The 72,089-nt window shown below is 41.6% G+C and overlaps 3 protein-coding genes across 4 annotated transcripts; all 3 read left to right on the top strand.

Moving 5' to 3' along the window:
- The first annotated feature begins 5,909 nt into the window (after positions 1 to 5,909).
- On the top strand, positions 5,910 to 28,852 carry LOC121618530. Its single transcript, XM_041954032.1, is given in 2 exon segments — positions 5,910 to 6,104; positions 28,556 to 28,852. Coding segments are annotated over 2 exon segments (492 nt in total).
- Positions 28,853 to 46,040: 17,188 nt separating this feature from the next.
- LOC121618529 lies at positions 46,041 to 58,191 on the top strand. The gene is made up of 4 exons (XM_041954031.1): positions 46,041 to 46,207; positions 47,825 to 48,854; positions 53,821 to 54,459; positions 57,094 to 58,191. The coding sequence occupies exons 1-4, from the start codon at positions 46,167 to 46,169 to the stop codon at positions 58,189 to 58,191; spliced, it is 2,808 nt and encodes a 935-aa protein (XP_041809965.1). The 5' UTR covers positions 46,041 to 46,166.
- Positions 58,192 to 63,356: 5,165 nt separating this feature from the next.
- LOC121618958 (B2 bradykinin receptor-like) lies at positions 63,357 to 70,313 on the top strand. 2 transcript variants are annotated; one of them, XM_041954609.1, is made up of 2 exons: positions 63,357 to 63,468; positions 64,917 to 68,931. In XM_041954609.1, the coding sequence occupies exons 1-2, from the start codon at positions 63,449 to 63,451 to the stop codon at positions 65,905 to 65,907; spliced, it is 1,011 nt and encodes a 336-aa protein (XP_041810543.1). In that variant the 5' UTR covers positions 63,357 to 63,448; the 3' UTR covers positions 65,908 to 68,931. The 2 variants fall into 2 exon arrangements, with proteins under 2 accessions (XP_041810543.1, XP_041810544.1); XM_041954610.1 differs by lacking the exon at positions 64,917 to 68,931 and adding an exon at positions 68,947 to 70,313 and having other exon boundaries at positions 63,372 to 63,468.
- Positions 70,314 to 72,089: the final 1,776 nt, after the last annotated feature.

The following is a 72,089-nucleotide window of genomic DNA, read 5'->3' as shown; positions in this document are numbered from 1 at the left end:
TTCTAGAGAGGGCCTTTAGGATTGCTGTTTTTTTTTTTTTTTTTTTTTTTTTACAGGCTTGGATAAGGAGGTAAGTGAGTGGAGTGATATTCAGTTGGTTGCAGTCTCCAACCTCACCACAAGATGTCACTAAATCCTGCACACTGGTCCTTTAAAAAACAGCCTTGAAATCTAAAATGTCACACCTACCGTACGATCAATATAAATATACTTATCCATGACAATTTAATGCAGCAACTGTATATGCTGTCTCTTTAATATCAGCATCAGTGTGCAGGAGTAATGGTGTTATGAATGTGCAAAGTAGTGGTACAAAGTGTGTAACGCGAACAGAAAATAAACAGAGAAAGTGAAGTGGAGTGAAATCCTCCACACTGGAGGAGGGACTGGATGTGCCTGTTCAGCAAAAAAACAGACAGAAGGATGGAGTCTGAACTGCTGATCTAGGAGATCTGCTTCATCCACTTCATGGCAAAAGGTCACGTTAAAGCATCAAATACACAACAACATGGGTCAACATGAGCAAAGACACGTCAGTATTTTCCCCATAACTCCAAGGATGATCGTTATCCTACAAAGCCTGATTCTTTCTGAAAGGACAAAGAAGTTTATCTTTGAGAAAAAAGATTAATTTTAAATTAGAAGAGAACAAACAGTCTGAAATGTGTGTGTGATACTTGACCCAAAGACAATTTACAGTAAACGGCTGACCGCCAGCCCACTGTTGAGCTCTATGAAACTGCTTTGTATGTAGACCGGTGTTACTCAACTGAGGAATGAATTTTAGTATTCACAGAGAAGGCCGGGTCGCCGTTAAATGAATCGCTCCTCACACTGTAAGTAGAGCTTGTTAATTGGCTTTTTGAAGAGACTCTCCAATGAATAATAGCAGCATCCTTCATTCTGCTGGCCTAGTTAATTCAAGAATGTGTCATTAGTTTTAGGTCACAAGTTTTCAGTGAAGCCGTGAGAGGACGAAAGCTCAAGTGCCCACACTCACAGATTTGTTGTCTATAGATTCAACTCGCCTGCGAACCTGACAATCGCACACCTGTTGTTGAGTTCCTGGATTACTTTAGAGACAGAGTTAGGCCTACTTCTGCATGCTAAACAACATGGCCTAAACTATGTGGGCACCAAAACATGGTTTGCTTGTTAAACATGTCCTTCCAGACATAATGTGCATTAATATGCTGCAATAACAGCCTCCACTCTCCTACGGATACTGTCCATATGAGACTGGAGCCAGGCTGCAGGCGTCTGCTCCCAGCCAGCAGCATTAGCTGAGGTCAGGCACTGATGTTGGGTGATGAGGTCTGACTCACTGTGCAGGAAAGTCAGGTTCTTTCACACCAAAACTGTTTTTTTTGCACCAGGGCTCATGTTAAAACATGAAAAGTTCTACAACAAAGTGTTGCACCACAATGTCTAAAATATCTGTGTATCATTTTGCATTGAAAATCTCCTGAACCTAAAGTAGCTTTGTCTGTAATAAAAATTAACCAAACCTGATTTCAAAAGGTAAATGAAGCTCCACAGAAATTAATTCACACAGAGAAGAGAAGTCTATCACCAATACAGACTTTTTGCATTTTTCTTTTGATTTATTAATTGTTGGCAAGTAAGCAAAAATAAATAAATAAATAAGAAGGATGACATTTTATCCTTCTCAAGTTATGACTATTTTGTAATAATACAAAGAACATTGTATTATTATATAGTGGAAAATGACACGCGTAATGATATGACGTGAACTCAAATAAAAACATTTTACAACCCTGATTCTGAAAAAGTTTCGACGTTGTGTGAAACATAAATAAAACTTTTTGACATACACTCAATTTAAAACAGTACAAGAGCAATATATTCAATGTTTTATGTCATCAACTTCATCAAATTCTTGTAAATATCTGCTTATTCTGTATTTGATGCAGCAACACGTTTCAAACGAGTTGGGACAGGAGCAACTAAAGACTGGGAAAGCTGTGGATCGCTCCAAAAACACCTGTTTGGATCATTCCACAGGTAAACAGGTTGATTGGTAACAGGTGATAGTATCATGATTGGGTATGAAAGGAGCATCCTGGAAAGGCTCAGTCGTTCACAAGCGAGGATGGAGCGAGGTTCACCACTTTGTGAACACATGATTGGATAAAGGATGTTACTGCATGGACTCAGGGACATTTTGTAAACATTTTGTTTGCAAATGATTGCATTCTGTTTTTATCCACATTTTTGGAAGCATGGTTGTACAATCAGTTTTATACACTGCTTATTAGAATTCTGTATGTTCCTACAATAATATGTATTTCTAAAATACGCCATTTCCAGCTGCCTACATCGAAAACAATACTGGTTCTTCTTTTTCAGAAAATAAAACAGACGCTCTGTGACTTGAATGTAATGATAATACATGAGAGGCACAAACTGGGTCTCTCTCACAGCCCCAGATCAAAGGCGCACAGGAGCACATGGACGGAGGATGGAGGCGTAATGTGCTCCACATGCAGCTCCTCATACATGTAGGGTCCATCTCAAGAGGAAGATGGTAGCAGAGGAAAGAAGGAATAATAAGCGGAGAAAGATGCAATGACAGGAAGGAGAGCACAGAAAGACAAAGAGACAAAGAGTGAGAGAGAGAGAGAGAGAGAGACTTGCACCTCCTTCGTTATATGTGACAGTCCAGCTCCACCGCCTCCTCCTCCTCCTCCTCCTCCGCCTCTTTCTCACTCTCATGCCGTCTCTCGCATCCACATTTCTTAATCTGCCCAGCGTCTGCTCCCGCTTCATGTCGTCCTCCTCCTCCTCCTCCTTTTCATACCCATTCTTCATCCTCGACATGCTCCTCACGTGAAGCCCGCCAACTTGCGGAGCCTGCGGACGCCGGGTTCAGGAGGCAAATGCTCTGTCGGGGAGCAACTACGCACGTTTGCATCGTTGATCTGAGCGCGTCGGCTTGAGCGGAGCAGCAGGATGGATCTGTCATTCATGGCTGCGCAGGTGAGACATTTCTCCTCAGACGTGGCCGGAGACGTTCGGCTCGCGCGAACTTTTTCCTTTCATTTGGTCATTGATTTCATGGGCGTGGCCGGTCAACAAGTTCATGAAGCGCTCTGACACTCATCCAGCGTCTATACGTCTGGTTCTGGACACCGTTAATCAATAGGTATAGATTGATACATCATGATCACTTTCCATGACTGGAAAATCTGTGTTCAGGTCCATAATGTTGCTCATGGGACACAAACTGTTTGTTGTTGGACTTTATGGGACTTATTTCTTCTTTCTTACTGCGTGGTAATATTGTTTTGATGTAGTTATCCTGTCAAAGTTTATTAGGCTTTAGGTTTGCTGCAGTTAAGACAAGGTCTGACTTGGACATATTGTACTTTTGCGTGATTTTGTATCAGATTCTGGAGAAATGGCTGTGATTGGCAAAAAAAAGCATAATAATATGAACTTTGACTGCTTTTCATACTGCTATTACTATATTTTATTTTTTATTTATTTCATTTTTTTGCCAGTTAAATGACACCAGACCTTATTTGCATATGTGCTTTTGCACAATAATACATATGAATCCTTCCATTGATTTTGCCTTTGTGGAGAATATGTTATTGTGCATCTGTTTGGGACATGTGGTTGCTTTTCATTAGCTGATTTACTTAAGCTACACCTCCTCCTCTCCTCTCCTCTCTCACTGTCTGGCTGCTTATGGTTTGTCTGGTGCCATCTACTTTGCCATTTTCCCTGCAACTGCCACTAAATTGTTCGGAGCATTATCTCTGCTGCCAGTAGCTGTTCTGCGAGCCAGGCTATGCCAAATGCTCCCCGATCTTTTCAAATCAAGGACCCCTAAATAGAAATGCATCAGAGCGTGGAGCCATCCGAGAATACATTTTTGTTCAATATGACCTGATTGAGAGAGAGGTGGAGCAACAGTAACATCAAAGTCAGCATTGTTCGCTCTATCGTCGTGCAAACTTTTAGTGGGCAAAATGATCAAAGCCAGTGTAATAATTAACATCACCCTGCCGGCACAATGTCCTCCAAGGACTTAATGTGCTCTTATGCTTCCAGAAACTTTGGTCGCAGTGGACCAGGCTCGCAGCAGCACAGTGAAGGAGGCAGACTACCCTCAACCTTAAGGATTCTTTGCGGGCAGCCAGTTACTCATATTCACAACTGGGAATGGTTGAATACGAGAGTGTTTGGAACCACTCAGCTGCAGCTGGGGAGTTTGGCAGCATCATGACTTAGTATGTTTCTTTTGCCCTGACTGTGTGTGTGCAGTGAGCAAAACAGGCTCAGTAAAAGGTGAGAGGATGAGGTCTCTGAAGTTTTTAGCTGCAAGCAACTGTGAAAACAGCATTGGACATCAACATTTAGCAATGATGAGCATTACAAATCAGAAAAAACTAGATTTCACCAACAAGAGTTAGACCAAATGTCTAATGTGCAGTAACAGGGAAACTGAAGTCACAAAAGTATAGACTATCATGGGAGATTAAGGACCTGTTCAGACTGACCTCAGCGATCATCAACCAAAAATAAAATAGCTGCTGTTGTGATAACTTCTCAGAGTTAGAGAGCTCAATCCTGTCTTGTCACAAATTGGTGTGCAATGATTTGCCGTTTGCCACATTACTCAAACTGGACTTTCTGGATGATATTTCGCTGCATCCCTGATACCAAACAACATGCTCCCACCAGGGACCTGCAATGCTTTCGTTCTGAATCCTCACTAAGATAGAAAATATTAACTTACGGTAAGAGGGACCCAGAAAAAATGACTTAACAATGATCCGATTAATTGAGTAAAGGCAGACAAAATGAAAAAGTAAAATACATAACAGTTATAGAGACTGTGTTCTGACTTGGCCATTGATCGCTGCTAGTGCCCTGAGTCCAGCCTGACAGATGTTCCAGCCTTTTCGTGGGGATTGATATTGCTGATCACCACCAGTGGCACTGCTTCAGCCATTACTGCATAATTTGGAGTTGTTGAAGCATGTTATCTTATTGTGAAGGATGTAAATACAGTCCCGATGTGTTGACAGCATTGATTGTCCTTCTGACTCTGGAAAGACAAAGCTAAAGTAAATGGTTAAAACGATACTCATATTTATACCATAAACTAACTGAAAACATCAGATGGTCATTTATATTTGTAGTTTTTATAAAATATGAGCAAATAAGTGGCCGACTCAGGACACAATTGTGTTCGCCCAACAGGAAATTAACAGTTACTTGCAGGATGAATGTTGTCCTCAGACAGGTAGCTTAATGGTTGATATAGCAGCCAGGTGTTTACATGAAAAAACAAATACTATCATCTAAACTAAAAAGGAGTACACACAGATCTAAAGCAAGAACAAGGGCATTTGGAGAATAGATAAAAAATATCTGCTTGGTCACAGATCTGACAAAAGGGAGGCTGTAACATCCATCCATCCATCCGCCATTTTCTTCCACCTAAACATGAAACAAAATTCATGCCCTCGCGTGTCTTCACATCTATTCGCTTCATTTGCGAATTTGTGCAAAAATGCGTATGTATCGCAAGGCTTTGCAGAGTGTTGATTTGGGTGGACCAGGGCGAGCAGAGGGTCAGCGCTACCCAATAGCCTCTGGAGGAATAAACATCTGGAGTCACAGCGGTTCTGCTCTGCTCCGGAGACATTTGCCAGCAGGTGGAGACCTCGGAGTTTAGTTATTTTTAAAAACACAGGTCGATCATTTGTGTTAATTCATGTTTCTCGCAAGAGTGAATAAACACAAATGATCCATTAAGTGACAGTTCACTTTATACTTGGTGTGAACACACCATAAGCAGGTTTTTCCAGACATTCATCTCCCCAGGAACGTTTTCCAGCTCCCTCTGGGGGCTTTCCCAGTCCAGATGAGATATGTCATCCCTCCAGAGAGTTCTGGGTCTACCCTGGGGTCTCCTCCCAGTTGCATATGCCAAGAAAACCTCCAAAGGAATGTGCTCAGGAGGCATCCTAATCAAACCACCTCAGCTGGATCCCTTCAACGCCGAGGAGCAGCGGATCCACTCCAGACTCCCGCTGGATGTCCAAGCTCCCTCTGGAGATTTCCGAGTTTCCGAGTGAACCCATCCTATCCACCCCCACTTCAAACTACTCCCCTCTGGCAGGTGATACAGGACGATACATGCACACACCACAAGACTGAAAAACAGCTTATTCCCCAATGCACACATGCACACATTGAATTCTGAATGATCTTGAATTATTTCAGCAGCTTGTGTATCACGAGCTTGTTCTTTCCGTCCCTACCCACACCCCATGACCATAGGTGAGCGTTGGAACAGAGAACAGAGTCAGCCAGTGGTGGTTGCTAGCAGCAACAGGATGTTCAACTGAAGCCAACTGCTGGTGGCGGAATTAAGTCAACAGTTTTTGGGGAAGATGGCAACTATTTAGTGCAAGGAGTCATAGCCCGGCTTAAATAAGGCTCTGGCTTGGTTCCAGCTCTCCATGACCCCGTGACCTCGTACTTATTTCTTGCTGCTCTTCCAGCTCACCTTTTTTTCCCCCAGCATCCATGCGCCTTCTCCTCAAGAACGCAGCTCTCTCAGACAGCTAATGGCTAATTTTACTGATGTGCAATTTATTCCAGCGCCCTGAGTCACTCTGTAATGGTGACCATGAATGAAGTCAGGCAAATGTCCCTGGAGTTTTGAAGATTGACTTCACAATGGATGATTTTTTGCCCATTCATCTCCATGTAGCTCTGCCGCCTGCAAATCATTGGACCTTCGCCATCACTTTGTCTCTGGAAGATGACGGATGCCGCCATAACCGTTCTCTCCGAAAGACAGAGAAAGTTTTTAAAGAACTCCAACTCAGAGGAGCCGGTTCCTGATTTTCTACCTGTAGCGGCGGATGAAGAATGAGGAGTTCAGGAGGATTTGCTGGTCGTTATTGCTGCAGTGTGCATTAGAACACATTATTACATCTATAAGAAGCTAAGCTTGGCATGTAGGAAAAACACATCCTCCAAGATGAGGACATGCATCATGTGTGCAGCATTGTACAGAGTATGGCTCATATCGCGGAAACATGCTAAATAGCTCTCTGCAGAACAATATGTGCACTTTTGTGTTTGGTGAATGATTTGCATTTGGCAGCCACGCCTCAATGGTTTGAAATGAAAAAGGCCATACTTCATTAGGTTGAAAGTGGTGGCATCCTCAAGCATTGCAAAACACGGATTAATAGGTGACAATCACGGTGAAGCTTTTGAATACTAATCTGCGGGCAATGAGGCAATTTGTTGTATCTTTTCAAATAGACTGAATTGAGAAATGTTTCAGTTAACTTCCATTAGCTGCTTAGATATTAAGACGCATTTGCAACTTTCACTCACTTCTACATCTCATTTTACAGACCAGCTGCTGGCATTGTTAATCACATCGTGTACATCTTTGCACCTTGTGCGGGCTGTCACTCTTGAAAAGCTAAAAATGGCAAATGTTAAGGCATAAGAAATGAGCCAGTGTGGTCCCCGCTTCCCAACTGATGCCGAGGTCAAGTTTGATGTGTTGCAGACAGGCTCCAGAGCCACCCCGGGCGTTTTGCCAGTCTCGCACTTGCTTCAGCTGACAGATCTGCAACACAGGGCAGCAGAACCCTGAAGGCTCTGTCCGTCCAGAACACAGTGACCCACTGGCCTTGGCCTTTTGCTAATTTTTGCATGTACACATGTGTGTGCGTGCAAGGACCTTTTTAAAAATGTGGATTTGCCCTCCTGTCCGTTAATTATACGTCTAGACGATGAGACGTGATAGGTCCGTATATATAGGCTCCTCATTCTCACTTCAGTTTTGTCTTCTCATGACAGGCCATCAGCATTTCTCATTACTCAATTACTTATTCAGTGAGGCTGTGGCTCTGAGTCATTCTACCTGACAGGGCTGTACGTCTCTGCTCGTGTTAGCAAGGACAGATGAGAGCGAAAGGATGAGGATGGAGGGAGTGGTTGACAGCCTCAACACAAACAGAGGCATCTGTATTTACCCGGAGCACCAGGAGCCGGATAAGACAGGACTGGCAAATACACTTTGGTTTAACTTTAGTGCCAAATGAAAGGACAATACAAGAAGTGCCAGAAAGTCAATACAATCAGAGCAGATGATTTTAAATTTAGCAGATGCATTTCATTGAATTGCCCATGGAGGCTACAGCAGGTTTATTCGTAATGTGCAAAAGCTTCTTTGATTTTAAGACCAAAATAAATCGATGGGAGCAAATTACCTGCAATGTGAGTGACACAGAATGGGAGAAAGACCGAGAGCGACGTAGCCAGAAGACTTGTTTGCGCGCCACCTCCCCTGATATGAAGCCAGATATGGAAATGCAAGTTGAATAGTTCACAGATGAGATTATTTTCCTATTAAACACACTTTTCGAAACAGCAAAATGCCACAAGGCCTGTATCAAGACCATCTTTATTCTCAATTGCATAAAAAATTCAATTACATAATCATGTTATCTCAGTGTGCATTCTTCACACCCAGACGGTCCCCTTTAAAAAAATAAATCTCCTGGTCTCTGTAGTGAAGGATTATTATTTGAGTGTAATAATGGCACACCAAGCCTTTTCATCTCTAGGACTTCATTTCCCCTTTGGTCTTTTGTCTGCTTTTTCGGCAATTGGCTTTATATGAAAGCTGTAGTCTTGAGATAGAGAAAGCTTGCAACGGCCCCAATTTTCAGCCTCCTTCCACTCTCGTGACCCTGCAGTGTTGTAAACAGGTTGAGAAAATAACAATCACCTTAAACTAATTAGAAGGGGCTGCATGCACTCGAAAAATCAATGCCTTAAAAGCAGGTGAATCTGTCTTTGTTTGGTCTATTTTCAGCTGCTGTCCAGGAAGAGCTGTTTCAGGACTTGAAGCCTTTTCATTTCAGCGTCGTTCATACTTTGTACTTTTGGAGGCACAAATTCTTCTTCCGCGTCGACATTCTGTCATAGATCAGCCGAATCAAGCTAAAATTGGCAGAATAATGTCGAAGGTCAGCGGTCAGGCTCTTCACAGCAGGGCCACTTCATAGCTCACCCTTTGATGAACATTCCTCCTGTTGACAGAACGTATAATAAACTGGAGGCAGGAACATTAAAAAACCTCTATGTCATCTCCACCTCCTTAAGAATGACAGATTATGTTTTGTAGATGTTGCTGATGGTGGAGAGAGAGCTGTTCAGACTCCCGGTTTAAGTGAGAAATCTTTATGCTCTTGATGGAAACAATTGGCTAACCACTGGGGAGTTGCAGGTCTCTTTTTGGCTGTGATAACTGTTTAAGGAGGCACCAAACAGCCTAGTAACCCCCCTCCTCTGAACAGCGATGGTCCAACCTTCGCATAGGAAGTGCCAGCAAGCTTAAAAGCTGAAGCGGTGTCCACACACAAATTATTTTAGCTCACTAAAGTGAAAAAATTTTAACTGCTTTCTGAAGGGCAGATTTTTTGTAAAGTTTGGGATCCTCTTAATTAGTACATGCCCACTGCTTTGTGCAATGAGCGTCTGTCTGACACAACCATGGCAGACTGTTGGTTAGTTTTGGTTTTGTTAGTACTGCTAGACCGCAATCTGCCACAAAGGTGTTACTAACTACAAATAAACAACTAGCTACTGTTGTTTGTGGTTTTAAGTTACTGCTGCCAAAGGAAGATAAGCTCACTACCCATGCTCAGAATGTTCTTTTCTATTATTTGACGTATTGTTGATTTAGGCTTTATCGCCACCTGCTGGCCCGGCATGCTTGTTGCTAATGTGTTTGTGTTTGCATGTGTACCAAAAATATATTGTGACATTAAGTTGTGTGGACTGATTTGTTTTTAACAGAGGTGGAAAATATCTGTTTTTTAAAAGATCCACACACGCATGATCAAGGCCTCAGTAGCCAATATAAAAGCTTTGGATGGAGGTTTATTAATGTGATTTTTTGCTTTCTCTAGAACCAAAAATACAATAGCAAAAATGTAAAGCAGGATTAAGGATTAAACAGTGTTTGCCAGTCCAGATAACTAGCGTAGTACCTACAGTACCGACTTCAAGCACTTTTTCAAACTGTATTATTTTGTAAGGTTGCAAATTATGTCACAAAATGCCCCATTCAGGACTACAACATCCACTGCGTTGTATTTCCTCGTTGTCTGGATGCTACTATCTCAGAGTGTAGGCTAATGATAGCAGCTCTGCCCTGATTTTTATGGGATTTGGGGAAATTCGCACTCTCTGTCTGAAATCAAGGACCCATATTTTCAAAAATAACAAGAATCTTGAGTGGTAAATACATGTAAATATGCTATGCAAGAACAGAAAGCTTGACAGCAGCAGCAACAAGGGCAGGGCTTACCGATCAATTACTAAACTGGGGGACAGTTGACAGGAAACAGTGATTGATGACAATAATGTGTACTGTACATAATTTCCCAGTGTCTCCATGCTATCTTATCTGAACGTGTTTGCACTGCAGACGCAAACACCTCCCAGCTGTTTTGCACCTGAAATGAGTGATTGCATATTGAAGGAAGTCCTGCGGAGAATAAAAGGAGACTTAATGGACTGTGACAGCCAAGTATGAAGTAATAACATCTTTCCCTGATAGACCTAACCCCCTAACTGCATGATGCTTCCTATATAACTGCCTCTCTGGTATTCAGCAGGTATGAATTATGTATTCCTACATAAATAATCTATTCTCCACCCATCCTGAGATAATTTCAAAGCAAATTTATGTGTTGTATTGATATGTTTCTGAATAAAACTGAGCTACGATTTGAGAGAAACGAATTGAATATTGCCTCAGCCTGTTCATCTTTTAAAAAAAAGCTCCGTGATGATGCTTTTTACCATTAAAACATGAATAAAATTCTAATCTGAATTCAGCTCATGAGCAGCTCTTTTGATGAGAAGGAAACAGTTAAACAGTGGGTGGCTGCTTTGCTTCGGTGAAAGCTGGCAAAACGTTGAATGGCAGCAGCTGATTATACACTATTAAAGGAGGAAGCAGAAATGAATTATGATTGTACTTAAACGTCAAAGCTGCTGTAATTTATTGGGATCATTACGCATTTTTTTGAATCATTAGCATGCTAAACGTGAAGTGATAAAACTAGTGCGTAATGCAGTGGGTCTACGGCACAGCTCCTCCAGTTTGCCAGGAGATGTCAGTTAAAATGTTTTCATCCCTGGGTGCAGTTTCAATAAATTACTCCTGTGTGTGGAAGCAGAAAGTGAGGGAAAAAAAGATTTCTGCCACATAATTTTAAAGCAATTTTCAGATTGTTTTCCATTTTTGGGACAGAATTTCTGATGCAGCTTTTGCACAATTTCTGTCACCTCTCTTTTGAGCTCTTAAAACCTGAGCGACTTCAAACAATGCCTCTACGGTAATACAAAAACAGCAAAACCTGCTTTTGACTTGATCTGTTTTGCCGGGCCTCACTCTTTGAGCCTGACCTTGGGTTTGTTCAAAGAAACCTGCCCTGAATCTAATGACACAGCATACAGGCAGGCCTTACTCACTCTCTGTCCCTTGTTCAATCTGTAAACCAGCCGAGGTTATATTGCACATAATGTACCTCCACTTCTCAAAAAATACTGTCACCCTAACAGGATAATCTTTATCTTGGAGTCCAAGGTTTCACTCAGTCTCAGTGTGTTGCCAGAGCTCAAGAACAATCTGACTGTATCTTTGCAGCATCTCATTATCCGGGATTATGCGACACCCCTCCTATTAGAACTCAATTACTGTATTTCAGTCTCATAGCTCATTTGTATCATATGCATCTGATAATTTAGGCTACAAATGGACTAGTTTCAATTTCCCTGCTGATGAACTCCTCAAAATGTCAATTACACCCCTCCTCTGTGCTAAACTAATGCGTGCTGCTGCTATTGTCTGCAACCAGCTGCTGATATTTCACACCGTCAGATTTATAGCAGCTATTTTTGTCTTACGGTACTAGCCAAGCCTCGCTTAATGCTTCGCAGCTCTTATGGTGTTTCATATAAAGCAAATCTGACTGTGACCTTCTCGTTTCGGGTGCATGCAACTTTAATGGCCGGATGATGAATCAGGCACTTACAGTACAGTCAGTTGTATTACTTATGGAAATCATTTGGAATGCCCACTGGTATGCATGACTGGTGGACAAGTACACCAGCTTAGATTTTTCTTAAAACGCTGAATTTTTAATGATGCTTACAAGGAGTTGTGAATCAATTCACAGCTAGAGCTTCAAGCTTTTCTTTGCTGTGATGAGTTTGAGCTAAACACCACACTGTTGTATTCGCCACACTTTCAGTCGGAAACATGCTCTAATCTCAGGAGTGCATGTGCATCCACGGTCTCTCTGTTGTGTTTCACTGCTCTAACCCCGCGCTATCGACAGAGGAGCGACGAACAACGCATCACTTTGAGCTTTTTGCCATGATTTCAGGCATTTTGCTCCAGGAATGCGTATTCTGATCAGCGCCTCCATGTTGCAACCTGTAGTGTAACACAACAACGTGGTGTGCAGTGTGTGCGTCACTTATCCATTTGGGCTTACAGCTGCTCTGTAAGCAGTACACAGCCTCTGCAGGGTTGATGCTGTGCAGGATCTCTCTTTACAAACCAGCATCCAAAAAAAAACCCAAACACTTTTGGAAGCAGTGATATTGTTTATTGCTGCAATTTCTAATCCAAGACTGTGAACATGCTGTAATTGATTAATTTCACACCTGAGAGTCTTGTTTGCCTCTATGTGATGTTCTCAGCTTACAAACAAACACGCAGATGAGCAGGCAAAGCTCTGTGTCCCGCCGCCCACCTCATTGCTCCCTGTGATATATATTCTTCTCAGAGTGTGAAAGACGCGGAAATCTATTTATTTACAGCTGTGATTTATGGGCAGTAGGCCTAAAACAATAAATACAGCGCCTTAAAGTGCAAGTTTGTGCGTATAAAAGCATGAGATCAGATGAATAAGGAATTTTTCCTTGCAAAGGAATAATTCACATGTGATTTGGCTGTTGTGTACATGTGTTTTGTCACATTATCCATAGATATGAACACGCCCTGATGCCTCATACTGTACATGCACACATAGACAGACACATCCTGTAAAAATCTAATTAATTCTAGACTGAGGGCATGTATAGTGAGGGTTTCAGTGTTATAGTATCTGAAAACACTGTATCTAGGCCAACATGGCACTCGCGTGACAAATTCATAACACCCCCAACCACCACTTCCTCCCACAGGGAAAATACGTACAGTAACCATTTATAAACGCTGGTGCCAACCTGCAGCCGTACATTCACCACTGTAGTAGCTACACCAGTATAAACAGGCTAATTTGATTTTACAGCAGTTATGTTGTTATGCTGGTGGCAAACAGAGTCGATCACGGCTTCCACAAAGACATCAGGCCTCATGCAGGAGCATTTTCTTCCTCCTGATCCTGAGCTACAGCAAAGTCTTAGCTGGACAAACTTGCTGCAAATCACTGGCTTCAGCCCGACGAGTACCACCTGTTCACGAGGTGAGCGTGGGTGGGATTTCATCATTAGCATAATCAACACGCATAAAATTGCCGTGTACACAATGATGCCCGTTCCGCTGCGAACGCAAAGCTTCGAGTCCTGCTGTTGCGAATCAGGAAAACAAGTTTAGCAGTGTCAGCAAAGTGGTGTTAGAGGACGACTAGAAAATATTAATAGTCATCAGAGCAGCACTGTAGTGCATCAGAAATAAAGAGGGAACAGTTCAGCGTGAGGCTAGATGCTAAATTTAGCTGTGCTAATAAACATTTCCAAAGCAAAGCAATCCATTACTAATGTGAGTGGTGGTCATGTGAGGGTTATATATATATATATATGTAATATTAGAAGAGAGAATATTATAGTAAGAAGTAGGTGGTTACACTGTTGGTACAACAGACTTATACTAAGATCCTGAGGCAGCTGTCAGAGGGAGAATTTTGAACTGCTGATGTGTTTTTAGTTTTTGTGCTAAAATATACCAGTAAGATTTTTCAGTAGCATGTTTAAACCCGAAATTCATTCAGATTAAAGCATTATGGTTTCAGGTCAAATGAGTGTTTCCATGCCTTCACACCAGCGACAGCCGTGGCCCGAGGCGTTTCATGTTTGGGACTCAGGGATGAACCGATTAGATTTTGGTGGTCAAAGGTGACTGTGATCACACACACAACACACTTTTTGGCCATAACTCAAGAATTCATACACAAATTATGACAGATTTTCACACAAACGTCTGATCGGATAAAATGATGAAATTTTATATGCAAAAGAACAAATGTCAACATCACTGTGAGATCATAATGTTCTGCATAAACTCCATTATTCAACACCGTAACTCAGGAGCAGAAGGAGAGATTGGCACCGTATTTTGGTCATATACTGAGTTGCTGATACTAATCTTGGGTTCCCAAGTTGAAACTGTGCTGATTGATTGTATAGATCTTCTTTGTTGTCGGCTTGAGAATGCGTGTGAAGCCGCCATGTCTTACAATCTGAAGTTTAAAGCACTGTAGTCCATCACAAGCTCATTGGTCGTAATGAAGTTAATGTAGTTTTTGGTTGCGAACTGACAGGAAAAATGTCACTAGCCGTGTTTCCGTCAAGGTGTGTTTTATGCACATTTTGAAATAACGCTTTCGAAAAGCTTGATGGAAATGCAGAAGTAGAAAAAAACTTGCCGAAACAGAACAAATTCCTGCAGACCTCTCTCCATTTTTCTCTCAGGCGACTCATGTTGTTTTCAGCTTTCAACATTCTTCTTCTACTGTTTATTATATCCTTGCATAACGTAGCTTGCACCACCAGCGTCTGACAAAACATTTCAAGATTTCACTTAAAATTCGTTTGACAATACATGGAAGCTAAGCTGCAAAGACAAGTTTTTTTTCCAAAGCTCTTCTTTACTCAACTTAACTTTCCTTTACTGTTGCACCATCCCCACCTCCTCCCCTGTGCATTGCATAGTGCTGAAGTCAAGCTGTTTTCACTGTGTATAATATACTAATTTGTCCTTCTCTTTTACATTGTTATCAGAATACATACTCAAAACATGCTTAGAATGAGTATGGAAGTGCGATACAGCTCTTCCACAACTTCTTAGCTTGAACAGAGGGGATAATTAATCATGTTTCTCCACAAGATTGACAGTTTGTGACAGCAGCAAGCAGGCTATTACACAAAAGAGGGAACAGAACAAGGGAAAAATAATTGTAAGGCTGCTTTTATATGTAAAAATAGAGTAAAAATAACAAACAATATAGGAGCGGAGGCTCTGAGGAATTGAAACGTGTAATGATTAATTTATATTTGACAGGGGGAGCGGAGGTTCAGAGGGGTCTGAGGGTTGACACACACTGCGCACAACAAGAAAGCCTGCAGAGCCTGATTGGCTGATCAGAAGAGTGATTTTCATTAATAACACCTATAGTCTATTCTTGTGATACATTGCACACACACACACACACACACACAATATAAAGAGAACTTAGAGGAGAAAGTTTGCTGATGCTGCTCAGTGTGTGTGTAGGTCTGCTAGAAGCTCTCAGCCTATTAAGATTTGATCATCTTTTTGGAACTTAAAAGCTGTCAAACTTTATCTCTAATATAACTATTTCAAATACTGCGCACTGAGCAGAACAGTAAGCACATAGCTATGTCTACATACAAAAATGTGTGCCTGCAAAAATGTGTGTCTTGTGTTTACTCCAATGTGCAAGTGAGAGAAAAACCCTCCCTCTACCTTTCGTTTCCCAGTAGAGTTAGCTCACAGGAAGACACAGCGCTGCAGTGTAAGTCACTGTGGATAAGAGCATCTGCCAAATGAATAAATGAACAAACGTAAATATGTCATGGTATGTGTGGTGACTCGCATGGACGCTTGCGTGGACTTCAGTTAACGTCATTTCCTGTTTTAGTTTATAGTGGCTCACCGGTACCAGTACTTAAACTCCAGGCTGTTCCCCACCTCTTTACCTGACTGTCTTAGCTGTGCCTGTTCTTCTGTCTCCGTGCCAACGACAGTCGTTGCAGGAAGCATTATGTTTTGGGCTCTCCATCCATCTGTTTGTACTTACGTCTTTCACTTTGTCCCTCAGGAACTCCTTGAGGGATTTTTTTCAGATTTAGTGCAAATGTTCACTTCACACACACACACTTTTTGGCCATAACTGAAGAATTAATACCCTAATTATGACAAACACACCATAACTCAGGAGCAGAAGAGGAGATTGGGACCATATTTCACATTTGGTCAGATGCTGAATTGCTGACACTAATCGTGGGTACCCATCTTCTGTGCTGCCAGGTTGAAAATGTGCGTGAAGCATCTGGGTTTTACAAACTGTGGCTTCCTCTCAGCAACATTAATATTTGAAGCCTTGTAGTCCAGCACAAGCTCACTGGTTCTGCTGATATTGAGCTTCAGGTGATTGTCGCTGCACCATGTGATGAGGCTGTCTCAGTCCTCTGTGAAAATAGTCTCTAAGTGAAGACAGCATGTGTCTCACTGGAATCATACAAGTCAATATAGTGATTTCCAGTTCGCCAAGAAAGACATTTCTTGGCAAACTGGGCAGATATGGATGTAAACTGCAACTTGACCGCTTGGCGGAGGCATACCTCACAAGGCAGAAACCCTAGTTGAATTTTGATTCTTGCCCCTTCCCTTCTCATCCTTCACAGTCTGTTCTTTTGACTTTGTACCTTTTTGCCCGCTGTTTGCCTGCTTTGTTTGCCCCGTTGACTGCCGTGTCATGTATGACCTCAAGCCACAAACTTTGGAATTTTGGGACTTTTATTCAGTGTTTGTGTGATTGCATTTGAGGCCTTTTCAGTTGTGACCATCTCGGTGTGTGGGTTCAGGCGAATCGCCTTACCTCTACAATAGGGAATGAATCAGACAGGAGATGGAAGGAGACAGCTGCAGAAATGTGTGAATACAAATTGTCCAGTTTAAGAAAAAGGTAACAACGTGCAGCAATATGAGAGAAAAATTGAATTAGGAGCCAAAAAGGGATCTGAGAGCAAACGCAGAGAGTTGATATAAAGGAGAGGGTGACACGAGGTGTTTTACTTCTTGAGGAGATGACTTTTCAGCCTGCATGAAATGAGAGTGACTCTGCTGTTCTGAAGTCACTGCAGCCTCGAGGAGCCAGGAGCAAAAAGATTTGAGACCGACGATGACAAGGTCGGAGCAGCGAGAGCTAAAAGAGGCAGCAGACGGCGGAGGAGTGAGGTCTGGCATCCAGGACTGAGCTGGAGGCTCGGTCAGGGTCGGAGAGGAGCGCGGATCTCCTCTCAGCCTTGTGGGGTTCTGAAGTGAGAAAAGTGATGTGAGGTGAATTTGAAGATGTACTGTTCTCACTGCCATTTTGTTAATATAATAGTGTCCCCTCTGTACTGTAATTCACATTTCAACAGTCAGCTAGACACACTTTAATTTTACCTCCAGCTCTCTGCCAACATTGTGTTCACACAGCTAAATGTATTGAAACCTTCAAACAGTAGCTTTCTTCTTTGCCAGTACTTAAGCAAAGGAAGTGCACATCAATGATGATGAAAGTAGTCTGCAGAGCACATGACAATATCAGCATTATTCAGCCCAGTCCCAGTACTAACCAAGTGGTTTTTGTGTCTAACCCTACCCAGACCTCAACCACAGCACTGTCACAATGTAGAATTTTAAGTTTAAACATAAAGAAACGTTGAGTTTCTTATCTTAATAAGATACCACAACTAATTACTGAGATTTTACTTCTGTTTCTTAATGCTTGAAACTAAAATTTCCAGATTTATAAAGATGTTCAGTTGTTTTCGGATCAACGCGGAAAAGTTCAAAACTTTTAGTCTTTAGTCTTTGAGACTATAGATTTTTACTTGTTTTAAAAATCTTGGTGAGTGAACTTTCCCCGTTCTGTTGGCAGAAACTTTTGCTTATTTTAAGTAATATTCCTCCCATTTCGTGCTTTTTTCTGTTTGTTTTTGAGAGCTGACCTTTTGCAGTGTACAAGCAGCACATTGTGCGATTGTTTTTAAAAATGATCTTTATCCACAAATGTTGGCCAATGATCCAGAATTAGGTATATAAACATGGTAATTTGATAGCAAAAATTAGATTTAGTCGATGGCTGAGCTACAATGAGAGCTTTTCATCTGCGGAGTGACTGACCGTGTTTACAGAACCATCACAATTTGTCATGATCATTTTCTCTGCTAATGATTATTTACAAGTAGTCTAAAGACTGTGTACACATGAGCAGGACAGAGCAGCGCTGTGAATCAGAGCTGGAGTGGCCCTGAGGATAAGATACTCATCATCTGATAGATAGTGGCGAAAGACGTTTCTTCATCATTTCATTGCCGTCTGCTCTGCACTCCAGCGATCAAAGCAGATCGGGGGGGAGGGGGGTGATGTTTCTGCTGGCTCTGTATGTTAAGAGTGGGTGCAAAGCATGGACAGACCCTGCTGCACCTCAGTCTGAACCAAGTCTTACATGACTGGAGATTCAATTAAGTGCTTCCATCTCTGCGGCTGAGACTTCTCCGTGCTGCGCAGCGATCGAGCAGGCGTGGATGGAGCCGTAGGGGCAGCTGACGCCAGCAACGGATCCACAGAGAGCGTGGCGATCTTTTTCTTCTCCTGTCAGGCAGCTTCTTACACAATCTGTGAAAAGCTGCCCAGATACTGCACCTCCCTATCAGGTTTAATAATCATGATGATTTGACTGATTTGGTTACGTAACAAATCTGCTATAAAAAGGTGCAAGATCAGAGAGTGTATTTTCATTTTGGCAAAGTCGTTTTCTACTTGTTTCCATCAACTCTGCCCTCACTATTTCCAATGAAAAGCAATTAAATGAAAATGAAAAAAAAAACTGTACTCATTTGGAGTGGTTTGCTGGTTTGTTATCAAGCTTTTATTTTGATTTGACTTTTGCAAACTTCTCCAATGCAATATTTCTGTAAGAAAACTACTAAATTTGAAAGAAGATTAGATCCTTGGCTAGTAGGGCTAGAAGTTGCTTGAATTGCTAACTCATTGGTTGGATTGTGTGACTTTGAGGGTCAAATACAACCAAAACAAAAGCATGGACTTCAGAGGAGACCAGCGGAGAGAACAGCTGCCGGCCTAAAGCTTATATAGCGTAATCTGTGATCAGCACAGGTGAGCTAAATCTTCCTGATGAGGCTTCGACTCCGCCCTCAGGCTCCTGCAGGAGGAGACTCTCCAGAGAGAGGGGCTGCATGCCAATTCCCAAATGCATTCATGTGGCCCTCACTTGTGACTTTTCTTTGCGCCCTTTCCACTGAAGATGCGATCAGTGAGTTTTGAGGCGTCCTTTCTTCAGAGAGTGTTGGTGATGGCGGTGGCACAGCTGGATCAGCTGTCAGTCAGATTTTACCGCTAAGTGACTTCTGTTGGTCTGGTATTTGTATTATTTACATGCACCGTCCAATAACAGCAGGGGTTCACAGTAGCCTCTGCAGCAGTGTTTTAAGTCTCTATGTTTCCTCCTTATGATAAAGTGGTTGACCAACATCTGCACATTAATTTAAAACCTTCATTCTGTATTTAGATGGATCAGTCTACTACAGTGGACTCTGAAAGCACAATGCACAACTTATCAGCCTGCATGTTTAATGGAAAGTGGAAATTCTGCATTTTTAAGGCATATGATTATGTAAATATCCGACCAACCTGATGCACTGGGGGTTTCAGCTTCACATGTGACTGGATGGAAGTAACAATAACAATGATAACAATCCTCCTCTGCCTGACCATTATATTATTCATGACAAAGATTAAAGTGGAAAATAACAAATCATGAAAAGGCTTTGCCAATGAATGAAGTCAGCTACAGTTCTTTGGTTGATACACACCTCCACACACAACACAGATCCATTATTTTCAGATCGATGGTGAACCAGGAAGCCTGGCAGTTTAGATTTGAGCTGGTTTTGTTGTTTCTCCCGTCCACCTCGTCATAAAACTGCAGTGATGTTGTGATGGAGTATCAGATCAGTATCAGGTCAGCAAACAGACTTTATGCTCCCATGAACGAAGCCTGTTTGCTGTTTGCTCACATGACTGCTTGTGTATTTCTTGGCCCATTCAAAAATCACCGCCGGGACCCACCACGACCAGCTGAGCACGGCAGAGGTAACACGCGACTCCGCTGGGTGCGTTTTAATTGAAATGTAAAATACATGAGCAAACGCTGGGATGGGTGGAGATTTGGAAGTGGTGTGCGACACTGCGCGGCGAGGAGTCTCTGTTGCTATAGCATGGCGTGTTCTTTGGTGTAAACTGTACCATAAAACACATGCTGCACATGATCCTGTTTATGCATTTTTAAAATATCTGCTCTTGTGAATAATAAATGACATCCAGCTTAGGTGAAAAGGCATTTTTCTGTAGATTTTTTATCTCAAAAATGAAGATGCGAATAGCTCATGACTCAGGGTTAAATATGCCAGTGATGTATTTTAGTGCAGGGGTTTGGCAGTGTGAAAGCAGCATTTGCATGATTAATCGAGCTATAAGTTGAGCTCTTCACCATAGTTTCTTTTAAAAAAGAAGCCGCCAAAGGAATTTTTTTTATATATTGCAAATGTATGTGCTTGTATTAAGTCAGTAACCTTATGTTAAAAAGCCTGAATGATTGCTCCCTGCATAGTTGTCTGAGAAAGTTATATTAAATGTAAGTCACTGTCCTTCATCTTCCTCTCGTTGAACTCACAGTTTCTAAAAAAGGCCTCTCTTTGAACAAGACTTGCTTCTGTCTTAACAGAGAAGTCTAATCACCCAAATTCACATTTCAAATGATTGCAGAAGAGTTTTTAAAGGCTTGTTGGATACATGATATTTAAAACAAAACTTATGATCCAGGGCAAAATGTGCAGGAGCAAGGAGACGCTGAATAAATGCAACCGCAGGTTTAGACACTGTTGAAGTAACTGAATTTACAGGTCGATGTGAAGTGTCAATAATAAAGCAATAAAGCATGCATAGAATTTCAGCAGTCTAATCTCAAAGCCTAGAGAGCTACAAAGTAAAATAGAATAGTTGTGGAAAAGACTTTCAAGGTTGACAGTTTAATACCAGAGTTTCATCGTCTGTGATTTGTACTTCTTAATTCCTTGTTTTAGAGAGAAAATGGGGGCGCAGTCAGCGCATCTTCTGCAAGATTAAAGATGAAATCTTCACTCGGAGTCAAAATGTAAAATTTTTTCACCTTCGCAGTCCCACTTTTTCCTCATCTTGTCTGTCCTCGTTGTGTTTTAGACGCTGCTGCCAGTTGTCACGTCTACTTTTAGGATTTTTCTTTATTCCTCTGTGAACGGAGTCTCTGCAGCTGAGGGACAGGCAGAGCAGCGACTGCAGAGACTACAGACTCAGACTTACACATGTCAAGAGTCAGACACCAGGACAATAGAAATGCACACGCTCACACATACACACACACACAGCCTCTTTCTCATCACTTAAAATTCTCAGCTCTCATCTGGCAGGAATAAGAAATCGCTCTTTGTTTGTGCTGGATTTTAATATTGCATAGCTGATGAGTTTAGTTACAACTCAAATTTCAAGTCATCACGCAAATGCCAATTAGTGGCGCGTATCAGTGAGCAACAGTTCCAGATGTGAACATGCATTATTTCTCTCATGTTTTATAGAAATGCTGTTTCTCAAGCCTTTATTCTTCTATTTTTGCACTGCAACAAGGGCAGATAGCCTACTAAAATCTCATCACGGCGAGATCAGGCGCAGCGCTGAGAAAAGAAACACGACGGTGATGCTTTTGTCATTCATTATATCGAAGAAAGTTTCCACTGAGCTGACAGATCGGCCGGGGTGTCAAGCGAGGATCACTCGGGCTACACTTGTTCTACCGAGTTATAAGATTTATTAAAAAATGCTGCTGGGCTGCTGAGACGAGGAAAATCAATGAAAGCGCAGCTGTAAATCTGACCAGCAGGAACCAGGCCTGGAACTAAAGGTCTCGCCATTGCTGTGTGGGTGAACAAGCCTCCTTAAATCCTCCGTAAATCTCCCTCCAGATCTATGGCAAGACGAGCTATATCTTATGCCACAGACCAAATCTATAGTTTTCACTAAGTGGCTGCTATTGTATAGAAGGAGTGGCCACGTTTTTTCTGTTACCCTCACGTGTACGAGATGAATCCTCAATACTGTAATCCCATTTTATTTATTTCCCTCATTTGTGGTGTCCTGAATTGTACATGATTATAGATGACACCTCCAGTGTTATCTATAAGTTCTTAGTAGAGTCACTGTGTGCACATTGTAGCTGAGAGCTGAAATACTGCGTGGTCTGATATCACTCCCTATTTACTATATAGAGCCCAGTTATACAGTGTGACACACATGCCTTATAAAGTGCCTTCTAAACTTCTAATTGTCCACAGTGCACACACTACTTTTTGCTCACAATCCCACAGTACACTGCATCTCATTTTTGACACTACGACTGCCAAACATGATGCAAAATAACAGTGATTCATAAGTGTCCGAAATATTAATCTACCGCTCACTATTGAGCCATCTATCATATACGAGGGAGTGATTTTGGGCGCCGCTTTTGTCCCTGCACACCAGACTGGAAGGGAGACAGCAGACAACAAGCATCCACCGGCCTCATGCGGCATGCATCCATTTTTTAAAAAGCAGTTGTTTTCCCCAAGTCCCAAGTCCACACATGAATTAAATATAAGATATTTTGTTCAGTGATTCTCTTACAACGCCTCTGTGATACCCCGGCACTTTGGAGGCTGACAGGAGGAGTTTCCTAAAGTTACCGTACCCACCCTTGATTCCTTATTTAGATGTTATTATAGATTTGGGTGTTATTATCTTAGTGAGAGTTCCATGATTTTGCTTTAAGGTTGCAAACTGTTCGTGTTTGTCTGGCTTGTTGTGATTGTCGGGCAGTAAACATTTTACGGTCTGTATTAACCAAGCACTGCGTGTTTAATTTGATGTTTCAATCTGCATGGTGATACACACCTGTGGCAGCAGGATGCTGATTGAGTGTGGAGGCAGCGAGAGACCAGCGAGCTCGTCAGTAACATCTGTGTGCAATTACATCCGCGTGCGTTTCAGTAGCTGCTGCCGGGTGAGCCATCATTCACTGCTTTCAGCCGGCTGAAAACAAGCCGTGTTTGGACAGGATCTGCCTTTTTTTTTTTAGGAAGACACTTTGACATGTCACAGTGGGAAAAGCGCAGGTGTGAATAATGAGATTAATGGCTGAATTCCATTTAGCTGCTTCACTTTCAGGGTGCTGGCGCTGTGCTCACTGTCACTCTGTCTGGCTTACAAGGACACTTAATATCAGTAACACCTGCACGTTTCCTTCTGTGATGAGTCAAAATGTCTGCTGTGAAACAGGCCTGTTAATTTTTGGGGGTGATGTGTGTAATAAAATGATTTCATGGTTCCGTAGTGAATTCAACCATTGTGTTTTTCATTGAACTATGATGCGTTTGTCACTCAAACACATCACAGTTCTAGGAAATAGCTCGGACGGCGGTGATATGGCGTCAAAGATGTTAAGAAAACAAAGCATGATGCAAGGAAAGCGACGCCACTGTAATATATGGCACAGACTCAAACATGCATGCAAACAAAGATGCATGTGCATAAAATATGAATAGCTTCAATGATTGCAAAACAATTTAAAATCATGTTGTAGTTCGAACTCGAGGGGTATGCATCTTTTTTAAAGCACTGCAGCATGCACAAGCCACAATTAATATCCCAGTCTGTGAGACCTCTGAGAGCCCAACACAGAGGAGTCTGTGCAGCGCTGATGATGAAACAGATACAGCTAAACTGCAAGACAATAACTCTGTGTGATGCCGCGAGGACTACTGTACACAGGTAGTTTTTAAAAGGTTTTACCTCCTTTGTTCTCAAAAATAAATCCTGTACACACAAGAGCTGTTTTAAAAATCTCCATCCATAAGAAACCACAATTGAAGCGGCAAGAGCCAAAACGACAGGCAGGGATGTAACCCGGACCATAAAGCTCATGCCGGCCTATCAGAAGCCTGTAAGAAAGCTATGACCCGTAAGCTACCTGCAACTAGAGGTCCAACAGGGTCTCATTCAAAACCAGCGCTGCTGCAGGTGGGGTCTGTGTCGTGGGAGTTCCTCAATAAAAGTGGAAAAGTAGCTGTACATTTTTGTCTAAACATGCAAAAAGTCCTGTTAGCAAAGTTAGCACCAGCACTATTTTGGCCACGTTCACCATTGCACAAAACGCCTCATGTAAACAAAGGAGATAACAAGGCACACTTCGTTTACATGCCAACACTGCAAATTCAGAACAGGGCAAGTTCTGTCTTTAAAAAGCTTTTCCTTCAGATCTACAGAAAAAGGGCAGCTTTTGGTTCATATCAAAAACCAAATAAATCCAGAAGCAAAATGTCTCTGAAATCTTAAAGCGCAATCTCGGGTGTCCTCGTACCCTACCTCAATCTGCTCTAATGCCACGGCTGAAATGAGACTTCAAAACATGCAAACATATCCAGAAAACCCAGAAAAGACGACGTCATGCGGAGCCCATAATAGCTCCTGGCCAAACAGCCGTGTCCTCAGTTACAGAGCAGAGATGGTTGTGACAGCTGAGAAAATCAACAGCTGTGTGTCTTCATTGATTGCGCCGCGATGTCCAACACAAAGTCCCGTCTTTAAGCAGCAGGGTGCCGCGCCTGTCCCTGTTTTCTCCGATACGGTTCGTCCTCTGGAGCACACTTTGAAGTTTGTTCCCCACAAGGACACAAGTATCGACTTAGGTCTGAGACCGACCTCAAATTATCCCCGAGTGCAGAAAACCGACTCGTTCTCTCTGACTTCGTCTTAACAGCCGTGCTTGAGTGCTCCTGTGGTTGGGTATATGTTTTGGTCTCACCGCTATTCAAAGACATTTATTTGGGTTTTTGCTTGTTTGTTCCGAAGCCATTTCACTGAGCACTTACTGGTGGCGACGTCCCAGGGGAGGCAATTACAGTGCTTTCTATTTCACAATTACTGTGATCATCCGTGTAGGATGGCACAGCTCTAGGAACAGCTGGGACGAATAAATCAAAGCTGCGAGAGCGGAGCAGGTGGAAATCGTACAGTGGAAGGAACCTGACTGTATCGTCTACCACAGATTGTGGTTTTTGCTGTGTGGAGTATTTGCACAGGTGTAGGCATCGCTCAGAACCAAGACAGTGTGAAATAGGCGAGTGAGGTGATTTATCGGGCGTTGGTTAATGGAGGGAAGTTACCTTCCAGATGATTTCACACAATTGAATGAATCAGTTGTTCACCTGTAATCCTGTTCATTTCCCTCTACAGAACTGTATCCGAAATTCAAAGATGTGAAGAAATGTAATCAGCAGAGGATGCTGATGGGTTGAAGATGTTAATGGTAGTTTTAAAGTTCGTGTTTTCGCTCACCTTTAACGATGTCAAGCCAAGCAGGTAGTTTTGCTGAGACTTCTGCCACCAGTCCAGTACAATGCAGCTGACTGTAAGTTTGTGCTGTTCAAAGGACTGAAAGAAATCCACTTGAAAAATTCAGTGGCTACATGCCTTTCGAGAAACAATGTCCTGGTTACTTTGAATAATCCACCGGCCTCACTCTGAATAGCTTTCATTTTCTACTTCCTGCCGCAGAAAAAGTCCCTTACAAAGCTTTCAGAAATCGGCATTTGTGCTAATGTTACCCTCTGCCTTTACAAACCAGGGATGAAAGTCTCAAACATGATTACACAAACTGTTGATATCTCTCATGCAATGTTTGGCTGCGATTCTGGTGTTTATCTCACTGGAGATTAAGCCATTAACACAAAGTCACCTTGTGCATCTTGGATGGATCGGGTAGCTGTTGGATTTCTGAAAAAGTGTGAATTCATCCAAGACGCATTCAAGACGGATGGAAATCCAATTGTTCAAACCACCTCAGGAGGTGGACAATGAAGGTTCTGTCTCATTTGTGGTCCCTAAATACAATTCATTCATGCATTGCTGTTAGAGAGCAATTTAAACTGTTGCAGCTGTAAACAAGCTCTGTAATTCGACTATTTGGCCGACTAGAGTTATGAATTAATGCAACTGATCATAAGAAGCTTGTATTGTCTGTTTTCAGATAGCGCATATGGCATTCACATCAGTCCACATCAGCTGTATCTTTATTCTGTTGTGAGTGTGAACGTGTTTACATTCAGTTTTAATTCCAGATTTAAAGAACCACTCCAGACAACCTGGGAAATGAGGCCACTTTCACACTTTTTGAGTGTTTAAGCTGTGTTCAGGAAGCTGGAGATGTGAGTGTGTGTATGTGTGTGTGTGTGGTTTCCAGGAAACTTTGGTCAGTAGTAGAACTTCATTGCTGAATTCATTCACCCATGTCCTTTATGTCAACAAGCTTGGGTTTCCTGGCAGTAACGCATAGGGGATGACCTCCATTGCCCGTGTAAGTGCTCAGATGCTCCTTCTGCAGGTCTCTGTTTCCCTCTTCTCCATTAGTGCTTAACAGCTTCCTGCGCTAACCCCATGTGCATGATCCACGTGGGAGTTGTGGGCTTGGATGAATGGATAGAGAAGTAAGTCCCTTGAAGAATTATGATACACTACTGACATATAATGAAAACACTTATCTAAATGTACTATACATACATAGACACACCGCCCCTGCCAAAAATAGCGAACCTGGGCGATCAAATATTTAGATTCAGGCTTACTCCTGGAAAATTTTTGCACACACTCCCAGTACCCACTTCATTTGATTCGGTACACTTCCCCATTTATGCAAACAGCTCACTCCTGTGGACAATGAGTTACTTATAAATAAAACATAAATATAAAGAATGCAGACAGGGTTGAGAGCTTCAGTTATCATCCGGCTGAACGTTAGATTAAGCTTGATGCGGCTTTGAATGCGGGATGAGGTTTTCAGCATCGTGGCGTCTGGAGATCACAGTGTGGTGTGGCTTTAAAAAAAAAGAGAAGTCTAATGAGCAGCGTGTTGATGAGAGAGATAAAACAGATTCTGACAGCATGAGTCCCTCATGCAGATCAATGTATACCAGAAGAAATAAGAAAGCAAAGAAAAATGAAATATTACTGTCAACACTTCAGCTGTCAGTTTTTTTCCTAGAACTAGTTAGTAATGTTTGTTATATCATTTATTGTTTCAAGCACATACAGGTGTCAGACACCACAGTGTGTTTCAATGGTGTTATACTATTTTTCTTGTGTGTCCAAAGCAGATTTTGTCACAGTATGTTTTTGAACAGCTGCCTGAACCTAGAATATGAAATTGCTCTGGGTGTTGTGACGGTTTTTAAACATGATCCACTGGGAAATGTCCATTTTAGTGATTTTATAGCTTCTCATTGTTGCTAATTTACAATAGCCGAGCACCTGCATGTGAAGTGCGTGGCACTGTCGGATATGAATCTGATCATAATAGAAAAAAGCAATGTTAAAATGGATGATAGGTGGAGTAAGCAGGAGGAATCAGTGGTTACAGTTACTGCTAGGGGGGCAGGGAGACCCAGGTTGGTGAACTTCATGCATGCCTGTCTGCCTCCATCATGCTCATGTGAACAGCAGGCGCTCCATAGGATGTGTCATGTCATTATTCACCACCAGGGGCCAATGAGCAGAGAGCAGCTTTCTAAACAGTGTTTTCCCCAGTGCGAGGGAAGCCCTGAAGTATATGTGTGTGTGTGTGTGTGTGTGTGTGTGTGTGTGAGTTAATGTATTTGTGCAACAGAGGGCGAGTGAGTGGGAGTGTGAGAGAGAGAGAGAGAGTGAAGGTGAGCAAATGAGCAAGCAAGAGAGAATCTGTGTGTATGCGAGCGCTCAACATCCCTTCGAGGTATTTTTAGCATCGTTTTTCAATATCTTCAGCAGCAGGGTCTGTTCTCCAGTCTGAGCGAGGAACGAGCCTCTCGTGCATTTCCCAGTCGCAAGCCCCGCTGCGAAGACGCACACACGTAAACTGCTCACACACAAACACACACGAGAGCATCCAGTTGCTTCTGCTCTAACGGCCAACCTTCGCGGGGCTCCGATTGTCCCAAGCAATAAATCACTTCCACTTGCCACACCTGAAATATTCATCCCGTGTTAATCAGGCTCTACTTTCTAAATACACACACTCGGCGGCGTGCGAGACAGAGCGAGGCCCTGCATGTCTGTGCGGGGAAACCTTGCAACCATTCACTAATGATGCCGTGATGGAGTTGCCTCTCGTTTCTTTTAATATGGCTCTCAGACTCGCTAACGCACGACCCGTAGGAAGGAATCGTGCTATGATTGTCAGGGAAGGCAAGATTTCTCTTTGAGGTTTGACTCACTGAGCTATGGGTGTAAAGTGGCCGGTTTTCATCAGGTTTACCGTTTTAGCAAACCAACACTGTCAAAAAAAATGTCACTGAAAGCGCCATCACTCTTACTGTTCAATGAAAGGAGACAGAGCTGTGCTGGCAGCTTATATTCCTTAACCTTTCTCCTCACTTTCTCTCCTAGATCCCAGTGATGACGGGAGCCTTCATGGACTCCTCGCCCAATGACGACTACAGCGGCGAGCACTCGCTCTTCAACTCCTCCGCGAGCGTCCACGCCGCCGCCTCGGCCGCCTCGGTACACGGCCAGCAGGACGAGTCGCAGTCCATGTCCAGCGACGCCATCTGGCTCTGGATCGCCATCGTCGCCACCATCGGAAACATTGTGGTGGTGGGCGTTGTCTACGCCTGCACGTTCTGATGAACATATGCTTACAGAGACAAAAACACGCACACACACACACACATGCTTTTTCCGGATGTCTGGACCCCTGAGCGAGGCCACACTTTGTAGACAGACACACATACTCTCTCTATATGTCTCTCTCTCTGTCTCTTGTTCCCTCACACTTGGCTCTTGCATCAGTTTGGGCCCCTAAGGGTCAGGAAGTCGTGACACCAGACAATGACATATAGACCATTATATTTCTTCATCTGAGGGAAAGTCAAGTGGGACTTGGCTGCAGCTGGAAGTTTGAAAAGAAGCTTTGGTGTACAACAGCTCTTTAGTTAAAAACAGAAACATCAGACCTTCGCTCGAGAGCAAGAATCAAAGGAACTGTTTTGTTTTTTTCAGCTTAAGTTTGTTTCCGTGTTCTTCCTCAGACAACACCCTCACTTGCAATGCAGAGAAGAGAACGGAGATTAAATGGGGCTTAAGATTCGGGTTGATCCGGGCCATCTTTAACATCCCGCAGATAGTTGCTAAGCAATTTAGGGCAGTGCTGTTTAATTATGCGCCTGAACAGAGACAGTGAATGTTAAAACATTTAGAAAGTGCTGGCATTATTTCCATGTCAGGCAGCTCTGAGGCCCAGGATGTTTGCTTATTTAAGGACTAATTTATGGGTGAAACATCGAATGGGCACTGATCATCAGTGTATATAGTATGTTTCTAAATAAGAACAGGACACTGACTATCATTAAAATAATTTTGCTACACATTTAAAATTGAATAACAAATGCTTTCTGCAACGTCAACTCAGTTATACACAATGGATGATGACTTTATAATTAGATGCGTCGTGTAAAAATAAGTCAACCCCTTTGAAATGAATGGACTTATTGTCAAATACCTACAGTAATATTCACAAGGGATTACTAGAAAATCTAATTGTATTGTCATGGTCTGTTCAGTATGTCTGGATATTATCTACACATGTTAACATAATACGATTAAAAACGCACAAACTGAATCGCGAGATGATGCAGCCTATACGTTACTTACCGCACCTGGTTTTGTAGTTTTGTTTTTGTGAAATACAGCTTGTAACAGTATTGTCATCACTCAGAATTAATAGTGTCAGCAACAGAAGGAGGGGGGTTCCTGATATTGCAGATGTGTAAGGGCAGATTGGTAAACGTATTAGTTCAAAAGTAGTTTAACGCTGATCAGATCTCTGGTGAACCTCGTGATAATGTGAGTGTGGAAAGGATGCCTTATTTAGAAGTGAGCTGTTCCTCTGAATTTCTCACTGTTCAGTAAATTAGTTTTGTGTTGCCATGGAATCTGGAGGCAGCTGTCTCCATGGCAACTAATCCTCGTCCTAATTGGGAGCAACATGTGAGACTCCGGCATTAACCTGCAGCCGCAGATGCAATTTCGCTTTTTTGTTCTGTGAGCTCCCACACAAAGAAAATCACTGCACTGCATTTACACAAATGTTCCATCTGGTAACCATTGAATGTCTGAACTTTACTAATTATGTTTGCTTTGCTTGCTCTGTTTTATTGCCCCTTTTTTTAGGACAGCAAGCTTCCACAGGAGACTGATAAAAATGTTAATTTAGTTTTTCCAATTGTAAATTCAAAGTCAGCAAGTAGCTTTTATTTGTCTGTCAACTGTTTTTTCTTCACATGACAAACTGACTGATCTGTATATTTAGACAGAGAGAGAAATAGAAAGAGACAGCGCTTTTTTCCGTAAAACTTATATTTTCTTCTGGGATTTAGGGGATAATATCAATGTGCTTTAGTTTAAAAGATGCAAACCTGTCTTGTAAACACCAAATGTTCATACACTGCAGATTAGCCTACAATACTAGTTTACTGTGTCGACTATATCCATGTAAGGAGAATCCAGCTACACAATAGTCTAATCTCTGTTATTATTAGTATACCTGTACAATGTTTAAAGAAGGACTTTTCAAGCCTGTTATTTTTAATAAATGGTTGATGTAGAAATGTATTTAGACATGTTGTAAACCACATACACAATGCTCCTTTTGTAAAGACATGTACTATTAAAATTTCTGTATGAATGCATTTCGTTTTTCTCTGTTGACAAAAGAAGCACAGGCGTCCGCAGAAACAGTTCTTCCGGACCTTAAATGTCAAGTAAAGAATGATTCACTGGAAACGCTGTTGGCTAATGCAAACTTTTGGCTTCGGGCACGGTGCTCCATCATGCAAGACGGTGTTTTAGGTCAGTCTTTTCTCCGCCTGAATCACCTGGCGTTGCTCCTAGTGAAGCCAACCCACTGACAGACATCACCAGTCGCTGCTGAGCCATCAGGTGAGATTGATGCCCAGCTCAGATGGCGCCATCTGTCATTTTGACACAGGCACAAGTTGTTTAGAAACAACCTGGACTCGCTCCTTTGTGGACCCCTGCACCCCTCCATCTCTCTCTGTCTTCAATTTGCTGAAGCGACAGACAGGAAGTTAAGACAAACATGCACTATTAGTCCATCTTATCTACTCAAAGAGAGACTGCATTTATCCATACTTTCCTACTGGCCAAAACTACTTTTACTTGGGAGCTAACTTTCTTAAAGCAAGAACAAGAGTACAGCCATGCAAGTAGCTCAGGGAGGATGCACAATGCATTGTGGTGCTTTGAGCTAAATGCTAACACCAGCATCCAAACATCCTCAATATGGCAATGCTATCATGCTGATGTTAAGCTAGCATTGTCATTGTGAGGATGTTAGCTTGCTGATTTTTAGCTGTTCACCTTCGTAGTTTAGCAAGTTAGCATGCTAACATTTGGTATAAGTAACACTAAACCCAAAGTCCAGCTGAGGCTGATGGAAATGCCATTAAGGCAGGTGTGTGGTCATAAACCAAAGTACTGGACAAAATGATATTTTAAACTGATGGTGGCTCTTGATAAAACCATTAGAGATCACCTGTACTGTTACACAGTTTGACATGACAGACAGACATTTCTGAGAATGCAGTAGATGTTGAAAATGCTATATCACAGCGTAAAGGACAATTTTGACCTGTTGGTGGCACTAGAGAAAAAGTGAGGGGTTCATAAACGTCATTGGGCACCATGTATAACTGCGCCAAATTCAATGGCAAGTCAATATTCTGCCGAGACATTTCACTAAAAACTAAACATGTCAACGCACTGGGGGCCAAACAGGGAAGAGTGAGGGGATCATCAGGATTTATCCTCTGTCCTTCAGTGGTTCATGACAATCACTAGGTGGTCAACCAAACAACTAACAGTTGGTCCAACAAAAATAGCTTGAAATCCACTGCTAAGTGGTTAGTAATTTGCTAAGTAATTCAGTGGTCTAACTTTCTTGCCATGGTCAAAAGTTTGACTAGACCTTGACTGAGATCATCACTGGTTCTTATCCAGTGTGTCTCACTCCCAGAGGTTCGTGCCTGTAAATCCCCTTCATCCTGTTGAGAAGTGACGTCAAAAACACTTAGTGATCACATTCATAATTCTGTGAAGCCGTATTGCTCACCTCACAGACTTTCAGCCCTGAAAAGGCAGCTTGGTTTGATAATATGTGGATCAGCTCCCTACAAATTCGCCATTGGCTTTTCTGATCCCCCTGAGCAAAGGCGATAGAGCTGGAAGTGAAGTCGGCCGCACATGATCTTCCAACAACCTTCACATTGCCTCTGCTGCTTGTTGTGCCTTTCCTCTTTATCCGATCAAGCGACTCAATTGTGAAAAAAAAAAAAAAAAACTCCCTGGGGCCTCGCTGCAGCTACTGACTCTGAGAGGCGAGGGAGTCTCCAAAATTCCCTCAGAATGAGCAAGATGAAATGGATAACCATTGACCTTGCCTGGGCTAATCTATGCTAATGTATGGTAATTATTAGACTTTCAGGTGATGGTTTGAAAGAACTCTACAGTGGGCTAGGCTTCATTTATATGGTCTGTGCAAGATGAGGCTGGCTTTTCCTGTGAATTACAGATAATGTTGTTAATTTAAAGCCAGGATGAGATTAATCAGCCAGAAAGAAAAGGAAAGGAAAGGAAAGGAAAGGAAGGAAAATAAAGGAAAGGAAGTGGGAAACAGGATGACATAAGGAAAGGTTGTCTTGCTGCTCCTCTGTTGCCTCTTCAGCCCATCTCCTGTCCAGTTGAGAATACAGCTTGGTGATGAGGTGCTGGGTATGCTAATATATGCCAAGCCGCTTAGACACATCTTGTCAATCTGTCACTTCAGAGACACATGGGAACATACAGTATGGGTCTATACTTACCCCAAGCCAGAACAAAGCCTATACATTACCAGCTTTATAATGTGTCGTATAAATATCCCTGCCACGGAAAATTGATATTTGTGACAAAGCATTGCAACAGCAAGAGGAGAGGAGAGGATGCCTGCCAGTGTCTATGCTTACAGCATGTGGGTGTGTGAGGAGGTGAGTAACACTGGAGCTCCTCAGTATCACCAGGAGTCTGCAGAGTCGTGCAGAAATTAAAAACACAAATGCACAATACAGCCAGAGTCGTGGGGTATTCTATGCTCAAACGATCAATCAGTGGTCTATCTCATGAGAGGACTGGCATCTCATCACCTTCATTATACAACTCAGAAACAGAGCTCTACGGCCGAGGGTAATTCATCAAAATAAGTTGTTCTTTATACTACATGTGTTGCTGGAGTTTGGGCCTGTCCAGATTATTTCCTGTCTCCAAAAAACCTTGAAAGTATGCTGAATTGTTAGCAAGGGCACCTGCAGAGCTACATATTGTCCTAGAAGCTCAACAACTGCACCAAACTCTCAAAAAGTGAGCTTGGACTGTTCAGTTGATTCCGCTTAGTTGATTTTCGCTTCTTAACTTTTACACCTCGCCAGATGCATTAGACACGGGGGACACTTTCTTTGGAAACCAGACCCTATTTTTCTAACTCATTATGGTGATATTACCAGCAGTCGGGCTATCGAGACATCAGCCTGGTTATGCAGCCGGGAGATGAAGTCAAAAGTTTAATGGCTGTCCCCAGGTGAATGAGCTCATGGCAGCAGACCACAATAGAGGGAGGATAATGGAGTTTGCTGCAGATAATGTTAATTTGTTTTTCAGACTCCTAGGATTAGGCTATTATCAGAATTAATAATGGGCTTTTGATCACAATGTTTCCTATTCGAGGTCACTTTCCTCGAGGAAGAAAGCGCGCTCGCTCTCATCAGCTCAGCCTCCCTCCACTCCGCCACATATTTGTCTGATTAAAAGAGGCACTGATATGGCACTAGGCTTCAGAGCACGACATGAATTACGCTGCGTTTGCATCATCTGTAATCGTCTCTGACATTGTTTTTGATGGCAGCTGCTTGAGTGCAGGAGTTTCATTCGGTCCGATGACGACGTGAGCAACTGACAGCTGTCATCGCACTGAAAGAGATTTTTACCGAGTGGCGTTGTGTTAATGCCTCGTCAGATTCAGAGGCAACTTTATTGATCCCAAGAAGAGCAGTTCATTTGCAGTTTGCCCAGTCCAAGGTAGTTACATGTCAAAGGCAACTGATCAACATACATGAGTCAATACAAGGAAAGGAGCAGCAGTAACAGACTGTTCCCAGGGCATAGAATACCAATGCTTTACCACTCGCCTCAAACAGACACACAAGTTTCCCTTTAGCTTCTGTATGAGACTCACTGGGGATTCAGCTTAGTCCAATGTAAACCCATCTGCAGTCCTCAACATGCATAATGCTGGCTTTGCAGGACACAACCCTGAGGTGAGCCTGTATTTAAAACTGGTGCTGGACTTCAAAGGCAGCATCAAGAGCTGATCAGGTCATTTAAGATAAGAAGCAAGTCGCTCAATAAAAACATAAGGCTGCACCTTATTAAAAGTCTCACGAGATTCGGGTTTCTCAAGGTGCTTATATAGACGATCGAGAATGAAGAGCTTTGCATCCTCTACGCCTTTGCCGGCTTGGTCAGCAAACTGGGTCTAATTTGCCATCAATTGGCAACATATAACAGGGAAGATAGCTTGGTAGGAAAAGGATTCTAGATGGGCTGCTGCCATGGCAACAGCAGGCTGTAATGGATTTGGACATCCCTTTGGCTTTTGGCAGCCATTCCTGGACCTCAATTTATGTTTTTCTTGGCTTTTCTTGTTTCCACCTTTATTTCTCACATGCAAACATGCAAACTAATGAGGCTGCTCATTACCGACGCTTGTCCATCCAGCTAATATCTTCGGATGAGGCGCTCACAGAGCCGCACCTACAGCTCGGACTAATCAGAACGATTAAACAAGACGATAAGCCCTGCAAGCAGAACCATTTGTGACGGCATGAACAATCCTGCAAAAGCTGACACAGTGTGGCTAAGTGACGATGTGCGTCCCCAACATGAAAAAAAAAAAAATTGAGTCATAATTGAAAGCTTTCCACTGATTAATTCAGTCCAGTTATCTTTTGTGAGAGGCACAAGAAGCAGGCAGAAGTTACGTGTAATCCATTTCTGCATCAGGCTTTCCAATCGCATTAGTAGATAGTGTGCCAATTGTGACAGGGAACCGAGAGTCTTTAATGCAATCCCGTGGGGCTCCGCCACCCCCTGATGCTGCAGCAGCCTCAGTGAAAATGCTTCATTAGTGCTACTCCATGATGGGAGCTCAGCATCACCCGTCATCCAAAAGGCAGGATCCCTGTTCTTTTGATTTAGTATCGCTGTTGAGTGGATGGCTGGGTCTCTCTCGCTCTCACTCTTCTGTGAGGCAGGAGGACAGACAGCATCTGTCTCGGCCTGTCATCTATTATAGGAAACATCCTTAGAAAGAGAGGGGGATTTATGAGGAAGTTGGCCTTTGAAGAAGATGGATCCAGCCCTGCCCACCGGTGCCCTGAACCAAATCTCTAAAAGATGAAGCTTATTCTTCTTTTTTAATATAGCCTTCATTTTTATGACGCAAGCTGACTTAGCACAGATATTTCCACTGTTTACAAAGCAGCATTCGTCTGGTAGTAGTCAGAGTAGTAATCACACTCAGAGAGAAGATGAGTCTGCATGCCAGCAGCTCTGTGAGGCTGTGCTGCACCTCAGCGGATCACTAAAGTCTGTAGGATTCATCCTTTAGGGATCGTGAATGCATTTTCCAGAAATCTCTGAGAAAGCACTGGAGGAATAAGTCTCCAATCCCTTAGCAGACCACTGTTGTCGCTAACCTGCATATGATTGGATATACATGTGGAACATACAGCCTATCACCATGGAGACTGACATGTATCACTCCGGTTGCCTCATGCCCCCACTGGCAGACACAGATGAGTCTCAGTTACATGGTTGCCGGCCAAAATTAAAGTGGAGACCACTCCGGGGGCTGATTTGGGGATCCATTGAACGGGGAGCGTGGCCAGTCGAGAGACAGATAGACAGATGCACAGGCTGACAGAAAATGACAGGATGATTGAAAAGAGCAAAAATGCTAGAGAATGTGGAGGGAAGGGATCAGGATTAACGGTGGAAACCTCTGTCCGTTTCTCTGTGTGGTGATGAATGTCTGACAGGTGTTCTCTCAGAGCACTGCAGAGATTGATCGATGCTGATCTTTGTCATCTACAGTCCACACATTGGCGAGTGTGCCAGGGAGATGGTTTTCTGCTTTTGACAACTCTTATATCTACAATGTTATTTAATGTAACATAAAGGGCCATTTTTATGTGACTTAAAAGTGACACATTATGCTCATTTTGGAGGTCCACCAGAATGTTTTACATGATTTAAAGAGCTTCCACTCAGTGGTGTATTCAGGGAATCTCTTAAATTAAAGTAATGCTACCACAGTGTAAAAATACTATTACAAGTTAACATCCTGCATTCAAAATATAGCTTAGGTCAAAAAGTATAATGATGGAAGTGCACTTAAAGCATCAGAATTTGAGGTATTTATAATGTCATGTCAGAGTTGAGTGATGGAAAGTTACAAAAAAATGTACTCCATTTCAATTTTGAAGTATTAGTACTTTACTATTTTCATTTTCTGCTACTTCATACTTTTACTCCGCTACAATTCACAGGCAATTATTGCACTTTACATATAAAGTAGGAGAAAATGGAAATACTCCAGTAAAATACATGCACGTCAAAATTGCCAACAAGTGCAGTATTTGACTGAATGTACTTACTTACATTCCACCACTGCTTACAGGTTACAAGTTACAATGTATGTTGCTGGATTTTAGACAGAAATCAACAAATCTGCTAACCTGATCATGTCTAATGTGTATAAGTATTGATTAATTAATTCCACACATGTAATGTGTTGTAATGTGCATGTGTGTTTTCAAAAAGCTTCAAAAGTAACAGCTGTATTATTTTGTCTATTTAATCTCTGAGGCTCAGGACACTTTATATTTCATCCAGTAGAGGGCTCCATATCAAATTATTTCAATTGGTGTTCCAAGATGATGAGCTTATACAGCACACACGCATACACACAGTGCACTGTTTAATCAGAATAAACTTCACTGGCAGAGTACAAACATACCAAGAATTTGACTTCAGTTTTCAGCAATTCTAAATATAAACGTATATGTAATTAATGAATGCTGGAATTCAATATTGTATAGATGTGTAATGAGTTACATGTACAGTCAGTGGTGGAAAGTAAGTAAATACATTTACTCATTTTATGCTACTTTATACCTGAAACCTTGCACTTTTTACCCGACTACATGTATCTGACAGCAATAGTCACTAGTTACTTTTCAGGTGATGATTTTACAGGAAAACATGTGAAAAGTTTATAAAATACAGCACATTGTTAAACCAGTGGTTTCCAACTTTTTTGGCCTAAAAACAGTATCTAGTTGCAGCTCTGTATCAAATTTCTGACACAGTACTTTTACTTTTGATACTTAAAGTACATTTTACTAATAATACTTTTGTGCTTTTACTTAGCAAAGACTTTGAATGCAAGACTTTTATTTATAAGTATTTAAGGTAGTATTGGTACTAAACTTTAGTAAAAGATCTGAATACTTCTTCCACCACTTTGTACAGTATATACAGTATTCTGTGACTTATGTTATATACAAAGAACTACTGGATATACATGTGTATGTAACTACAGTAGATCTAGGCTATTGCAGAGACATTGCTCTTTAACATGCAATGTTCATGAGTGTGATGGCATGCAGTAGAGTCTGCTTTGTGTCTGTTTTAACATACAGGGCTGTGTCGGCGCTACCAGGAGGAATATTTTGGAGTAAAAGAACTGAATTTTAAGTAATATTTATATGAATAAGGAATAACTTAATTGCTTAAGTGAAGGTTGAAAGAGTGAATGTTTAAACAAAATATGTCTTTATATGTTTTTTTCATTGCGTCAGGTTATAGAGAAGATAGAGAAGATGTGTCGGGGATGGAGAGGAGACAAGCTGGTGATATGTTGTAGCAATGCACTGCTTGTTTCACTGAATGGCTTTGACAGTGGGGTGATACTTGCAGTCATCTCTTTTGTCCCTCTGAGGCCAACATTGGCCATGTAGTCTGTCAGTCGGCATCAGAGTAAAAGAGGCACAATATTCAACCACATAAGACGAGATATGCCTGTTATCTGTTTGTCTGATGTTGCATTTTAGGTTTAGTGGTGGAAAATCTCTCATAAGAAGACTGTTTCTGTTGTGTCATATTTTACACTATGGTTTTTATTTCACATGCAGCATGTTTAAAAAACAGTGTGAGGCAAAATGTGTTACAGCATTGAGACACAACGGTAACTGGTCTGATGCATTGCACAGTCGGAAACAGTCTCTTATTTGCAGTTGTTGACGACGTAAGTGCTCACGTAGAAGTCACGTAGTTCAATAACTTGGAGTCGTAACCACCTTTACCCGATCTGTGCGCCGCAGAATGATGACATATTCATTTATCGAGTGGCTTTCTCCCACATAGTTTACCTCTCACTCAGGTCCTCTCCAAACTATTAACAACATGGCCAGAAAAGTAAACTTTCAGCCTGCAGATAAACAGGTTTAGTTCACCATAAATGGCCGATTTCCTGTGGTGGCAAAAATGATCTTTTTTCATTTGTTCTGACGTTGAAATTGCAGAGTGAAAACAAAACTTTTAGACAACAGATGTTTGGATTGTGGCAACCCACTGGTAGGTGAGTCATTGTAATGCATAACGCCTTGTGATGGCTGGTTGGTTAATAAAAGAAGGGGATGTGAAATTGAATCCTATTTTTATTAGTTTCGTTGGATTTGCTCAATTTCCGTTGCCTTTATTTTACAGAAACGAGAGAACAAAATATGAGGGAGCACCCAGATCACTTTGCAAAACCTGTCTCGCTCTTTTGTAACAGAAACAAGTGCTTTTACAGTGTCTGCCTCTATTACAGCTAACACAACAATATTAGGTGGTCTGCGTGTTTTCTGGGTTGAATTTGACTTTGATTCATAAAGAAAAGGCTTCCACAGCTGCTCCACAAAGTCGCATTAGCTGTTTCAGACGAGAGCCGCGGCCCGGGGAGGCTCCCGGCGTCAGACCCCGGGGCTGTTTCGACTCCATCTCCTGCGAGCTTTCGCTCACTCTTGTTTGAAAGGCCCTGATTCTACTGGACAGCTGTGAAAACAATATATAAACTACACGATCGGAGCTGGGCCCTGCTGTCTCAAATCTATGAGGAGTTACGAAACAGGCAACGGGGGCGGGATCATTTCCGAGTAATGGAGCTCACAGCCTGGAAAAAACCTTAAGAGACAAGCAGAAGGAGACAGGAAATGAGCTGAGTATTTTGGAAGAGGAGCAGGGGCCTCGCCGCCTCCTCGTCCAGACATTTTTTATATACCTCATTACACACCACTGAGACATAACTAACAGCAGCAGACAGAGCTGCAGTGTCTTCTCATGATTACTCAAAGACCTCTTGGTTTGCTATGATAAATCACTCCAGAGTAAAGGATTCATAGTGTGTCTGTATAAACTTATGAAGGATTGGGCCAGGGGAGAGGTTTAAATCACACACATTAGGCGAAAATGAGAAAGCTGTTGAATCTAATAACTGTCTCGTTTGGACGTAGGCCTTGTCTTATAAAGTGTCAAATTACAAAAACAAGCATGTTTTATGTACTTACCACATCGAGCCTTGCAGATTTTGAACGGTTCTGAGATAACTGCTTCTTAAAGACTTCTGTAGCCACGCCGATACCATAGACTTGTGTTTGTGGTGCTCATATCATTGGAAAATTACATTTTATAAACTCAACAGCAGCTTGTTCCCGAAACAGTGTATTTGCTTGCCAGGGTAAACCACAGACCTTACTGTGAACGCTTAACTGTAGTTTTTTTGTGTTCAGTAGAAAAGTAGTTTCTAATGGAAAATGTTGCAATACAATGGCGACAACTTACACCACCACTTTAGGTAAGTTTAGTTCCCCACCAGCCCATAATATACTGCAGCAGGAAACAGGCACATGCACATGACTTCAGATGATAAACCACAGTAAAACTCCTTACATCAGTGTTTTCACTGGCTGTGTTTTAGTATTCCTTGTGAAATGTCAGTAGTATTGGATGATTTGTGGGTTTTATGTTACTTCTTGGAATCAACAGTGCAGATCACGCTGTAAAACCTGCACTATAAATAAAAGTGTTTGCTCCGGAAGAGAGATCACATATATTTACAGTTTGTGCAATATGGGACAATTACCGGTACCAGGAAAATGCCTAAATGTGTCACATTTATTTGTGGGAATATTTTCAACCTTTCCTCAAGTTTTTTTCCCCCTTTGTTCCTTATTTTTAACCGTTTTATATTTAGCCTTTTAGAATGTTTTATACAAACAAATGTAGTTTTCGTTGCACCGATTATGCCTGCCTCTGATTTTAGATTGAACCTTGATGTTTGTTGAATTCTATGTAATCAAATGGGTTTTTTTTTCCCACCAAGGACAGCTTTCCATATTCATTTCATGAATGTGAGGTATTTCATGGAATTCAGGTGTATAAGGACAGGAGAGACAGATTGGGGATGGATTGTTCTTCAAGTAGGAAGTGAGGGGCCGCAATCAAACATTTATCCATGTCCCCAAAGCAACGTGCTTCAGATAACAAGATTTATCCCTGTATATAAACACAAATCAAAATAGCTTCATTGAGTAATTAATGCTTTTCATGTCATATGTGAGTTAATGGGGGGCTTGATTCCAAAAAAGGTGGGAGTCCGTGTACAACTTAATAAAACATATGTGTTTGCAATAATTTGCTATTCCTTTTTCACTTATACTCAATTGAAAACAGTACTAGACAATTTATTTAACATTTTACCACATCAACTTCATTCATTTTTTTAAATATCTGCTTATTCTGAATGTGATGCAGCCACACATTTAAAACAAGTTGGAACAGGAGCAACTAAAGACTGGGAAAGTGGTGGAACGCTCCAAAAGCTCCTGTTTGGAAAATTCCACAGGTAAACAGAGGGATTAGTAACAGGTTGTTGTTGCTCAGTTGTTCACAAGTAAGGACGGAGCGAGGTTCACCACTTCGTGAACACGTGATTATATAAAAGGTTGTTACTACATGCGCCCAGGAACTCTTTGTAAAACTACTGGCAGTAAACACAGTTTGTTTGCAAATGACTTCTGTTTTTATTTACATTTTACACAGCGTCGCAACCTTTTTTAGAATCAGGGTTGAACATGGACAACCACCCACACAAAAACAATATACGTAGATATAGAATAAAGTTCAGAGAGATCATGATGGGAAAACCAGAGTGTATTGGCAAACTGATGACCTGAGAGGTATGCAGCTGTGGGAGGATGTTGGCAGATGATTAAACATTCTTTCAAATGGTATGCAAAAACCAGGGAGAGCCTGTGTACTGCAGCCTGAAGCAAAAGCGTCCAGAGGAATTGAATTGGTCAGAGCAATAAGCCATTGAATCGATACTCATCCAAAACAAAAAGAACTTTTTATGAATGTCAATATTTAAAAATTTTGATATCAACCCTGACTTGGCAACCCAAGAACTTCCATTCTTTATAATGAATGTGTTACATAACTACTTTTGTTTTATTGTTTGGACATGAGATTTCCTTAGTATTGCATGTGGTCCCAAGGAAATGTCTTGGGAAAATGTCAAGAGTGGGAAGTCAGTACTGTACAATGCACTCATTGGTCCATAGACCAATCAATCATACAGTGAATAAAAAACATCCATCACATAAGACGTGATTTTGATTCTTATCATTTCAAGAAACAAGGAAAGGGTGGAAGAGAGAAGGAGGAAATAGGAAGTCTCATTAGTTCGCTGATATTAGATTGCATGACGGACAACATGCAACCCGTCATGAGAAACAGATGGCGGGTGAGATAATGGCATCAACTGGAAATGTACAGCTGAATGCTATCTGCCCCAGCCAGGCTACAGGGCAGCCACCTGCAGGAGGTCACCTCGGGGTCTGCACTCCGATTATCAACTTTTCCCTTCAATAGGGTTCATGTGTTATAACACCTACACTTAGTTACACGCTAAGCTATACATTGCAGAATATCAGAGTGCCCATCAATGTCTTTGCCCATTAGCACCAACAGAAATGTCAAAAACAGGAATTAATCATTGTGACATTATTTAAAGGAAGCTCGCAATCATTCTTGTGCATTTACTGCACGTTAATCATATGAACACGACAAACCATTGACTGCTTTTAAGCCTTTGTCTGTTCCAGTCGATGCTAACTTGAAAATGGTCCTTGGTTTAAAGCACGTTCTCCCCATTTAGCATCCTAATTTAGATCCTAATGTCTCTCAAATTGCCATGTTGTTCATCCTAAATGCATTTCTCAGAAAAATGAAACTCTCTGTCCTCATAAGAGCTGATCGTCATAGGCTTGATGATTGAGCCTCTAGACCAGGCATGTCAAACTCATTCCATAAAGGGCCGTGTGGCTGCAGGTTTTTGTTCCAACCAAGGAGGAGCACACCAGGCCAACCAATCAACATCAAGGGATCACTTAGTTATCAGCTGAAGACTGAGATCAGCTGATTAATTGATTCCAGCCAGGTGTGCTCCTCCTTGGTTGGAACGAAAACCTGCAGCCACGCGGCCCTTTATGGAATCAGTTTGACATGCCTGCTCTAGACACACATGTCTGTTTGAGCCCAGCATAGAAAATCTGATCTGTAATTTGTCTGTTATAAATCATAGTATGCTATATTAGAAATAGATTGGAGAGCTGAGATTGACATCACGTAGGAGGGAAGGGTCGGAGTAGCACACACAATACACGACGGCAAGATAGCATCAATGGATAATGAGTGTGCCACATCAAGACAATGGCAAAAGGGGGAATTGTTTGATTTGCTGTTTTGGACTATGCAACAATAAAGAACCTTCAGCTTGCCTACAGCAAGGGAAGAGCAGGCGGAGGAGGTCTACCATACGAAGAGGTTGTGTTGCTTAGTTGATCATGAGGTTTTGAGTGAGTCAAACCTGTGGAACCAAAACATGAAGGACAAACAGGAACATTGTTACGTCAAACTTGCAACATGCATGGTCAGGGTTGTAGGTTGTGGGCATATTTGGTGGTAGGTAGGCCATGTTTTCAAGTAACCACGAGTCGCCTAATGTTTGGCCTTAGATAGAAGCGTGATCATAGACTGTACACACAAGCAGCAGGAATGTCAAAAGTGAAATTTGTTTTATGTTTATGTTGTTTATGTTATGTAAATGTTTTATCTCTAGTTTGATCCTGACAAGATTGATTTCCGCTCTTACCAGGTGCTCAGGCGTAAAAACAATTTTAAAAACTGCGTCTGACGCGTTTAAATATGATGCAGGAAGCAGCGCTCGCAAATTGCTTTTGCGATGCGGTGACAGTCATTCTATCCTCCATCGTGGCGATCACAAGGTAAACAGTGGAAACACACAAATCACATTACAAAGATCTGTCAGGAACGTACAGCATGTCTGCAGAAATGTAATTGTCTGACGCAGCGCACGGCCAAATGAGTTTAGATCGTGTTTTTTCATGCAGTGCTTCTGTGTGCCTGATCATGTTTGTAGGACCATTAGGTGGAAGGTTAGCCATGGTTTTCCCACAGTAACATTTCACTGCGTGACAGTTACACTATCATAATGCACTTCTGAAGCCATTAAAATGTCATACTTTAGACCCTTGGCTCTGGCAGAATTATTCACGGTAATAATAATCCTAGAATAAATATAGTGCGGCACAGTAAATGGATGCGTTTGACTCTAATTCACAGTGAGCAGTGCATGAACATCTGTCCCCTACAACATTAACAATAGCTTCATCATAGAACAAGCACTCTTCTCTAAAGCTGAGGAAATAACATTACTGCTGTATGCTCATATGTCAGATGTTTGTGTAATAGAGAATTTATTTGGAATTGTTGTGATTATCATTATTTCTCACAAAAAATCCAAGAATTATTCAAATTTGAGGCTTTTTGTGTTGTTTCCTCTGAAATTCTCTACCTTACTTTAACACGGGGGCTGTAATGGTTGGCGTTTTCACGCAGCTGCGCACAGACTACACAGTATTTAGATTAATGCACATAATTCACACACACAAGGGCAAGTTCTTGTTAGCAACATGTGCTGCATACATCCTGCCAGATCAGTACTACGCATGGGTGTAGGTCAGGTCCTAACACCTGAGCGCATTGTCACACATGCGTAGAACAAACCGGGTTTCCGCTACAGATAAGGTAGTTAAATGCACGACAAACGGACTGGAGTGACTCAAGCTAGTTGGCTAGCTTCCTGCGGGATTCCACCTGCAATAACTCCCAGAAGTCTCCTTTCTGGAGGACCTGGATGGCTATCAGACCAGTTCCCACAAGAGTGAAGCCCCTGAAGTCTCAAGGCTCTGTGTAGTCCAGCTCCCCGACATCCAGCTCTTGCATTTCTTTTCTCCTGGCCCTTGCAATAGAGTTAGACAGCCACCAGACTGGTACTCGCCAGTGAGTTAACCAGTTGGCTAGCATGAAACCAGCCAGTTCCGTGTCTGATCCTGCCCCGGGCCCACCTTTGGAAGGCCCTCCAGAAGGAAGCGTGGCTCCTGCCAACATCTGCTGCCCAGATCCTCATCCTCACTGCTGCTCAGCACCTTAGAGGTCCAGCCTCCCAGCACTAATGTTTCTATAGTTCCTGAGTATGAGTTGGCTGATATTTCCCCTGCAGCGTCTGACATATGCTTCTGGTTAGCAGGCAGTGGTCCAGCCAACATTGGCTTTGGAGCTGCAGCCGTCTCCTGTTCATGTGCTGCGGCGTTCCCGGTTCCTGGGCTGCAGCAGTCTTCAGTGCTAGTGCTGCAGCTACCTCCTGTTCCTGCTGACCTGCAGTCTGCTGTGGTGGTGTTCCATCAGCCTCCTGTTTCCTCTTATCCCCTTGCGATTGCTAATTAGTTTCACCTGTCCCTCATTAGTCTTCTCTCTCGTGTATTTAGTCAGTGTGTTTTACCTCATTCAGTCGTCCTGCACTTGTCTCCTGCCTGCGCCTTACTAATTTGTTATTTTCATCATGTTTGGCAGTTAGTATTCCTTCTTTGTTTTTTGGATTTTGCCCTTGCCTGCTCCTGCAGCTTTTGTTAGTCTGGATTCAGCATTAATTTCTGAAGCTTTATTCTTCTATCTGCCTGCCTGTGTGTCCTGCATTTGGGTTCAACCCCTTGTTTCCCTGCAACCCCGCATACACAAAAGAGTGACACAGTGTAACAGAGAAATGTCTGAAATATTTCTTAGTTTTAGAATGAAAGTAGTATACCAACATTGCCAATGGGCAAAATGCAACCTTAGTCCACAGCAATAGCATTTTGTCTGTCTTTGACAACTACTGTTTGTTCAAAATAAATAAAAAAGAAAAACATCTTTATGCAATTGTGTTTTTAACTTTAACTTCCAGCTCAAGTGGCTGCATACTGACAACAAAAAAGGAAAGATTAAAAACATTGAAATTACAATATCATTTTTCAACACTGACAGCACAGCACCATATCTTTTAACATGTCCAACATGGGCGGGATCATTGTGCGTATCTGAACACATTTACAGTCCTGGAAATCTTTATCCAGTCATAAAACATTAAGCAAGTAACCATTAACTATGCCAGGTCACAAACACATAGACTTGCTGTGTGTGATCTTACTAAGAGGTGGATAGTGGACAAACAGGAGAGAGAGACAGAAAGTATGCAGACTGAAGAATGACGTTTTCGCTGGCATCAGTTTAATTATAGTTGCCTTGAAGAGAGCGAGTCAGAGACAGACTGAGTAGTGTACGGGAAGGCACATGAGCAGTGGAGACAGGCATCTGGACGTTTCACATGTGGACATACTCAGGAGGAATGACTCTTCAACCGACAAGGTATGCACAAGATTCATTTGTTTTGTATATTGTAAAATATGTCACATTGTCATTGATACATTCTCTTCTTTAACACTAGGACTGACAACTTACAGTAGTGTTGTGCTTTATAATAATTATATGTCAATCTTAACTTGATACACAACAGTAAACAGAACAGTGACACAGCTAAAAAAATCTCAAGAAGATGAAAAACTGGAATTTTCCAGTAGAGATGGTCTTTTAGTACCTGATCTATTTCTCTTAACATGTTTAGTATTACATGTCAGCGAGCAGTGAGCATAAATCAAAAGGTGAAAGCTTAATTAAAATTACATTGACTGCACTGCATCATGTAGAGTTGAGTTTTTGCCAATACAAGAAGATATACTGAAGATCACACATTTTAGAAATGTCAAACATTTGGTTATAGTAAAGCACATGTTGCTCTTTGCACCAGTTGCATACGCCTTCATTCCGCCCACTACCATGGAGATGATATCTTCTGCTTATGGCAACAAAAACAAACGCTTGACACTTTTGATGTAGACCTACACTCTTGCAGCAATTGACTCTTAATACATTCAAAAATGCTCTTATATGTGTTGAGCATTATTTAAAGACACAGATGACTCTGAAGTAATGGTTCAGTGTAAAACCGATTCCTGGATGACTAAGATGTTATCAAACAACCACAGAGGAATTAGGGTGAATGGAGCGAAGCATGTTGCTCATTATTGCAACATGGCAAACACTGTTCTACATGACTTAGACACCGGTGCGGTGGAAAAACAATTTACAGGGGAAGGCAGGGCTGGTAAGTGGTGCATGTAAAGATTGCAGTTCAGCAAATTGCAGTAGCAGTAAGATTTACAGAATGGAGATGGGCATTTAAATGCACCGCTGTGTTTTATGATTGGGTGCATATTTGGCGCTCAAAGAGCTCAGCTGATGATCAGCTGTTTGTAGAGGCTCAATTACTACAGTAATTGTTCAGTAATGATATAATGGGAGCTTATCTTGTTGTAGTGCTCCTGTGGAAATGAAAGCCAAGTCAGGGGATGACTCTATTGAACATTTGCACATCCGAACAATCACAACAATAAATCACACAGAGGAGCAGGTACAAAGGAGATTCATTGATAATCCAACAAATGTCTACAGTTAAGTCTTTTTTAATATTACATTAAGTCTAAGTCTGATTTCACTTATACAGTGCTGTATTTTCTAAGTAGTGTAAATGTTTTCCTGGGATATGAGATTACACATTGTGCATATGGCTTGACCATGATCTTCATCATCATTTATTCTATATGAAAAATATATTATATTATATGTGGCCTTTATTCTAAAATCATTGTTTGTTTAAAGCAATAGTTCAACATTGAACATGTGAAATTAAATTATTGACTTTCTGCCAAGCATTAGATGAGAGGATCAGTGACTCTTGTGTCTTTAAGCTAAGCTAGGCTAATCAGCTGGCGGCCCAAGCTCCATTCTTGTTTGCAATCATGAGAGCAATATCAATCACCTCATCTAACTCTCAGTAAGAAAGCGGAAAAAGCGGTTTAAAAAAAATTGATGTTTTTTATAATTTAATGTCATTGTTTAATTGTCTTCACTTTCTGTTCTCCACAGCACCCCAGGCTTCAACACCACAGCTTTATATGGAGACCAGGACATCCCCAATGGCACTGACTGTCCTGACCTGGACGCCTGGGAGTGGCTCAACACCAGCCAGCCCGTATACATCCTGTTTATCACTGTTCTGGGAATTGTGTTTAACGTGTTTGTCCTGATGGTTTTCTGCCTTCATAAGAAGCCCTGCACCGTGGCTGAGATCTACTTGAGCAACCTGGCTGCCGCTGACCTTGTTCTGGTGTCTTGTTTGCCTTTCTGGGCCATCAACATAGCCAACGGTTTCAACTGGCCTTTTGGTCAGTTTCTGTGCAAAGTCGTCAACCTGGGCATTAAGATGAACGCCTACTCCAGCATCTACTTCCTCGTTTTGGTTAGCATAGATCGCTATGTGGCACTGGTGCATACGATGTCCTATGGCAGGATGCGTAGGCCAAAATATGCCAAACTGGGCTGCTTGCTGATGTGGGGTTTCGGATTGCTCCTGAGTGTCCCCACGCTCATCTTCAGGAAAGTGGAACACTTCCCTGAGTATGGTGTACATGCGTGCTTTCTGGACTACCCAAACCCCACTGTAGAGCAGGTCTGTAATGGGATGTTGGTTGTTTTTAGCTTCATCATCCCCATTTCCATCATCTCATTCTGCACTATCAAGATTATTCAGGCTTTGAAGATCCAGTCATTAGAGAGGTTCAATGCTGAGAAAACGGAGCAGAGGGCCACCACTCTGGTGCTGGTGGTCCTCCTGGCGTTCCTGATCTGCTGGGTGCCATTCCACGTGGTCACCACACTGGACGTGCTGTTACAAGCTAATATCTTGAAAGGGTGTCACCTCACGAATGTCCTAGAAATCTGCAACCAGATCTTCACCTACTTAGCCTTCTTTAACAGCGTTCTCAACCCCATCCTCTACGTCATTGTAGGAAAGAACTTCCGGAAAAAAGTTCGGGAGGTCCTCAACCAGTGGAGCAATAAGAAGAAAGAGTCCTCTGAGTCCACACGTTCAAACCTGACCTCTACACTGAAGACTTTGACATAAAACTCTGCTTTCAAAAGCCCCCGTCAAAAATAGACTTTGCATGAAGGTGACTGTGGTGGACAGTCACTTAGTTGTCTTGCAACAATGTAAATGATTGAAATGATAAGATGAACTCATGATTAGGTTCGTAGCGGATGTAACTGTGCAGTAATGGGATCAAATCACCCTTTTTCAAATCAATCTTTGACAAGACGTCTTCTCAGAAAGATAAACTTTAAATGTAATTATTTTTAGGGATTGTGTCGGGCCTTACAAGCCAGGAATGAATGTTCTTTTCTTGAGGAGGTGTTGCAGATTGATAAAAAAAAGTGTTACTGTGTCACAACCGTGTTAAATTATTATGTTACTTATCATGAGCTGGAAAACCACATACTCACTTTTATAACAGTTCTATCACATGGAATAAACTACAGCTGGCCATTTATAACAAAAACCAGAAAGCCTCAGTATCTTGAATGTCCAGGTGATGTCATCTAAAGCAATTTATGTAAATACAGTTTTCATATTCTATCTTGTATCGCTGATAACTAGTATTGTAAATAGTACCAGTAGTTGTTTTTCTATGTACATAACCATGAAATAAAACATACATATGGTTTTACGGATGACTTGTCTCATCTTTTTATGCATTAAAATGTTGAGTACAAAAACCAGAGCGCGAGAGGGCCCCAACAACTGCTTGCTAAGAGTTTTCTGGCGTTTCTGACTCATTGTCTGCAGAGTTAAAAACAGGAGTTTGTCAGAGAGTTTCCAGTGGCGACACACAAACATGTTCCTTTTTGTTGGCTGCATGGACATCAGTTGTCTCATTACACATTTCTCCCAGCACCACCTTTTAATGGCTGAATGTTGACTCATTGTGGTTTGTGGTCAAGGGTACACCCCTAGTTGTAACCAAAATGAAGACATGTCATGCCAAACAGGAAACCTTTGTTAGGAGTCAGGCTTCACCACCATTGCTAGGGCTGGAAAATTATTGTGGAACAAAAAACATGCAGGCAGACAAATTTGCTTCAAAGGGTAAAATGTATGCCAGAAATATACAGTTTGACCTCGTTCAATGTATTTTTGTCTGCCTTTCAGGATCCTTTTCTCTAAATTCTTTTAAATCTGGGATATATATTCTTTTTCATTTGAATATATTAATTGGTTCTATGGTCAAATTGAAATTAGGAAGCAATCAGTATACTGTATATATCCTTTTATCAAACTTGTGCTTTTAGAAGGAGTTTCTTGTGCTTTCTGCAGTGTCCCCATATGAAGCTGATATCAGACAGAACTGTCAACTCATTACACTCTGTTTCCATCTTCAGTCTGATGTTGCCTCCACTTGACAGATTTCCATGGGTGAGGGGGATTTGATTTTGCCTATCCAATCACAAGGGACCAACATATCTACCTGAATCTAATGTCATTTTAAGGTACACTGATGTGTATGCCAGCATACTTGGGCTAAATGTTTTCCAAGCAGTGACTTCAAAGTAATTGGTACTTTTAATCAATAGCAGCGTCCCTGAAACAAAATGTTGTTTTTCTCCAGTCCCTTACCATATCTCCGTGGTCCAGAGATTTTCTGATCCCTCAACCAACCAGTTTGGATTTGATGCCCTCTGTAGTGCGGGTGTTCTGCACCCAAGTAGGTTTGCAGCACAAATGCTCTCCAAAAACAGAAAATGTCTGCAATTGTGATTTCATTCAGTTTCACCTGGTACGGCAATTCCCATGGTTACTGTTCATTGAGTCCTCCATCCAAAACACTGTTGTACAGTAAATGCTAATAATCCCTATCAACCTTGCCGCCTCACCTGGTTCTGTTCCACATCCACCATCTGACCCAGTTGTATTTGGGCTATTAAACGTCACCTCATTGGCAAATCAAATTTTTTTCCTCAATAACTCCACTTTGTCAAATCACTGATTTGTTTGTTTGTTTGTTTACTTAAACCAGTCCAGGTGACTCTGCTGCTCTCAATGTAACAAGTCCTCCTGGTTATTAGTATTTCCACCAGCCTAGGGTCTCAGTACATGGCTGTGATTCACAGAGATCATTTTTTTCCCCCATATCCTCTCTGACATTTTTCCTCATTTTAATCACTTGGTTTTATGATAAATGGCAAGACCCTTTTACTTTGTGTTTAAATCTGCAGACCCCTAAAATGTAACTCTGTGTGTATGCTTCCCCTTGCTTCCTCTTTTACTGTAGATTTTATAGACATTGTGAAATTGTTTAATCTTGCTCAGTCAGTTAAGGGTCCCATTCACTTAAAGGGACACACCTTGGATATTGTTCTCTTCTCTGGTTTTATTCTTGAACATGTTGATCTCTGCAAGGCCAGTTTATATGATTCTGACCACAAAGCCATTATTTTTAAGGCCCTTCTTGCACCTCCCGCTCCAACAGTGTTTCTTCCCGTACAAACTCTGCTGACAACTTTCATAAGGCTTTCACTGCTGCACTTGGCAAAAACCAACTTGGAGCACGCCCTGGCTAAATAACAGCACCAAAGAAATAAAGCGAAAATGCAGACAAACTGAAATGGACATGAAAGTCCCTTTTACAAAAGGCAGTAAGGCCTCTCATTTCTAACTGTGTTCCTTCCGTCCTTCAGCATGCAGAGGTGGACCCATTTCTTTAAAAAAAAAAAAAACAGCTGTCACTCTCTGAATGACCCATTTCTAAATGACAATTTTTTATCAACAATTCTACGGAATTTTGTTGAGTTGATTTTTTTAATAAATAATCATAATCCTAATATCTTTGACAAATTTAAATCACGTTTCCATGCCCATCATAGCACCGAAACTGCACTCATCAAAGTTAGGCATGATGTACGTTTTAATTAGAGCCGATTGTGGAGGTTGTTAGACATTATTTTCTATCTCAGCTTAGCATTTGACACAGTTGATCATTTTATTCTATTGGAAAAATGGGTTGGCATCAGAGACGCTGACCTAGGCTGGTTCAGACCTTATTTCATCAAACAGAACTTTTTCAGTAGTGGCCAGTGATGCCTTCTCTGTAGCCCCTTGGACCTGTGGTGTTCCTCAAGGCTGTATCCTTGGCCCCCTGTTATCCTGTGTATACATGTTGGCACTCAGACATATCATGCATAAATACAATATTCAATTACCACTCTTATGCAGACGGCAGACAACTGTATGTCCCGTTAAGAAAGCATTTTTCATCAGTTGTTATCTTGTATTATCTGTCAGGGTCGGGTGTCCCAAAAACTGATGAAAGAAACGGCGGAGGGAAGAAAATATGACAAACCTGAAATTGTTCTTTTTGGTCTTACAAACCCTGTTTAACAAAAACATCTTGGTTCCTTGTCTACAAATGTCAAACCTGCACTCAGAAACCTGGGTGGAATATTTGACAGTGACCTTTCATCTGAAAAACAAATTAAAAGTTGTTCAGTTTTGTTTTTTATCAATTGAGAAGTAACTCAAAAATCAGCTTTTTTGTCTGTCGGCCTGATCTCAAGAAGGTCATTCGTGATTTTATTTCTTCTTGATTAGATTATTGTAATTCATTGCATTCAGGGTTTTACACTTTCAGCTGGTACAAAACACAGGTAACAAAGCCAGAGTGCAGCCTCAGATCCTCAGGCAGGGCTCTGCTGGTCCTGGCTCGAAACTTATGACTGAGCCTTATGCAGTCAGGGTCCAGGGACATCACTTCTAAATCACTTCTCAAAACATATTGTATTTTACTACTTTTACTACCAATCTGTAGCTTTGTTTAAAAAAGTGCTGAATAAATAAAGTTTATTATTGTAATTGTTGAAGTTGTTGTTGTCTGCAGTGTTCGCCATTGTTAGTGTAGCAAGCAGATTCAAAGTTCTGGACCCAGAGAGAAACTTTTACCAAAGCAGCTGTTACAGAAATTAATTTATTCAACAGGAAATTAGTGTCTTTTGTTTAGACTTAACACATACAGGCAATTATTGCTACTTAAAATAATAGCATGTTGGGAAATCCTAAATACAAGCTAATTGTAATCACTTAGCTTATCTGAGTATAAAGCCTGAAAGGATGGGGGTACAACTAGGTTGGCTCTGTCGTAACACAACAAAATTTGCCTAGGCTTTTTGGTCCAGGCTGAGAAACCTTAAATGTCACAAAGAGACAGTTTAAATTGCAAAGGGTTCATAACCAGTGCTACAGTATGTTGGCTTGTTGAAAAGTTGAGAAAAAACTTCACATATCAAAGTTCGAAGGCTATACAGGACGATGTCATTAGCATAGCTAGTTCACAGCGTGTCTCCTCAAGCCGGCCCTGTCAGTTCACAGCTGCCATGAGAGACGCCTCGCCAGACACCTGAAGCATAGACGCTGATTCTAAAAATGACTTTATTCTTTCCTGAAAAAAGGTATTTGCATAATAGCTGCAGCATCACCGTAGTTTATATTTCCTTGGACACAAAGTGAGCAAAATTCAAATTTGAGCTGGATATATACTTTCTCATTGTGTGTATATGAATGTGTGGCCTGGGCTCAATGTAATCACAAACAGGCTGCGTACAGTATCTGTTGCTAAGACCCCCATCTTTGACGACGGCATGTGTGTGCTGTGTGCTCTGACTGATAAACCACCATTATCCACACTCCATTAAATCTATTATCTCCCCACACTTTGAAACTCAAAGTCTAAATCATGACATGACGCTAGCAACACATACATTAAACCTGTGTTGACACAGTTAAAAGGTTTTACTAGTATATGCTGCTTTTGAACACACCCTTATTTTTCCCTTAAATCCCTGTTTCTGTGCACCAGCTTTCATAGTGACCAACAGGTGGGTTACTCATGGAGAGTGCTGCAAAAGCTGAGGTCATCTGCAACCACACAGATGCATGGGATTGGGTTTACACCATGCAGCCTGCCTACATGTCCATCATCTGTCTTCTTGGAGTGATCGGCAACTCCTTTGTGCTTTGTGTGTTCTGTCTGCAGAAGCGGCGCAGCTCTGTGGCCGACATCTACCTGAGCAACCTGGCAGCAGCTGATCTCATCATGGTCTCCTGCCTACCGTTCTGGGTTGCGACCATTATCAACAAGTTCCACTGGAGGTTCGGGGAGCCTATGTGCCAGCTTGTCAACATTGTCATTGGGATGAATTATTATTGCAGTGTGCTGTTCCTGACGGTTGTGAGCGTGGACAGATACCTGGCCCTCACTAGACCCCTAACCCAAGGGAGGGAGAGACGGGCCATCTGGGCACGTTGGATTTGCTTCAGTATCTGGATTGCTGGGGTCTTGCTCAGCTTCCCAGCTATCCTCTTCCGTTCCGTCCAGTTCTTCCCTCATCTGGGCATTGACGCATGCTATGTAGCATATCCCCATGAAGGCTGGAGATTGCGCTACAACATGACTGTCGGCATAGTAGGCTTCCTTATCCCTGTTCCCATTATATCCTTCTGTAGCTACCATGTCACGAAAGTCCTTCGGAGCAGCCGGAAGATGAAAAAGGGCAGCAGAGGCAGTGCAGAGAGGAAGGCTGCGTGCCTTGTCCTTGTCGTTCTGGCTGTGTTCATTCTCTGCTGGCTGCCCTACCAGATTCTGATCTTCTTGGACACCCTTGATCTCTACGAGGTTATCTCTGGATGTACGTGGGCATACGTTTTGGACATTGGCAACCAGTTAGCTACTTACCTTGGCTACAGTAACAGCTCCTTGAATCCTTTCCTGTATGTGATTGTTGGGAAGCACTTTAAACAGAGGGCAAGGGAAGTGTTTAGACTTGTGCTGTGCAGGAGGAAACAGCAGGGCGGGAAGTCCGGTCAGTCCAATGCCAATCTCAACTCAACTAAACAAACTGAAAATCTAAATCTGTCTGCACATATAGAGAAAGGTTTGACCCAAAACGGCTGTTAAACAAATCATTTTTTAAAAAACATGCTGTTAGCATTTTTTGTATAGATTTACCATTATACTCTTACTTATTACCCTTTTGCCACTTATAAGATAGGGGCATTTTAGGAAATACACTCATTGGCTTTCATGCTGAGAGTTAGATGAGAAGGTCGATACCACTCTCAGAACTAATAGGAAGCCTGCAGCCAGTTAACTTAGCTGTTTCCCAGTCTTTACAGCATTTATGCTAAGATAACTATCTTAGCTTAGCATAATAATTAACATGTTACTATACACACATGAGAGTGGTATCTTCTAACTCTCCTCAAGAAAATTGAGCCTTTGTAAGTAATCTGTTGTGATGCAAAAGAATTCCAGACTTGGATTTTTGGACTGATATTTCTGGGAAGTCCATGTAAATGAAGTGTAAATAAATTCTACATGTAGGAGCATAAAAGTTAAAAATGACATATATTACATGAAAAATTATGCAGCTCAACAGTTTTGTTGCTACTTTGTTTCAGCTGCTGACGTTGATTAGTGTCATAACGTTTGCCACTATACTGTGCCGTGCTTGTCAGTCTTGATCCTGACGCCATGTTTTATTGTTGTAAACAGCTGTCTCCTGAAGCAAGGTTGGGTGTCTTAATAAAGCTTAATTTGCCGCTGTTTGTCACGGGTGTTGTCTGAGGCTGGGCTTTGTATTTTTACAGCTACTATCAGGAAGCTGAGTCATTTCTCTGAGACACTGGGGTTTGTTTTCTTGAACGATTTCACATGTTGAAACTGAACATGGCTCTCACTTCGACAGATGTAACATGAGAAAAATATTTTGAATTAGCGTCTATGTTGTAATCAATCCATCACTGTGTTTAAGCCTGCCACTGTAATGCTGTATGAGAAGAGTGAAATCTAACTTAAACTTCTGCACTATCAATATAACTAAAGTGTGGAATGCTTTAAACATAATTTAACGATGAATGAGTGTTGTCTTCAATAAAGCATCATTTATGACTAATAGAAGAACTGAGTGGTATTCCTTTCCTTTCAGAAGGTCTTACTGCACTGCATGATTCAAGTGTGCTGTTATAATTTTGACCATAAAAGGGATGCCACGGCCTCAATCATACTCACTTTTATATAACACTTCTCATGGCATGCTGGTAAGAAAGACATGAGCTTGCATTAAGAGGACATTTAGAATAGATTAGGATGGTACACATGAATTAAGGATAAGTCAGCAGAAGGTAAATCAGTTTTTATCCCTTATTCACTCACACATTTGAAAATTATTAACTGTAGATAAATTCATAAATTGATTATTCCAGTATTTCAACATCAATACATAGACAGAGGTACTGCAGACTGTATAAACAGGCAATAATTCTGATAAGCAGTTAAATCAAATGGATCTGTACCGCAACTGCACATAATGCAGTGAGTTATCTTGCTTTTGGCCTTGAGGAATGCTATGATTACAGGAAACCACTCACTGTATCAGTATCACATGAGCGATCATTTCAGTTGTCAAGTAGTGAAACAATATAATCATTAGTAGCGATAGCGTAACACTTTCTTTCAGATGAAGTCAGCGCTCGCTGTCTTGGTGCGCTGCAGTTTCAGCTCGTCTCTAATATGCACGCAGAACAAATTTTTGACGGTTTTGATAAACAAGTTGATATATTGAAGCCCTTGGCCAAGGGTGTGGAAGAATGCAACTCTATATACAAAAACGCTTGCAGCTGATCTCTGCTTGGACTGTATACTCTTGCAGGGAGCTCAGTGTACACAGATGAGCCCTGTTCCAGATGCCTGTTTCATTAGCATTTTGACCATTGGAGGAGCATTTTCATGAAACCCACGGTAAGAGCTATTCATGTGCCGTCCTGTTTTTTTATTTTGGACATCAAAGCTTGTAGTCTGCTACACAATCTTCACATTATTTCTTGTCACATATCTTATTTTGTAGTCAGTTGTTCGTCCTTTTAACTACATGAAAAGATTTAAGGTACTACATGGTAGTACAAGTGTAAGGTCTTACTGTGACATATACCAAAACAATTATTCTGTTAAGTTTCAAGTTTTGTTTAACTGAAGGGAAATTAATCAACTTGTTCATGTGTGGCATCAGCATATCTAAAGCAGCCTAACTGTGAATAAACATGTAATTGTGTTGGCTATATTTTTTAGTATTTATGTATCACTTTCCAACATGTTTGTGTAATTTGTTGCATGTACCTGGAAATTATCAATTTCCATGTAAATTTAATCTCTGGTGCAGTACTTCACATATCATAATGTGTTTTAAATGATTTCTGGGTTTTTTTGTCAGCATTTTACTGATGAATTGTGTATAATAATTTTGTTTGCCAGCCCATGGAGCCAGTGACACTTGCATCTGTGGTAAAACTGTGGTCCGAAAACACCAGTGCGTCCCTGCCATTCGATCCATCACAGTCTGCAGACTGGGAGCTGGTCCACACCATCATCCCCCCCTACATCTTCACCGTATCCCTGCTGGGCCTCCTCTTTAACGGCTTTGTCCTGGGGGTGTACCTCGTCCACAAGGATCGACTGACTGTAGCGGAGATCTACCTGAGCAACCTGGCGCTGGCTGACTTTACCCTCCTATGCAGCCTCCCGTTCTGGGCGATGAACATCCTCAACGACTACAACTGGCCGTACGGAGATGCCTTATGCAAAATAGTCAATTCCATCATCATCACCAATTTCTACACCAGCAGCTACACCCTGGTCATGATTAGTGTCGATCGCTACCTGGCACTTGTGAAGACTATGAAGGCCAGGTGGCTGCGACGGACACTTTACGCCAAGGTGATCTGCCTCATCCTGTGGATATTAGGGTTCTTATTGAGCACACCAACCATGGTTCACAGAAAGGTGAAGTTCTTCGAGGAGTATGAGACAATGTCCTGTGTGCTGGATTATAGTCACGACAGCTATTGGAAGTTGGCCCATCAGATTCTGATGAACGTGGTGGGCTTCATGCTCCCTGTTCTGGTCATTGTTTTCAGCAGTGGGAACATAATCAAGTCTTTAGCTCAGAGGAAGGAGAGTGTAAGTTTCCAGGACATTAATGACACAAAGGCTACAGTTCTGGTGTATGCTGTCACACTGCTATTCATACTGTGCTGGGGACCCTTCCAGGTATTCACCTTCCTCGACACACTCTGTGATGTCCAAGCCTTGGATGAGACGCTGTGGTTCCACATTCTCAACATCGGAGGCCAGGTTTCAGTGTATCTGGCCTTTCTGAACAGTGCTCTGAATCCACTGCTGTATGTCTTCTCAGGGCAGTACTTTAGGAAGAAAGTCAGCACCATCTACAGGAGGACTAGGCATCATCGCAGAGGATCAGATATGACAACATACCAACGCTCTGTCGTGTCAACTTACATCAACAGAGTGGAGCAAATTAAGGCTGTGGTCATTCTTAATGCAAACCATTAGATATGATTCTTCATGACATCCTGTCCTCAACTTCTGTTGCTGCTCATGGGACAAAAAGATGCAATTTACAGGATATGAATCTCAAATTGTTACTTCTTGAAAATTAACCCCATAGTAATGCTGTTATTGGGTTAAGGAGCACTAACAGAGGATGTTTGATGTGCTTTCTGAATTAATGGACCCGATCAGAGATAATGGACATAATCTACAGAAGAAATGGCAGCAGAGTTCATGTTTACACAGAAAATGAAGACGTCTGTCTTGCTCTGCGGAATAACAGCATGAGTCTGAATCTGCCTCTGAACTGTTTCATGGTCTCACTGTTACTGACTTACCGATGTTTTAATGTTAAACACACAAGACAAAACCTGCCATTTTTGAAATGTTACCTAGTGTTTGTCTTCTAATGTCGTTTTTTCATTCATTCTTTCTCTTGACTCTGCAAAGCAGTTTACACTCTGCAGGTTAGCATGACAGAACGGCCACATGTGTACCTTGTGCACATTTACAGTACAGTAAATCTCCGCATGTACACAAAACATCTATTCAAAAGTGACAACCATCACTACTCATTACTTTAGCTATTTCTGCGTATTACTGGAATAATGTGCATCATCAACTCAGTCGAACATCTTAAGTATAATAAGTAATAAAAACATTAATCCTGAATGCTAAAACACAGCGTAATAATTCATAACATGAGGTATGGCAGGGGTCCTCAACTGCATTTGTCCAAGAGCCAAAATTTAGACATTGGGGACAGAACTTTCAAAAAATAAAATAAAATAATATTAGGCCTAATTAGTCAATTATTGTTTAATAATTTCTTACAAAATGTATGTTATGTTTCTGAATCAGTGTGAACAGACACAAAATTCCACAATGGTCACTAGAAATTTAACCAGAAAATGATCTCAGATCAGTGCTCATTACAAAAGCCACAGTTCAACTAAGAATGAATCCTTATCTTAACAAAAGCAGGGTCACAGGACGCAAACAAAAATACTCAGTTTGAGACACAACATAACAAAAATAAACCCAAGTGATTCATTCATCTGATAGATAAGCTTAATGAGTCTCTGTATCCACAGACTGGTGAACTATGAATTATGTACTTTTTGCCTTGTTGCCAATGGTTGGAAAGCTAATTAACAATCACTCTCAGGGTAAACTGGGCAACATTGAGTAGCGTTAGATGCACACATTTTCTTAATTCGCTAATATTCTGTGTGGAAATTTGAAAACAAATGCAATGCATTCTGTGTTTTGTTGTTGTTGCCGGGCTTTGAGGAAAACGGACAGCAATCCGGTTGTCTTTGCAGCAGCAGCATCAGCAGTAATACCACTTTGAAACACTGGGGGGAGTAGTTTATGAGAGCAGTCCTGCTCTTTATTGGGTTTGGAGAAATTTGCCTCACTAGTTTATTAGTAGTTTTTCTCAAAACCTTTCCTCTTGTAAATGTACAAGTGAAAATACCTCACAAAAATCATAATTTTCACCTTTGTGGTGCTTGTCCAAGGATCTTTTAATATGACAAGTATCCACAGGTTATTAACCAGTGAGGATGCTAACTTCCGCCTGCAGCCTGTAGGGCCAATTGTAAGTTTCAGCATGGACACAAACTGACACGTGGAACTAAAGCTAAATAGCTTGCTAGTTACAGATGATTAAATCTGCTGGCAACAATTCTTCGTCTACTTCTGCCTGAAATCAAGGACAGTATTTATTACTATTACAAGTGGTAAATCCACACACTATACATACACTGCGTATGTATAGTGTCAGACCAGAAGGTTTAGCAACAGTAATAGAGAGGAGCAGGGTGTAATGAATGGTCAACTTTGACCAGCTAACATGGTTGCAGTAATTTGGCAGGACATTCATCAGCCTTTTAGTTTTCCCTGTGCTTTCTATGTTTCCCCTCCCATGCGTTTGCTTGAGTGTCTCTCTCCTCCTGTGTGTCTTTGTGTCTGTGCTGAGCTGGGCTTGGTCACCTGCTGCCTCTCCACCTGCACACCTGAGGCTCATCAAGCAGGCAACTGCGGCACATAAAACCGGCCCCTCGCTCCAGGCTTTGCCAGATCCTCTGTTAAACCATGTGACATCAAGTCTTAGCTTCTGCTCTAGTGCTTATTTCTGTGTGATAACTTTGCTACAGTGAGTTTTTTGATTGTGAACTTGACTCTCGTGTTTTTTCCCTCTCCACCTCAGACGGCCTCGAGCCATAACGCAACCGGATCCTCTGCCAACTCTCTCTCTGTCTCATTACTGCTGTGATCCTCAACCTGCCACTCTCCAACCCCCACCCTGCTCAGCATGCCTGAATTGGAATATCACATTCCTGTATTTCCACCTTGTTTTTCCTGTTTCTGTGTTTTTCTTTTGGGTTTCATACAGCACCCACCGTGACATTCATAAACTATGCAGCACTAACTCCCCACTTGTCAACACATGGATTGATGAGAGGTTATACCTACAAAAGTATAAAACCAAGTTTTGTAAGCTTTGGTATAAATTAACATGCTAACATGCTAATATTGGTATGCAACTTTAATGTGAGTTAATTACTATGGACCTAGTTTCTTGCAACATCTAACTGAACTGTTAGTTTACATTTATATGTCGGTTTGACATTTAGCAGTGATATCCATTTCCAGGGGCATATTATCTAAATCTAATCACATCATCGATCATAGTTAAGCACTGTGAGGCTTGGTTTTGGCCTGGTTTGATGTTGTTTTTGCCAATGAATTGTTGTGATCATCCCATCTCCCTAGTTTCCCACGCCTTTCGTTACTTGGAAGAGTCTTGGGAAAGACTCAAGTGCATTTTACGGCGGTTAAGTTATGTAATGCATTTGTTCTGTGCAGAGGAAAAAAATAATAATTTCACTCAAGAAAATGCAGAAAGACTTCCATGAATTCAAACTTGTGTTTGTCAGCACAGATTAATTTTAACTGAATTTTGCCAGATGCACTACGGGGCTACAGCAATGACTGTAAATTTTGGCATCAAAAATCAATCTCGCATTGAAAAAGGTTTGCGCAGTTGCAATGCAGGTGCTTGGAGCAACGTAAAAGGACAAAGAAAGACTTACAGAAAAAATGTCTCATATTTTATAGACCAAATAAAAGACAATGGTACAGCTATTGCTTTCACAAGTTGACCTGGACCTGACTTAAGCTAATGTTAGCTCTGATAATGTTAGCTGAAATTAGCTAATGTTAGCTATGATAGCTGACTCTAGCCAACATTAGCTCTAATAGCTGATTAGGCAAGGTTAGCACTTGTTCGAGCGGACCGCTGCAGTTTAAAGTTCACCTTTACCCAGCCCGGTTCTATTTGGACAAACAACGACACTGTGAAACAGACTTACCGTACTTGTGGTTTGGAGCTTCAGGTAAACTCATGTGCTGTATGCCAGGTGTGTGGTCATGTCAGAGGCTTTGGAGCGGACCTCAGGTCTACACGATTGACATTTTCCCATGAGTGTCAATGCTTGTTTAAGTGCTAATACAGCTTTTTCCAATTTTTAAATACCAAATGTTATTGTCATTTTATTGTCAGTGCCAAAATTTAAAGGCACTCTTCTAGCCCCATACACCCCACCAGTCTCGTTTGGCAATGGCACTGAGTCCCCCTGGATTTTGAGTGCTTTTGTGCCACAGTCAGATTGATGAGAAGGGAGGGGTAGGAGAGGAAATAGCATGGGCAGGGTTGCAAGTAGCAAGAGCTATCTCGCCTACATCTAACATTACAATTCCACAAATTGAAGATGATAATGGAGTTTGATGAATCACTTAAGAGTTGTTGGGGTTTTTTTCACTGTGGTGTTTGGACCTTAAAAGGAAAAGCATAGCTGTTAAGATAAAAATCTCTGTTGTATTCAAGTGTCCTGATAAGCCAGGGAACAATGAGCCAGAATGTACAAAACCAGGACCCTAACTCTGTCTAGAGCGCCCTCCTTGTATTTTAAGTGGATCTCTGAAGTGTTTGCATGTGAAGTGTTTGTCTTTCTACTTTTTTGTATCAGCTCAGTGTGAAGTTTGACTGCCGTGTGAAAATGGAGTGAGTTAAAAGAGATATTTGGAAACCAAACCACCAGGAGAGTGTGGCCCTATATATTCAATGTCATTGATTAACAAAAACAAATATTTCACAATAGAAAATGCTACACTTTGTAGCCTACTCATGAGGTATGGCATTTATACAAGGGCCAGAAAGTCACACCTCTTGCGTCTACTAGACAAGCTTAGTGACTCTCTTAAAGTGTCCATTTCTGCAGAGCCGGTGAAGTATGAATTAACAGAGGTTGGAAATCTGAACCACGATCAGTCTCAGGAGTATAGTAGTCTTATATCTGCTTCGAGTAGCGAGGATCCGGGAGCGGTGGGAGGGACTAAGATGCAAGGAAAAGATGCAAGTGAGGGAAACGTGGATGCAATTTAAGAGAAATGAGATGCACCCTGGATGTGACCCGCAGGCCGGCAGTTGACGATATGGGTGGGTCCAGATTGACTTGTCGTTTGGCCCAGATGAGGATTGAGGTCCGGGCATTGAGCGGCCCTGTTCGAAACCATATTGTCCCTTAAGGTTTTCCATCATACTTTGGCCAGTATGATCATGAAACCCTGCAGAAACCGTGTCGCTGAAGGTCTAACATCCAAGAAAATGACAAACAATGACACTATGAGCTAAATATTTGTGTCTGTTTATTTACAATATTTTTCAAGTGAAGAGATCTTGATAGCAAGGGCATTAAACACAACATGACGAGAATTCTCACATTGTGCAGGGGTCACTTTTTGTTTTGCCTGAGTTTAGTTAAAGCAAACAAATTCTGTTCCCATGACTTGTCTCTACTTCTACTGAACTGTCATCACCATATCAACATATCATAGCAGTTAAAACACCAGCCACGTTCGTGTAGACACGTCCGCATCAAGGTCAAAATACTGAGAAATAACTGAAATCTTGAGTTTGGAGATAATGCTGATGATAAAAATAAAAATCTCGAAGGTCATGTGATTTCACTGCAAAGAGACAGATGTATTGGCTATATAATGCTACTTCAAGTATAAAAGAGGGAAAAACGAAGGCGGGGGAGGGGGCAATACAGCACACCCAATGATATCACTTTGATATCACTTTCCTTTCTCCTTTAAGAGAGCGAGTCAGACAGGGCAGCAGCACAGAGCACTGGAACAGACTCCTGTGTCTGGATACTCCACATCTGGACTTATATCTGAAGCAGCAATGACTCCTCTGCCAACAAGGTATGCATGAACTTTATTTTTATTTAACTTTTGCTACAACTACAGTGAATGTAGTTGACTTGACAGCACTCTACACCGTTCAACATCTGTAACGTGTCGAGCTTCACGGCATTGTCTGTGATTGAGAGTGTGCAGACACTTTATGAGAATGTACTGAGCCTAATGGGGAGAAGAAAAGCTACCTCAAACAGAAAAGGGTCAAATCTAGGCATGACTTACACAAGGGTAGACACAAGCTGCTCACATAAAAGCCAGTATTTTATTGTTCCAGCAGTTCATGATCTCGCTCACCGCCCTTTCACTGTATCTGTCTCAACATGTTTAGTGCTACATTTTTTAGATAGATGGTAAGAGCAGTATCACTGGTATTCATCTGTTTGTCATACACAGAATCAAGAAAAAAGAACTCTTCATGCATTTAAACTGAAAGTATTTTAACACTGTGGTGGTTGTAAATGTAAAAGCAGCGTAAAAGGCAGCAGCAACATTATGGTTCATAGTCCGCGTCCCCGCGGCCAGCAGGACATCAAAGCGAATGTTATCTTTTAACACTCTGCCTGCTCATATTACTCAAGTGTTACTTACTTTAGTTCTCTCATCATTAAAGTGGTTGATTGAATTTTTTTTACCTTGTTCATTGCTTCCACAAGTGATTTTGTTGCATTCGCTGTTGATTTTCTTAACTGGACTTATCCAGTTATTAATTCCAGTCAGTCAAATTTTAATACCTATTCATGACTTTTCATGTTAGTGTCTCATGTCTGGTTTATTTGCCTGGTTTTCATTATTTTGTTAAGGGTTGTATCAGCTTGAAACACCAAAAAAATTAATAATAATAATAAAAATAATAGCAAATGTCTGACTTACAAATCGGCTCAAAGAAATTAGAAATTTTGAATGAGAGGATTTAATTTGCAAAAACGGATATATCCATTTTTCTCGGTTTTATGAATCTTTTTTGTAAAATCAGAGTTTTTTTCACAAAAACATAATTCCACATTGGGTTTGAGTGTATCCTAAAGCCAGTACATCCTTTAACTTAGAACCAGAACGTAAGTACTGAAAATTGCAATAAAAACAGCCCATTGATTGGCATTATATTTACCTATCCACAATTTGGAAGCCCCCAGCCAAACCAGACCAGAACCGTAGATCTCTCATTTGAGCTGCCACAGTGTTGTACCAGACAAAAAATTAAAAAAAATTTCATTCATTTTGAGCCTAAATTTTACTACCACAATCAGCTTCTCAGAGAAACTGCATTAAACTGGGAAAACTACTTTAAAATGTTCCAGAATTCAGTGTTCACAGTAGACCGTGTTTACTCAGTATTACTCAGAATTCAATGTTATTCCATGTTACGATCATGACAATATTTTAAAGAAAATGTTCAGACTTGTCTTTGTTTTAACGTTTTGTGTTGTTTGCCTACCTCTGTTTCTCCACAGCGTCCCCACTAACAACACAAACTGTTCTCATATAGTGACCAAGGAGTGGATCTTCTCTGTGGTGCCGATATACATCCTGCTCATCACTGTGTTGGGAATGGTGCTTAATGTGTTTGTCCTGGTGGTTTTCTGGTTTCATAAGAAGCCCTGCACTGTGGCTGAGATCTACTTGAGTAACCTGGCTGCTGCTGACCTTATCCTAGTGACTTGTTTGCCGTTCTGGGCCATCAACGTAAGCAATGATTACAACTGGCCTTTCGGTACACCCCTGTGCAAAGTCGTCAACCTGGGTATCAGCATGAATGCCTACAGTAGCATCTACTTCCTCATTCTGGTTAGCCTAGATCGCTATGTGGCACTGGTGCATACGATGTCCTATGGCAGAATGCGTAGGCCAAAATATGCCAAACTGGGCTGCCTCATGGTGTGGGCATTGGGCATTCTCCTGAGTGTCCCCGTGCTCATCTACAGGCAAGTGACAGCAAAATGTAATACTAATATATGCCATCTTAACCATCCAAATACCCGTGTACGCCTGCTGTCTGAGGTGCTGATGACTATGTTCATCTTCATCATCCCCATTTCCATTATTTCCTACTGCGCTGTCAAGATTATTTGGGCTCTGAAAAACCGGCTAAAGGAGGGATCAAACAGGCAAGAAATGGAGCACAAGGCCACTTCTCTGGTGCTGGCGGTCCTCCTTGCCTTCCTGATCTGCTGGGTGCCATTCCACCTGGTTAGGATGGTAGAAATGCTCATAACGGCTAAACTCCTGAAAGTCGACGAAACGATCCTAGACATCTTCTTCCAGATCTTCACCTACTTTGCCTTCTTCAACAGCGTTCTCAACCCCATCCTCTACGTCATTATAGGACAGACCTTCCGCAAAAAAGTCAAGGAGCTCTTCTTGCAGTCGAGCAGTGGAGTGACTTTCAGCCTCATCTCCAGGCGCTCAGACAGGTCCACCACTAAATCCACAGCTGTCTCATGATGATCTGCAGGATGATAATTTTGTAGTCTGAATATGAGTTTTATTTGGCGTTTCAACCAGATTTAGCAAAAAGGTGAATTCCAGACAATATTACTATGTCTACTTGATTAGAAGCATGATATATCCTTTGATGGCTACCCATTAGATCCTGCTCAGTATGATTGTAGTGTGACAGCTTGCTGTGGGTGGAACATAACCCAGGGTTTTAGCTAAGAGGAGGGAGGGTGGTGCTCACGAGGCTAATGATGCTATGGCACTGGTGTATGCTGTCACACTACACCTCTTACTGTACTGGGGTCTGTTCCAGGTCTTCTCAATGCATTCTGTGATGAACAAGTGTTGGTTGAGAAGACGTGGGCTCACATTTTCAAATTAGAGGTGGGGTTTTAGTGTATGTAGCTTGCCTTCTCTGGGCAACACCTCAGAAGGGAAGCTGGGGAGAAGGGGGACAAAACACGATCACAGGTGATCATACGCTGCCACATATCAACGCTTGTTGTGTCTTCTAACATCAACAGGCCGCAATAAACCAAGAGTGTGGTAATTTTTAGCACAAGAGATTCCATGTGACATCCTGTTGGCTTTTCATTCCAGTTCTGGAGCAGCTTTACAGGATATCAGACTCAAATTACTTTATCTGCCATTCTAACACAATAATAACAATGCTACATAATTAAGTAAACCCAGATTGTTTTCTATTGCAGGAGTAATGGGCTCAAGCTAATCTAATGGCAATGTACAAAAGAGATGGACGCAGACTTTGTGTCTCTACGTAACCACAAGGCTTTACAGTTGTCACAGTAATATGACACCTTAATGGCAAGATGTTTATGTCTGTGTGCATGACATGATGTGTCTGTTTCTCTGTACTTTTACATGGTGTTACTCAGACTGTCTTGTGATATTTTAATGCTAAATACCCCAGAACAAACCCAATCCCTCTGTGCATCTTTTCTTTGCATCCAAAACCAAATGTCAACATGCTGTCTACACACACACATTTCCATGCTTGTACAATTTGTTGCTTCGCAGTTTATTTACTGGAATCAGGAATCAGGGGTTCTCCTGTCCCTCTCTTCCCATGTCAATTATTTGTACTGTCTTTTGTGCCATTGTGTCCTCTGGGACGGTTGTAACCGAACAGGATTTTGTTGCACTTGGAAACTTGTGTAATGACAATAAATGATTCCTGATTCCTGATTCCTGATTACTGTTACTGTCGGAGCAGTATCATGCTGGTGCCTCTTCTGACAGTGTGAACACAGCCTCACTGAGCCTCTGCCTATCAACTGTGAACGTTTAGCGTAATCTATTTAATGTAGCACCTGAAGTGGCAGAAATACAAAAGTCTAAGTAATTGTTGCTGACCTTTTTAGGTCACATATGCAAAGTTTTGACAAAGATTTCCATGATCCTTCTAACTCAGTACACTAGTTTTGAAATTCAAACGTCCATCATTAAAGGCCTCTCATTTCTTTTTTTCCCCCTCTGTTTATTCAGCAACATGACACAAATTTTTAAGTGTAATATCATTACATCTTTATTTTTGTAGATTTCTTTTCTCAGTGATGATAGCATTGTTGTCTCCAAGGTAATTGCTGAAATGTGGGAACGCAGTGCCATCCCTACAACAGCGGCCAAATAGGCAGGTCCAGATAGTTGCAAATAATCCCTTGTTGCACAGGAAAACTGCTTGCGCGATTTGAGGAGTCCCCCTGCATACAGCTCCAGAGGGCGCTGCTGAGAAATTGCCGACAAGTTTAAAACCGCTGCAAGGGTGGAGTTAGAAAAATGTGACCTCCTCATCTCTGATTGAGGCTAGAGGCTCGAGGCTACATCAGCAACTGCTAGCATAACCCACCCAAATCCCAGATTGAACCGTTGGTGGTTACAATGCATTGTGGGTAATGTAGGCACCAGGTTTTGACAAGAAAGAATTTCAAAAAGATATCTGCGGTTGTGGTGCATTCATTTGCGTCAGTGTAGATTATAATTAAATTGTCCACCCTTTTATAATTTGATCGGATTCTTAGTGTCAGCTACATTCACACTCTCCTAAAAATAACTTTATATATACTATTTATATCTCTGTTTTTTAATCTTAATTTTTAATTATAGCTCCGTCTCATGACTTTATTTGGACAAAAAAGTCAGTCCCCAGGCTGCTCAGTGTCAACATTTTCATGTTGTAAAGTAAATAGCTCACCACATCACTATTCCAAGTGATGCAGCTTGGCAGGCTGTCTGTAGCTGGCTTGTCTCAGGAGCACAGTGCTTTGCTATATTTCAAACACAACTGAACTAATAGTCCTCCACTGAACCACACTGACAGATGACAAAATATGCAAATGCATGCTGTTCCTGGGAAGCCCAGTGTATATAGTTTGAACAGAAGGAACATTCAAATCCTTTCTCCATTTGAGTACTCAATATGCAGAAAAATGGCCCCCATGACTGATGTACTGTATTATTATATTTAATTTGATTTACTGTACCTGTCACAAATGTAGTGGAGCAACAAATACAGGTAGTAAAGTAGCAAAAGTAGTTCCTCTAAACTGAACTTAAGTGTAGGACTTGAATAAATTTTAGTAGATGCTTTCTATGATTGCTGGTTTCATCCTAGTGACAGGCAGTGTGTGCTGTTTGAGTGCCCCTAAGCAAGGCACCAAACTGTTACATGCTCTGAATGCTCCTGGTTTGATATTTGGGCTGATCCTGTGCTGAATGTCCGCTGGTCCTGTGCTGAATGTCCGCTGGATGCCATTTTCATTTTTAGCACTGCCAAACATGTTTTGCCTGGAACTATTTGCATTGCGGCGCTTATCTCAGTTGACACACAGCACAGAGCTTCTCATTTCCACTCACATTCGAGGTTCGCTCATTGCCACGTTAGGATGGCTGCAGCTCTTCTCAACCACATAAACACATCTACCCTCTGCACCATGGAGTCCAGCGTGGGAAGGCACATGTATCCAGCCCTCTATTCTCTTTTTTTTATTGTGGGTTGTCCGGCTAACTGCCTGTCTCTGTATGTAGCCTGGATGCTGATGAGGAATGGGAGCAACACGGCGGTCTACCTCATCAACCTGTCCATCTCTGACCTGCTCTACACAGTCTCTCTGCCCGTGTGGATTGAGCTGCCCCTGCCCAGGCCTCTGGGCAGCCTCTGCAGTTTAGTGGCTGTGGTCATGAACAACAGCTTTTACGTGGGCTCGGGCCTCCTTTGCTGCATATCCGTTGATCGCTACCTAGCAGTGGTCTATCCTCTCCACTTCCACTGGGTCCGAGAGGTGCGGACTGCAGCAGTTGTGAGTATCGCTGTTTGGACTGTAGAGATTGCCATCCACATTATCTTGCTTGACCACACGGGGGCACTGCAAGCATTCTCCTCAAGATTCTTGTGCAAGGAGCCCATACTGATGACAAAGGAAGATGCCAACCTCGCCCTCATACGATTCACCCTGGGTTTCTTGGTCCCTATCCTGATCATGGCCTTTTGTTTTCAGCAGATCATGCGATCACTCCGACAGAGCACCTCCATCCTGGCAAAGGAGCGCAGAAAAGTGGGACTGCTGTTGTTTTTCCTTCTCACAACCTACATAGTGGCCTTTGTGCCCTACCAGACTGTCATGCTGCTCAGGGCCATACTGGAGCCCAGGGGCTGCGTCTGGGCCACGAGGCTCAGAGATCCGTACCTGGTCACAGTTGCCACGACCACAATAAACAGTACACTGGATCCAATAATATATTGTTTAATAAGTGAGAGCGCTCGTAAAGAGATCGGGAAAGCTTTAGAGAAAGGTAGGGGAGTTTTTTTGAGGAGGAAATGGAGGGAGAGCTCTACTGGAATTCAGGCAGTTTCATAATCACTTAATTATCTATTTGTTTTATTTTTTGCCCATGCTTACAAATCAAATGGAAAAAAACTACTATTTCGGACCATATTTGCATATTTGTAAATTATGAGGTAATACCAGAGGTGGAAAGTAAGTAAGTAAGGTGTAATTTCCACTGGATATAGGGTGTGTCCCATCATTTTTCACACTTACCTTGTTGACACAGTCAAACCTTGTGTTTTGAAATCCTTTTTGCCCTGGATTCTGGCTCTCAGGCTACATGCAGACTGCTAACCCTATTCATGCATGTATTTATTTATGTGCCTTTACGTTTATACAGTACGTATTTGCTTTCATCGACCTCTTAAACTTATTTACTACCATATTGTCACTGATTGTCACATTTTTTGTACAGCAATAGCTATTTATGTTATTGTTACCTCGTTTATCTTGCTTTCATTGTCCTGTGAAGCAGTCTCTAACATCTGTTTTGAAAAGTGCTGTATAACTCAGTTTGTTTTGAGGTTTTTTGTTGAAAGTTGATGGGGATGAATACAGCCTGAAACAAATACCTGCAGACTGTACTTCGGGCTAAAGAAAAAGAATGAAGAAATGCCAAACTTCATTAAAATTTTCTGTTTAAAAAAAAATGTCTTCCAAGTTAATATTTACTTTAAAGAAACACAAGAATTGAACATCAGTCAATCATAAAGCACACAGCTCTTTAAAGTAAAGATGTATATACATATAGTTTATTTTTATTAACTATTCCACATTTTCTTTCTTGTGCCCCCACCCCATCCGACCCACTTCTGACACCTACATGCTTGTGGTAAAGTTTTATTGTTTTATTGGACAAATCATCTCCTTTGTTAGTGTAATGTACAGTGGTTGAATGTGGCGTAAACAAGTTTACATCCACATGTATTTCTTCATTGATTGTTTTTTATTATTTCAGTTGAAAAGAAGAAATCAAAAATCTCAATTCAAAAATAGCCCCCTCTGGTGCATTATTGGATTAACAGATAGTATGTACAGGGTTATTGGTCAGTGTTCATTCGCAGAAAAAGAAAAAAGACAAAAGAAGAGTAACAACACTAAGAGCAAATTTAGTACTAAACAGATTAACTGTGGAAGATCCCCATTTTATTTATCTAACTTTGCTGAAGCCTCATATTAACTTTTCACAAAAATGTGTACCTATCCATCAATCACAGCCATAATAACATGCTGTGGAAACAGTCAAGCAGATGTAATCCTTTATGAGACAATTATCAGCATCACCTCTACCTGAGTTCGTGGGGATATTGACAGACCAAACATAAAGACCAGCAGTCTCACATAGACGTAGTACCTAAATTAAATCCGCCGTGTGGACCACGAACACCGGTAGTTTGTTCTCTCATGCCCTGTCGCCCAATAAATGGCGCACAGTCGTCAGGGACAACAAGGAGGCAGCTGCTGACTCTTCCTGCTTCTTTAGGCCGACTGATTAAGCAGTGGAAGAGAGCTGAATGAATCGCCTCTGCACCTGCGTTAATGTTTTCATTTTAATTATAATTAATTTTATGGACAGAATTTGGAGCAGAATTACAACGAAATAAAATGTAAGTAGGCCTTCATATGAGTTGAATTGAGTTAATGCTTTTCACTTTAAAGTGCTTGCTGAGTTTATGTTTAGTGGTTGACAGGTGAAGACTTTTTGTTGTACTGTATTTGCCAGCAGAATTTGTTGGAAATTACTTTCTTGTTGGTGTATTCAAAAAAAAAAAGTGAATAAATTTAGGTAGATTCTCCGAGTTGCTGGCAGTAGAATGTAATGTCATTTTGGCAGATTAAGGCAGATTAAGTGTTCACAGTTGCACACAGATTTTCCAAATTCACTGAAATGAAAAGATGCCTTAAAGGTAGAATCAAATCTGTGAATCAAAAGACCTGTGAAAAAGTTCAACAGTAAATTAAGGCAATCCGTGATTAGTTTGCTAAGACGAGCAAAACTCCTCGGTTAAAAGGGTCACTTTAGGTTAGTATCAGGTTAATATGTCACTTCAGTAAAGTTAAGGGACTCACAATTTTTTCGAAAAATGTCAAAATCAAAGGAGGAAACGCTGAGATATCCGGACTTTGAGTCTTTGAGCACTTAATTCTGCAATTCCCACAATGCAGCTGACTAGCATCTTTTGATAGATTCTTTCTGACTGTTAAATGCTTGTGTCTTTCGAGCTCCACAAACCCATCTTGTTACACAGGTTTTCTGTTAAAAGTGAATCATTTTGATGATGATGATGATGATGCAGGCTTAATGTCCAGACTTCTCCCACGTGAAAAATATTATACTTAAGT

This window comes from Chelmon rostratus, chromosome 15 (genome assembly GCF_017976325.1).
Source record: "Chelmon rostratus isolate fCheRos1 chromosome 15, fCheRos1.pri, whole genome shotgun sequence".
In the NCBI taxonomy this organism is placed as follows: Eukaryota; Metazoa; Chordata; class Actinopteri; order Chaetodontiformes; family Chaetodontidae; genus Chelmon; species Chelmon rostratus.
The sequence above is the reverse complement of the archived record's forward strand: the minus strand, read 5'-3'. Positions and strand labels throughout refer to the sequence as shown.

Bases quoted from the DNA above. Each gene is read 5' to 3' on its own strand.
- LOC121618958 (XM_041954609.1), top strand. From the start codon at position 63,449: ATGACTCCTCTGCCAACAAG. The intron at 63,469-64,916 runs GTATGCATGAAC...GTTTCTCCACAG, and splicing joins ATGACTCCTCTGCCAACAAG to CGTCCCCACTAACAACACAA.
- LOC121618529 (XM_041954031.1), top strand. From the start codon at position 46,167: ATGTGGACATACTCAGGAGGAATGACTCTTCAACCGACAAG. The intron at 48,855-53,820 runs TTGACATAAAAC...TTCTGTCTGCAG, and splicing joins TGACCTCTACACTGAAGACT to AAGCGGCGCAGCTCTGTGGC. The intron at 54,460-57,093 runs GTTATCTCTGGA...TTTGTTTGCCAG, and splicing joins ACACCCTTGATCTCTACGAG to CCCATGGAGCCAGTGACACT.